This window comes from Phaseolus vulgaris, chromosome 8 (assembly GCF_051622355.1).
Source record: "Phaseolus vulgaris cultivar YP4 chromosome 8, ASM5162235v1, whole genome shotgun sequence".
In the NCBI taxonomy this organism is placed as follows: Eukaryota; Viridiplantae; Streptophyta; class Magnoliopsida; order Fabales; family Fabaceae; genus Phaseolus; species Phaseolus vulgaris.
Window position 1 is genome coordinate 20,726,732 of NC_143505.1, and position 72,089 is coordinate 20,798,820.

General features: G+C 32.7%; 4 protein-coding genes and 1 pseudogene across 12 annotated transcripts in view; 2 read left to right on the forward strand and 3 right to left on the reverse strand.

Annotated features, from left to right (window-relative positions):
- Positions 1-6,005: 6,005 nt before the first annotated feature.
- Positions 6,006-7,944, reverse strand: LOC137824742 (protein FAR-RED IMPAIRED RESPONSE 1-like). Its single transcript, XM_068630415.2, has 2 exons — positions 7,852-7,944; positions 6,006-7,772 (listed from the first exon to the last, which is right to left on the reverse strand). The coding sequence occupies exons 1-2, from the start codon at positions 7,942-7,944 to the stop codon at positions 6,006-6,008; spliced, it is 1,860 nt and encodes a 619-aa protein (XP_068486516.2).
- Positions 7,945-9,041: 1,097 nt separating this feature from the next.
- On the forward strand, positions 9,042-25,786 carry FHA2 (SMAD/FHA domain-containing protein). Of its 2 annotated transcripts, XM_068629189.1 has the most exons (3): positions 9,042-9,783; positions 18,664-18,821; positions 25,252-25,786. In XM_068629189.1, the coding sequence occupies exons 1-3, from the start codon at positions 9,186-9,188 to the stop codon at positions 25,459-25,461; spliced, it is 966 nt and encodes a 321-aa protein (XP_068485290.1). In that variant the 5' UTR covers positions 9,042-9,185; the 3' UTR covers positions 25,462-25,786. The 2 variants fall into 2 exon arrangements, with proteins under 2 accessions (XP_068485290.1, XP_090150025.1); XM_090293899.1 differs by lacking the exons at positions 18,664-18,821; positions 25,252-25,786 and adding an exon at positions 10,291-10,579 and having other exon boundaries at positions 9,075-9,783.
- Positions 13,010-14,101, reverse strand: LOC150025504 (uncharacterized; annotated as a pseudogene).
- Positions 25,787-33,144: 7,358 nt separating the features above from the next.
- On the reverse strand, positions 33,145-40,646 carry LOC137824426 (Integrase-type DNA-binding superfamily protein). 8 transcript variants are annotated; one of them, XM_068630072.2, is made up of 7 exons: positions 40,435-40,646; positions 39,068-39,248; positions 38,832-38,962; positions 36,361-36,445; positions 34,477-34,660; positions 33,620-33,741; positions 33,145-33,540 (listed from the first exon to the last, which is right to left on the reverse strand). In XM_068630072.2, the coding sequence occupies exons 2-7, from the start codon at positions 39,108-39,110 to the stop codon at positions 33,413-33,415; spliced, it is 693 nt and encodes a 230-aa protein (XP_068486173.1). In that variant the 5' UTR covers positions 39,111-39,248; positions 40,435-40,646; the 3' UTR covers positions 33,145-33,412. The 8 variants fall into 8 exon arrangements, with proteins under 8 accessions (XP_068486173.1, XP_068486174.1, XP_068486176.1 ...); XM_068630073.2 differs by having other exon boundaries at positions 34,477-34,657; positions 40,236-40,636; XM_068630075.2 differs by having other exon boundaries at positions 34,477-34,657; positions 40,435-40,606.
- A 29,032-nt stretch (positions 40,647-69,678) lies between these two features.
- Positions 69,679-72,089, forward strand: part of LOC137824099 (wound-responsive protein-like protein) — a 2,471-nt gene continuing 60 nt past the window's right edge. The window contains exons 1-2 of the mRNA XM_068629556.2: positions 69,679-69,821; positions 71,906-72,089. The exon at positions 71,906-72,089 is cut by the window's right edge and continues 60 nt beyond it. Of these exons, the coding sequence (XP_068485657.1) occupies positions 69,751-69,821; positions 71,906-71,978 (144 nt within the window). The 5' untranslated portion in view covers positions 69,679-69,750 and the 3' untranslated portion in view covers positions 71,979-72,089. The remainder of the gene's footprint in view (positions 69,822-71,905) is intronic.

A 72,089-nucleotide genomic window follows, 5' to 3' on the forward strand; every position in this document is an offset into this window, starting at 1 on the left:
GGATTTGTCCTCAAATCCATTGCTTCTTCTTCTTCATGGCTAGGGGATGGTTGTGGCTGGATGGTGTCCATCATCTCCTCCTTCTTTGAGAAGATCTATTCTCAGATCTTCAGACTTGATCTCGGATAGCAGCCTCTTGCTTCGCCAAAGCTTGTCCTCCTGGGTCAAACGTCCACCTATAGAAATAATCAAATAAGGCATAGGTGTTAGTTTGCAAATTAATTTTACTAGGTTGCCATTTTTGTTTTTCTTTTGGTTTTGGCAACCTTGGACAAAGTTTCTCTTTTAATGGTTGTGTGTGGTCTCTAATCATCTTATGTATTTTAAAAGGTTCATTTGTGGTTACTTTCTCTTTAGGCATAAATCCTATAGAAGATGGTAACAACTTAAAAGGAGAAAGATGATTGAACCCACACATAACTTTAAAAGTAGAAATATAAGTAGTTTTGTGAACTACTTTATGGTATGTTTGCTCACCTCTAGAGTTGTGTGTGCACTTCATGTTTATTCTAGGCATAGTAGAAAGAGCTAGATTTTCAAATATATTTTGACCATGCGTTTGAGGATGATAAGAATTTAAAGTGTGCAATTTAGTTGCAAGTTTTCCAAAGGAAATCCTCAAATCATGGTTTGCGAAATTTGGAACTCTATTCAACACTATGCTTGAAGATAAACCATTAAGATGTATGACTTCTCTAGAGAAGAGTTTATCCATAACCATGAAGATTGAATCACAACCTTTTGTTGTCCTAGGGAGTTTTAATATGAAATTTATATCTTCCCAAGGATCATTTGCAAAAGGTGAAGGGGTATAGAGTTCATGAGACATTGCCTTGGGTGTAGTTTGAAAACAAGAATTGTACCTAAGGTAATGTCTTTGAACTTCTTTTCTCATGGGGGACAAAAGTTTTCCTTTTAAAAGCTCTAGAGTTTTATCAACTCTAATTTGTCCCATGAGTTCTCCTTCATGAAGACTCTTTCTCTTATGTGTAAGGATAGTCTCGTTGTGACAACCATTGTTTATAAGGATTTGTACACTTTGCAATGGTTTTCTCAATAAGACATGACAAGTTTCTTTAGGCCCTACTTCACATAAAAATTTGTTTTTGTAGATGCTTATAAAAAACTTGACATTCACTTGGTGATATCCTAGCACATATGAGAAATAATCTATTTCATTTTTATCTATGCAAGCTTCTTTTAAAGACTCTTCTTTTTCACTTAGGCTTGCAAGTGTTCCTTTACAAAAGGTAAGGCTTTGAGGTTGTTCAGCAAGACACATATTTTCAAAGGTATTTTTAAATCTTTGGTCTTGTTGAATGACCTTGTGGGAAGGAACACTCTTCTCCCACGCCTTTTGTTCTTCAAGGGTCTTCTCATGCTTTTCTTTTTCTTCTTTTTCTTTAGCTTCCCTTTTGACTTCCCCTCTCTTCCTTTGTATTTTTCTTTCCTTTCTTTCTTTATGGGAAGCAAACAATTTTTCTACCCTCATTTCCCAATCTAGGCTAGCTTCTATATTTTCTTTTCCATGGAAATGGGGTTGTTCTACCCTAACCTCTCTTGGGTTTTCTTGTTCTTTTTTATCTCTTCTATGTCTTCTAGGGGGTGCTTGATAATAATCATTTACTCTAATGCTTCCCTCCCCAAAAGAATCATGATCTTTAGAGATATATGCATGAGAAGGTAATTTTTTAGAATGTGAGACTTCTCATCCTTTGCTTTAGTCAAAACATTAAGTTTAGTCTCACTCTCCAATTGTCTATATGCAATTGATTGCACAGTTTGTGAAACTTCTTTCAAAAGAGTTTTTAAAGATTTTAATTCACTTCCAATAGACTTTGTAGAATGAGAAGAAGAAGACATGGCTAAAGCTTTGTGTATACAAGTATTTTACCTTGAGAAAACTTAGGAAAGTCAAAGAAGGTAGTTTTCCAGGTAAGGGAGGTGAGTCACAAAGGACTACTTAAATACCAAGCCTTTGCCTTAGCCAAAAACTATCCCCCAATGTCTTCACACAAAGCTTTCTCTTAGTAAACTACTTAGAACACAATTAAGTTGAGAAATCAATTTTTTTTTTCAATGCAAGAAAACAATGTATGCTAACTAATTAACAAAGCTAGACGGTTTTAACAAAGCTTAAAACAACCACACATACAAAGCGTTACTAACTAAGCAAAAGAAAAGGCAATTACAAACAATTAACAATTGCTAATTAAGAATTCTATACTAGTCGGCCCTAGGTGAGGCTTCTTGGACACTTTGAGCCCTTGAAGACACATTCACCGTCTAAAGCGTAATTAAGAGGTAATTAACACAAATTAAGTTGTAAGGAATTTAAGAAAACCCCCTTTGTTGATCCTCTTTTTGCTAGTGTCACTCCCTCTTGTTGTCTTTGCTTGTTAGTCCTCCAAATGTGTGTAGTGTTTTGAGAAAGTTTGCTTCGGCTTTGTCTTTGTCTTCCCCTTAGAATGAAGGTCTTGATTCTCCAATTTCCAGCACCTATCAAAGGGCTAAACCTTAACCAAGTCAAGTTTCAATTCACATAAGCACCAAAGGAGAGAAGAAATTCCAGCACCCAAATTAGAGGTCAAAGAACAAAAGCAAGAAACAATTAAATTGAATAAAACAGTACCACCAAAAGGAGTTAGATTATGACAACTAGAAAGAGGTTCAAGAAATATTAAGCAAGCAAATAAAAGGTACCAAAATAAAGGTAGGCACACAAAAGAATCCTAAGAATGGCACTAGATTTAGATGACCAAATAAAAAAAACAGCACCACTGGAAAATGTTGTGGGCCAGAAACGTGTTTTTCCCCAATTTATGCTGAGCTGTGTTTTTAAGATATGATTCTGAAATTTGATATGCAAGATATTCAAGATCTTAGCTAAATCCTGGCTTTGGAATCACTCAAAACGCATGCACCAATTGTTTTTAATAAATTTTGCAATTTTGGTGTTCAGTTACGCCAGCTGTAGCGCCTCAGGTTTGCACACTGATTTTAAAAGATTTATCATTTTTTTTCTGTTGCTTCTTTTGGACTAATTCTTTTTTTTTCCTTTCTATAACACTTCAAACTTGCAAATTCCAGAGAATCAAAATTTTCCTGAGTGGAAATATTTTTCTGGATCAAAACAGTCAGCACAGAAAATCTGAAACAGGGGATTCTGAAAACTGGAAACAAAAACAGCAAGATACCAAAGTTTAGACACAATGGAAATTTGTGAAATAGAATTGTGTAGGATCTAAACACAATATGAACTCAAACTAAAATTAAAAAAAGGCACCAAAAGAGCAAAGAACAGCAGATTCAAGCAATTAAAGAGACCCAAAATCAAGAAACAATCAAGCCAAATAAAAGGACTACTATGAATTGTTGACAATATGGATGAACATGACTTGACAAAACATGTATGGATTTAGAAAATTAAAGACTCAAAGCATAATATGAACCAAATAATGAAAGCAATAAAGACTCAAAAGCCTAAAAGAAAATAGCAACTCAAAGGTGTATGGAATCCTATCACAATTTGCACAAGAACTTGTTCAAGATCAATTGAACAAAAGTGCTTCGGTTGGATCTTCCACAAAGCACACCAAAACAATTAAAATGTAAAAAACAGCAAGACAATTATGGAAAATAAGATGAACAACATGAAAGTAAAGAAGAACTAAAAATGAAAGACCAAAAGCAACTCATCTTGAAGAACCATAGCTCTGATACCAAATGATGGCATTTTCATGAAGTTCTTCTTGAATCAATGTAGAGTATGGGGCGGAAGCAATGAATGAGAGTGAGCAAGATCCTCCTAAGAGTGGTGTTGATCTTGTAGGTGCATGATAAGTGTGGGTATTGAGTGGTTCGGCCAGCTCAAGGGAAAAGATGAAGGAATTGAAGTTTAGAGCCTAGGATTCTAGGGAGAAGCAAAGTTGAGCACAAATTGGCAGCATAACTTTACTCACAATAAACTTGAAAATACAAGGTGTAGGCTCCTCCTTTTATAGGCTAAGGAGGACCATAATGCAACCCTAATGCTAGCCAAATGAAATGTAAATGTGAAGCACATGGGTGCACATGGCACATGGGTGCACAAATGAGCACATGGGGAGGGGTGTGTCTAGTTTTTATGTTCACCCCCTCCATGGGCTTTCTAGACCGGCCTTGGTAAATTTAGAGGTTTTTTTAGAAACTCTAAGTTTACCTAGGTTGGTGTTTTAGGTGCCAAAATTAATTCTAAGAAAATTACAAATAAAGTTCCTATTCTAATTTTGACAAGAAATTAAAGTCTACTCTACACTAGAGTTTATGGCATTTGAACATGTAAAAGAACGTCTTCTTGGATCCTCTTGGCCATAGCTCTATGGTTGGCCCAAATCTACCCTTTGGTGGGCTTGCATGTGGGCTTGTGCTTGGGCCTCTTCCATCACAGTGTATCCCTCGTCACCCAGCCACCATTCTTCATGGCGATCCCTCCACATCTGAGATCGTCCATCGATGGTTAGATTTTAATGTTAACCTCGTACAGGGTGTCGTATTAGCAGCTGATGTTGCAACCTGTGTTCCTGCATATTTGGAGTGGTTTTGGTCTATATCACACCCATATAACATTCAGATGGTTGAGGATAATCGACCTCCGGTGATTACCCCTGATGGACGACGTCAGGACGGGAATGATACTATCTCTGAGCATCCCGCAGTGGTAAGAACTTATTACTTGCTTATTTAAATAATACATGCTCAATTGCAATCAATGTAATTTGTTTATAATTGTAGGGTTTTGTAGAAGAATAGCATCCACCTTGCAGTTGATTATAGTTGATGGTCATTTAACCGAGGATTCACCTGCATGGGAAGGGACACAAACAGCCTTGATGCTATCCTGATCAACCACCGAGGACATGTCTATGTATGTCCGCAGACGACGACACAGATGATGATGATGATCATTTTAGTTGTTGTTATGTTTTGTAACTTCCTGAAGAAAGACTTAGTTTACAATTATTTTTGAATTTCTGAATCTGATGAATGAACACTTTGGTTATGAAATTAGACAATTCTTCTTCCACATTTATTATAATCAGAATGTTAACATATTCATTTATCACATGCAATTACAATTATAAATGTCACCTAATGGACATAATTTGTGTAAACATTTGCATCCGACTAGTTTAATATGAACACCAAGTTTTGGCAATTGGATAACAATGAGTAGACCATAAAATATCTGTTGGTGGAATCGGGCAACCTTGTTGCAACTGAACCTGTTAAAAATTGTAAGTAATGTCATTAATTATGTTTTTCTATGATTCTTAAAATTCATTAACAATGAAGTTTAACAAACCTGAACAAAATGATTTCCATGAACATGTCCAATACAAATGATGCGGTGATGATTAAAATCTGTAGGAGGTTGGGATCTTAATGGAAAAATAGTCAATGATTGTTTAAGAGATAAACACACAACAATCACATTATATCGATTCGTAATAACGTATCCATATCCGGTATTGTCATCCACTTATTTGTACTTATCTACAAACATAAAAAAATGTAACAAGTTAATCCAACTCATACAACATTTTACAATTAATAACATCATTCAAAATGAATAGAATTACCATGTGGTCAACTAGAAGTGAATTTTTCAAAAATTCATATCGTTCATCGCCGCCAAACAAATCAATATATTCTTAACGCCATTGACAAAGTTCTTTATGCAAGTTCATGCGTATAATAGCCCAGGAATCCTCTCCCATACCCAATAATGCACCAACCGCATGATAGCCACAATGACCGTCAACCTTAACATCAACAATATCAACAATGTAAGGATGAATTCCCACCGGAAATTGTTGTAGCATTGGTATTGATTTGTTCGGAGGAGTCTCCAAAATAAATCCCTTGCTACATTTCAAACTAGATGAACTATCATGTTGTGAAAGAATGTCATCAACATGTTCAAAGTAAGAAGGAATTCGCTTCGTAGATCTACCAAATTTACTCTAACGCCCTTTTTGTGCACCTTTTGTTTTGACTTTCTCCTTTGGTTGACATAAAGATGTCTTATCTGGATAGACAATCTCACGTAATTTGGCTTTGCTGTTAATCTTACCAGCCATGTCAACCTCATTGAATCGATTCATGATGACAACCCACTCTTGTTGGATGGACAACTTTGCTGAAGTATCATCACTTGAAATATCTAAAAAGCTTAATCGTGTCCAAATGAAATGCACTGAATGCAATGGTATGCTACCAACACCAAAGGAAGTCAATTCACAAGCACAAGGAAGGCCATGAGTAGATCTAATGGTGCACCCACAACGAGATTTATCTAAACCAACATATTCAACTCGATCACTCTCTTCTACAATATACTGCAAGGCATATTTCGATACAAAGCCAACCAATTTCTTATATCTTGTTACATTGAAGACATGACTCACTACATGCAAACTCTTTTCAAATGAAGATTTAATTGCATTATGTTGCAAGATGATCATCTTATTAATGGAATCCCAACAAAAGCATAAGTCCCCCATTGACATCTCAATGATCCTCTTTAAACTCCAATGTGCAGCCTCAGTCCTCTTACTTGTCGTGTTGCCTAAGTGCATGACTTTATCCGTCCAAGCCTTAACAAACTTTTCTTTATGTGGATTTAACCAAGTACTAATCACATATTCAGTAAATATAGGCCATGGTGAACAAACAACATTAAAGGCCTCCACACGATGTTCATAGGACTCTACATTTTCACAATCAACAATTGCTCCCCAAGATTCCATCACTTGATCCCATGCCTCTTTTGGATAAACAATCATTTTACATTTTTCTTTAACATTTTTATCAATGTGAAAACGACATAACAAATTAACAGCTTCGGGAAACACAACATTTATTCCATTCATTAGAGCAATATCTCTATCACTAACCACAACCTTTGGGTATGAATCAACTCTAAAAAACAAACCTTTCAGCTTCTCAAGGGCCCATACAAAGTTATGATGACGTTTTGATGCGAGTAACATAAATGCAGCACTGAAGGTCAATCCCGTTGAGGTTACACCAACAACTTCAAACAAGGGCATCCTATACCTATTAGTTTTATACGTACTGTCCATCATCAATACTATGTTAAAGGCATTCAATAGCTTCACTAAATCAGGGTGTGTCCAAAATAAATCTTGCACAACATTCGTCCCTTCTTCAAACCTAGACCAATGGACATACATATCTCGGTCAAGTAACATTATCAATTGTTGCATTTCAGTTCTATCACCTCGTACTGATTTTTTGTACATATATAGTACATTATAAACTTGTTTTATTGTGCTCACATTTTTCTCATTATGCTCTTTCATTGTTAGCAAAATATTTCTAGGCTTCACCGAACTCTTTGTCATGTCCATAAGCATTAACTTCTCATTACATGTGAACCTACCAACATATGGATGATCAACCAATGTATTTGTCAACTCATGATTATGAGACCCACAAATTAATTTCAATATCCATCCTTCACCACTCTTTACTGGATACCCTCGTAATCTGAAAGGACAACCACATTTCCTAATTCCACTCTCAGTAACCTGTAAATCCTTCTTATATCGTATGTATTTACCTCCTCTCTCACAACCTAATAATACAAATGTCTTCCTTCCTCGTTGGCCAATTGAAGTATCTGATCTCAATATCACAATAACAAAACCAAAGTGAAACACAATTTTTCTAACCCACTTTAGGAGCTCATCCCGAGTACAAAATACCTACAAAAGTTATCATAACAAATTATTTCATTTACTAATTAACAAACAACTTAAACATACTTTACAAACTTAACTTTACCTCATATGTAGTAAACGCATTTGTACATTCATCATCATCCCACACATCAACCCCATCATATAATTCTTGTTCAAATTCTTCACTACTGTCCATGCTTCTACAAATAAAAAAAAATGAAACTAAATCATTGCATTCCGGATCCATAAATCCATAAGTCAAAAAAATCGTTCTAAATTCAACAATTCATAATTCAAAAAGACCATTCCGAATTCAAGAATCCATAACACAAAAAAACAATTCCGGATTCAAAAATCCATAATGCAATTTAGGCTTCCAGATCCACCAATCCGTAATACAATTCAGGCTTCCGGATTCAGCAATCCGGAAAACAACAATTTATGATAATTTAACTTCCAGAACACCCCTCATCCGGAAAACACAATTTAATTAATTCCAGATTCATGAATCCGAAATACATTATCGGATCCCGATATCCGGTAACCCCGAAATCTCCATAGCCACCATGCTCCTAAAAAAAAACTTAACTCTTACCTCTATAACCCAAACAACACTTCGGCAACGTTGCATATTCCTCCACCTTGCTCCGAACAATTACAAAATCCCTCCACAGTAGTTGATATTCAATGATGAAGATACACAGCGATAATGGAAGTCCAACACGGTGCCCCTTTTCAAATTATAGGTCAAGGTCAATTTTGGAATATTTAAAATTGTGGTGGAGGAAGAAAAACCTGGGGGTGCAGGAAAAAGAAGCCAAATACTTAAGGCGACCAAAAACAATAAGAGGTCCAACGATTTGTTAAGAAATCAACCCAAATGACTAGCAAAATATATTAAAACAACTTAATAAAAAACTGAATCAGTTAGCCACATATATTTACTCTAAATTCGATGAAAATAAATCGTTAGAGATAATGCTCTGTCTAAAATAAAAGAATATTTAGTAGAATATCTTTATGGTTGTTAATTCTTAAAGGGAGGATAAGGGTTTTCAGACCATAAACAAATGTAAGTGTTATTTCATACACTATATACTATACTTATATCTATATGCTATCACTGACTTGATCGTTAGAGCTTATTAACGGGTAGAACTCTCCTCACTACAAATTTTAAGCATCTCTCAGGCTCAAAGTAAAAAGGAACATGATTCATCTCTAAAAGGGATTCAGGTTAGCTGAAAAAAACAAATAATATAAAAAATAAATGACTTTTTGAGATTATTTGTTAGACTATCCCAAAAAAATATTAGGACATGTGTTTAAAGAAATAAAATTTCTGACCACATTATTCTTCACTCTCACGCGCTCCCTTTCTCTCTCATCGAACCAAACCCTCTGATTCTCCCCAATTCTGATTCCAATTCTCCGGCGATGTCAAGCGCGGCGGTGGGCGGCGACGTGGAGGCGGGCTTCGCGAAGCTCCAGGGCGAGGACTTCGAGTATTACATGCAGACCTACTCCATCGTCCTCGGCCGCAACTCCAAGAAGTCCACCGTCGACGTCGACCTGTCCAGCCTCGGCGGCGGCATGAACATCTCCCGCCACCACGCCCGCATCTTCTACGACTTCGCGCGTCGCCGCTTCGCCCTTGAGGTCCTCGGCAAGAACGGCTGCCTCGTCGAGGGCGTCCTCCACCTCCCCGGCAACCCTCCGGTCAAGCTCGATTCCCAAGATCTGCTCCAAATCGGTGACAAGGAGTTTTACTTTCTCTTGCCTGTTCGAAGCATTTTGGGGGGGCCTGTAGGTCCGCGCCACTACCCTAACCACTCTGCCCCTCCCGGGACCGTCGTGCCGCATTATAACTACCATTTGAGCTCGGGTCCGGGTCCGGTGAAGAAAGCGCCGCGGAGGGAGTATTACGAGGAGGATTTCGACGACGAGGATGATGTGGGTGCGAGGAAGATACGGAGAGATGGGTATGATGGATATGGCTACCCTGGTGGCAAGTCTTCTCTTTCGGCACCAATGGGTTAGTGCTTCTTGAATTATAATTGCAATTATTGATAATGTTGTTGTTGCATAAAGGGCTAATTGGAATTGTAATTGCTCACCAAGGTGTTTTTTCTTGTTCAAGGGGGATTTATTGTTTTATCTTAGGGGATGGGCATTATGTCTGCTTGTGAGCTAATTCTTTGGGTTCAGTCCATGAAATTTAGTTAGGGGTGAAGTTGTGGTCTTACATTTTCAACTTGCAGTTATAAGGTGAAGTCTGTTAAATACTTAATATTTGGAATTTTGGGTGGTATGCTGGAGGGAGGATAGTGTGAGATGTGTCGTTGCTTTGGTGTTTAAAATTGTGTTTCATGAGGGTCATTGGTTTTGCAAGGTTAGATTGTTGTTATCTCTTTTAGTGGTCACTTGCCATTATATTTGGTTGTGCCTGTGGTTGGTGTTATTTGCAGTGACTAAAAAAGAATGTGGCCTAGATTTATTTAGATAATTTGCTACATTTAAAAGTTGTCATGGAATTTTCCAGAACATCAATCCCCCAGGGAGATGAGTGGCAATGAGGACTAACTGTGGTCTTACAATTAAGTTGGTGGGTGCTAAAGAGAGCATGCTGGTCATGGGAGTCTTCAGAACTTCAATTTCTAGGAAATTCTTCTTCATGCCCTCTAATGATATTGCAAACTGTAATCAATATCCTTTCTAACATTAAGTGTGCAAGGATTTGTCTGCAAGGAACTTTTTAGTTTCCATGTTTGTATTGTAATAGAACCTCGGTCTTCACATTTTATAAATTAATACCAATCCCAATTTCTGAATTCTTGCAATGTTCACTGATCAAACATTTTTTGGTTTTTAATCGTGTTACCAACTGGTTAATAAAGATAATATGTTAAAGGTTCAAATTACGATGACTCTGCTAAAATATTATTCCTGAACAATGTTGAAATCACTCAATCTTGCACTTTATAGTAATTATCGTAAGATGCTTGGACTACCCACCAATACATATAGTCTCAAATATAAAGTTTAGCACGTACTTATGATGGTGTGGACTCTGAATTTTACATCATATTCAGTGTTTCTAGCTTTGTGCTATGATGATAACATATCTTCATCCCTTCGATTTGTAGCCATAATTGAGCTTCACTGTTATGATGGCTTTTAACTCGGGTTGATGCCTGGCGTTTGTCAATATTCTTTGCTTTACATTGTGGATGATAGGAATTAGATGATGATACAATAATGTAGCTTTCAATATCCCAATTGCTGCAAGAGTTTAAAATAGTGCCATAGAAGAGCAATTTACTGCAGTGACCTTAGTAGACCAAATAGCAGGCTGAATAGTAGCTACAGTTGCTTTGATAGTGGCATGGCTGTGTTTTGATTCCGAAAAAGCTCTGTAAACTTAGAGGTTATGTTTTTCGATTTCTGAAAGTGGAATCTGCAGCTGTAATAGTAATGAAAATGGTAAATATTACTTTGACTTAGAAGATAATGATTTCTATCTAGGAAACCTGTATACAACTTTTGTTTTTCACTTGTGTATGTCTTGTTTAAGACACCTATGGATTTTTATTGTTGGGTACAAATGTAATGAATTTGGAGTAATTTTTGAGAATCTACTTTATGTAAACCAAATCATGCAGTTTTTTGTGGTGAAGCCTATTACTCTTTTTTGAATGAATCTACATTATGTATAAATAAAATATAAATTAGTTTCTTCCTACTTTGTAAAAACAGAACAATGAAAAGACACTTGAACAACAATTATTACCTTCAAATTACCTTCAAAGAGGCCTGATAAGCTACATGTCAAACTTAAAATCTTGATTGCTAGTCTTCGTAGATTTGGAGTTGAATGACCATAATTCTTCCACCATTAGCTATAAAAGCAGATAAAGTAACTGAAAATTTATGAGTTATAACTTAAAAGTAATTTAGAACACTTGGAATTGTTTAAGTATTTCACTAGGAGTGTTGGTCTTCCTTGATTCTTAGGCAAATTCATCACCAAATAGTCCACTTCCACTTTTATAAAGAGGCAACTCAGTTGATTTTTTTTGTACATCTTTGCATGGCATTAATCTCTTGATGCAAGCATACAACCCATTAGTTATCTCTAACTCATATTTCATTTTGGAGTTACCCATTAGTTATCTCCAAATCATATTCCATTACGGGGTTATAGTAATAGAATTCTGGATTCAAAAAGTGACCAGCTGCATGTAATGGTCGATGAAGTTGGCAAGTCCATCTATTATGAACGATTATAAATACTTCCTTGTATTTACTTTCAATGTTATTGAAAGACTTCATTATGATTTCTTTGACCTTCTCCATTTCTTCATAGATATATCCTATTGCTACTTTTCTTTCCCCATCTACAAAATGAAATACACAAAAAGAGGAGCCTTGAATTTCAGTCAAAACCACATGGTTCCAAAATGAAGGCATAAAACAAATTTTGAAGCTTTTCTTCCCCTAGCCTCCTTAGACAACTTGTTTTCTCTACATTCATTAGAAGTGAACATTTTCTCAAATTTTCTTTCTCTTGATGAACTCTTTCTAATGATAAATAAGATGTAGTAAATCTTGTAACATGTCTTACCAATTCCCTCTTGTTTTTGAATTGTCTCAACCAAGGCTGTCAAACTCGCGAGTCTACGTAGACTCGTGGGAGCTCCGTAGACTTGACTCGTAGACTCGTAAGAGTCTACTTTCATATTAAAAAAAAATTAATAGTTTCCTAGAGCATTTTTACTTCTATTAGAAGATGCAGTTCTATTAACCTCACTTGAACACATTCCTTAAAAAATATACTGCTCCTCCAAATTCAATTTCTGCCCAAAAAAACAAATGTGCAGCAAGCCCAATTAAAAAAACAGAACCCTAATCCCTTCCCTACCCTAAGTTCACACCACCCATCTCTAACCTTAAATGATAAGCAGCAACTTGTGACCACCTGCAACCCACAACCACCGCGACGCGACCACCGCACGCTCCGCTCGATCTACTGCCACACTCCACATAAGAACAGAAAGAAGACGCAGTCCACACACAAACACAAACGACACCGTTTTGGGGTTTAAAAAAAACCCAATTTGACTTGCCAACTCGGACCAGAGTCGCGAGTCCACTGCGATTTCACCGAGTTTACCCAAAAAACGAGTTTACTACCGAGTTAACTCGGTAAGGCAAAGTGGGCACGTAAACTTGGACGAGTCAATGACTCGTGAGTTTGATAATCATGGTCTCAACAAACTCAAGGTAATAGAATGACTATATATAAAACCAACAGTAATAACTTCCCTTTGAATTGTCTTATTAAAGGAAGTTTTCTAATTTCTTCAAGCATCAAGTCTATGCAATGGAGGACAAAAGGGGTCTAATATAGATTGTGTCTTTTCTCCTCCAACAATTTACCAGCTAATACATAATTGTTTCCATTATCTGTAATGACTTGAACAACATTCTCTTCTCCAATCTTCCCAAGTATCAAGCATCTCAAACAATTTCTCATTTGTCTTCACAAAATTTGAGCCATCAATGGACTTCACAAACATTGTCTCTGCAAGAGAGTTCATCAAAAAATTAATCAAACATATTTGCTTTTGATCAGTCCATGCATTTGACATGATAGAACAACCATGCTTGGTCCATTGCACTTCAAGATCTTTCAACAACTCTTTAGTGTAGTCCATCTCCTTGTTAAGAAGTGAAACCCTAATTTCATGATAAGTAGGAGTTGGTAAATATAGACCATAAGCTCCAACAACATCAATCATATCTTGAAAGCTCTTCAATCTAACAAGATTGAATGACAAGCCTCCTTGGTACAAAAAATGAGCAACATATTGATGAACTAATGCTTTCAACAAATCTGTCACATGCGCCTTTGATATTAAGTTGTCTTTGTTTCTCCCTTTTTCTCTTTTCTAAAGCAAGAACAAGGTTGCTACAAAACATATCCATTGTTCCCTTTTTTCCATCATTCTTTCTCCCTTTAGGATTACTAGCGGTTGACAATTCAACTTCATCTTCACTTATTAGTATCACCAAAGCTCCCTACATTTTCACCAACATTTATTGAAGTGGTTGCCTTCTCCCTAAATAATTTCCAAAGCTCTTCTCTAACATTTTTTAAAGCCTTGGGACAAGGTGCTACATTGCCCCTTTTTTCCATTAAATGTTCTTTGGGTCTTCTGGTTCCTGCTTTCATAATTTTTCCACAATAATTAGAAGTTGTAAAGGTTTGATTCATCCAAAGGATGACAATATTTCCAACCCATGTCATTTCTATTAGATGATCTTGAATAGGCTTGTTCAGTTGTTGCCATTGGGTGCGGTTGAATTAAAAAGAAAAAACAATGGTTGATTACTACATAAAAGAAAGAAAAAACAGAAAAGAAGAATAACAAGAGTAATGAAAAATAGAAAACAAAAAATTCAAAAACACATAAGCGAAAAAATAAAAAATCTAGAAGCATACAACAAAGAAAGAGAAGTAGAAAGAGGAAAACAAAAAAAAAGAAAAAAAAAAAGAAAAAGAAAATAGAAGAGACAAAATAAAGAGGAAATAAAAGAAAGAAAAGGGGAAAGAAGAAAAAAAGAAAAGAAGAAAAAGGGAAAGCAGAAACAGAAAATAAAAGAAGAAAAGAAGAACGAATGGTGGTGAAAGAAGGAAGCAGAGACGACGACTCGTAGCATTGATAACGAGGAACAACATTGGGGTGTGAGAGAAAGAATGGGAACGTAGTGATGAGAGGTGAGAATTGTGTGATTGGCAGGGAAAAGTATTATTACTCTTTCATTAGAGTTTGGGTAACGTTTTGGATTGGGTTTTGTATAATCCATCCAAAAACAATTAGGGTTTGCTTGAAGTTGGGTTGGGTCAAGCAAACCCGAGGCTTCTTCTATTTTCGAGACAATCATTTTGTGACGCCATTAAGCAAAAACCAAAGTGGCTACCATGGATTGCCATGCGAAAATTGATTTGCCATCACCTATAGTGGTTGTCATCGACAAAACCGACACATTTTCGCCATGTCTCCGCCATGGTCGAAATCGATAACATTGTCCCTTTCTTCTCTTACTGTTGACTTTGTTCTTTATGTGCCTAATTGCCCATTTTAATTTACATTTTGTCACCTGATTGACTAAATCTCATGACATTAATTTCACCTTCACTTAAAATAATGTTATCTTACAAGATTAAAAATTTGGACGAACAATTCGCAACATATATGAGTTGCATGAACTTTATTGTCTCTCTTTTTCAACACCTATCTTTGTGTTTGTGGTTTCTACAATGATGATTCATGAACAACTAGGACATCCCAGATTGACAAAATTGCATAAGATGGTGCTAAGTTTAAAAACCTTGTCTAGCTTGAATTATGAGTCTTGGTAGTTAGGTAAAACATTCATCAATATTTTTGTTGTAGTATTTATAAATGAGCTTCATATCTTATTTCTTTAGTTCATTTTGATATTTGAGGTCCTTCTCGTATAACACAATTTGATATATCCATCCATGTTTTTTTGGAGTGACAATGCTTGTGAGTACCTATCTCACAAATTCCAACAATTCATGGCATCCGATTGTATTCTTTATCAAACTTCATGTCCTTATACTCCTTAATAAAACGGAGTAGGTAAACACATAAACAAACATAATGAAAGTAGTCAAACCCTTCTCTTTCACAATCATGTTCCACATCGTTTCTGGGGGGATGCCGCATGTTGTCCCATATCAGATGCCATCAACTGTTCTTAATGATAGGGTACCTTAATCTTTCCTTAATGATCAGGTGCTTCAATTTGTCCCTTTTCCTCATTCTCATCTATACAACCTTCCTCCATGTGTTTTTGGTTACACATGTTTTTTACATAACCTCACCCGATCAAGATACACTCTCCTTGATCGTCATGTGTCTTTTTAAGATAGCATCCTTGTAAGAAAGGGGATCGATGTTTCTCACTTGAACTTAATTTATATTATTTCTTGTTGATGTCTCTTTTTTTAGCTTGTCTCATTATGCATTCTTTCATTCTAATAAGGATATATGTAGTCAGTTTTCTACCTTTTTCAATCTTCCTTCATCACTAAACGACTCTGTCATACCTCACAATGCTTCCGAAACATTAATTTAGGTATATCAACACCAGCCATGGCCTATTGGCATTCCAATATAGGACCCATCTTCAACGGATAATGATATAGTCAAGACAATGCATGATCCTTCCCCGACACTCATACCATATCTAGTTTACTTCGAAAATGATTGGCCTAATGATACTTAAAAAGGTATATATTCTACTTGCAATCCTTCTCCCTACTATGGTAGCCTCCATTATCATCGACTTTCCATCATACATTATACTTATTTGTCCTTATCTTTTGTTCTTATTCCTAAGTCTTTATGAGAAGCGTTCTCTCATTCAAAGTGGTGATAAACAATGTTTGGTGAGATGTGTGCTCTTCAAAGTAGTGATAACCAACTTCTAGTTGATAAATCAATTTTTGGGTTTTGATGGTTGTACAATATTAAAATTGAAATAGGACCTAATGGTAAAATTGACGACTATAAAACTCGTATGGTTGCCAACAAATACACGTAAATCTATGGACAAGATTATATTAACACTTTCTCTCTTGTTTGGCATAATGACGTATATCTGACTTCTCTTCACCATTGCAACTATTCTTCGCTGCACACTGTTTTAGCCTCACATTAAGAATAAATTTCTACATGATCTTGATGAGAGGAATCCTACATTGAACAACTTCTTGGATTTCTTGCTTAGGGGAAGTCATTTGATATGGTATGTTGTCTTCACATGTCCTTGTATGACCTCAAGCAATCATCCTTTGCATGGTTTGGGCGTTCTCAAATTGTCATTGAGCAGATTGGAAAGATATGAAGTTTGATCATTCTCTATTTTATTGTCATTTTCTCCAAGGATGTATCTACGTATATGTAGACAATATTGTTATCACAAGGTGTGATAAAGAGGGTATTGTCCAACTTAAACAATATCTTGTTCAAGAGTTCCCAACAAAAGATCTTGACACTTGAGGTATTTCCTTGATGTAGAAGTTTCATAGTCCAATGATGGTTTGGTCACATCCCTAAGAAAACAGGTTCTAGACATTGTAGACGAAGTAGGGATGTTAAATGTTAAGCCTGTGGTGGATCGACTATTAATCTTGTACTTGACCAAGGAGAATTGTATTCTAACCCACAAATATCTAGATTATATATGTATAACTGGGAATGCTTTTATTTATTCTTGGATCATATATTTATTATTAGACAATACTATGTCTCCTCTATTTATTGTATTGATTTTGTTTTCTCAATATAATTAAAGCACCCATGGTGTCTCGGGAACACAATTTCAGCTCAATTTCTCTTTGTTTCGTATAGTTCAACATGTTGGAGATTCCACATTGATTAGAAATATGATTAAATTATAGTGTATAAATGGATGCAAATCTCACCTTACAAATCAGTTTTGTCGAGTTGAGTTAGGTTTAAATCCACTTCCTAAAATGGTATTAGATTTGATCCTAGTGAGGGTTGTTGAACTTATCGTGCCGCCTATTATCGGGCTGATTGTGGATCACCCATAAATATTTATTCCCACCCTCGACATGTCGATTCTTCAGTGTGAGAGTGTGTTGGAGATCTCAAATCGACTAGAGATATATCCAGATTATAGTATATAAATGAGTGCAAACCTCATCCTATAAGTTGGTCTTATAGGGTTCAATTAGGTCTAAATCTACTTTCTAAGAATCCTTATCAAGATAAGTTAGCTAACCCTTTTTATCTTTATCTACAGAAATAGGAAGTGTTTAGTCATCCTTTTTATTTTATCTGTATTTATCCTTTATATTCTTTATAGGGGAGTGGCAGAATTGAGAAATTAGATTTGAGTATTCTAGTTTTTTTCCCTTAAAATAATTGGTAAGAGGAATGTCAATAGTTTGCAGAGGAACAACATTGGAAGTCTGTTCTTTGTACTTTTTTATCCAGTATTTCGGAAAATATTCTCTATTATTGCTCAACATTAATTCATAGACATTGAACAAGAGAAACCATATTGAATCTGGGTTGGGCCTAACTCAAACACCAATTATGGCTCATGAGTTGAAGAGTGCCTAAGCTTATGTAGGCTTTAATTTGGTCATATACATAATTTATTTATAACAATATATAATGGGGATTTTCTTATTTGGTGTACACAATTTTTTTTTCTTTTCAAAATTATGTTTAAATATCACTATTTCCTCCACATATAAGGCACATAAACCGCAAAGTTCCTACAAACCCTCCATTCAACTTTTATTTTTTATAACTTTTTAATTGCAATATTTAATAACGACTGTGATATTTTTAAAATTTTATAAAATGCAAGCACAAGTGTGACAACGCCTGTCTTATTTGCTAGTATCTATATTTGATGTGGGATATCAACCTTTAGTCAACAACTGGTAAACCATGTGGAAAAGGTTTTGTACCCTCTTGAAACTCTTTAAATATGAAGTAGTGATTATGTTATGAATAATATTTTTTTAATATGAAATTGTTTATATGATTTATTCCCCATTAAAAGCTTTGATGGAAATACAACAGAGAATCAAAAACTTGTTTTTAAATATCAGAAATTGAAATTATTTAATCACGGAACATGTTTATTCTTTTCAATACATGAATACATTAAAAGGTAGAAGTGAAAAAGTTCAGCTTAAGGAGGATAAGTATTCCCTCTGTAAAGGAAAGGAAAACATAATAGCAACAAGCTGTGTATTCTTTTGCATTAGATCCAACATCTATTCTGCATGAATAGCCTCAGAATTTGTAATGTGACTTTAATGGCTTGGTTACTGCAGATAAAAAGTCTGAAGGCAGATCCCGGGTTGATCGAGATGCTGATAATCTTCAGCTTCAGCAGCTGGAAGAAAAGGATGTAGTATCATCTGTAGCTACTGTTCTCTCTGATCTTTGTGGTCCTGGAGAGTGGATGCCTATGGAGAAACTTCATGCGGAGGTTAGTTTTTAACATTATGTCTGTGGCTTTCTGTTTTCTTTTCTTTTTCCCATTTTGTTGGATTAGGCTGGAGTCATTAATTCTGAAAAAGGAAATCATTTCCTTCTCTAGCATTCCTATTCTTCACTATAGGCTTTAACCATTGGGCAGAAATTGAGTTCCATTTATGTAATTCAAACTCAGCCCCTTCTTTCTTCTCCTTCCTATGGACCCTGCTTCTGGTTGCTGTCACCATTTCTGTTGACTCCTCCTCTGTCATCCTTCATGCGGCCACTGTGCAGAGTCAAGTCTGGCAGTTCCGCTGCAGTGTTCAGTTTCCTCAAAACCCACTGCCTCCAGAACACAGTGCCACCCCGCCACCCTCTATGTCTGTTCCCTCTGCCATCCATCTAGTGCCTGAAACTGTTTTTTTTTCTCCCTCTGATGATCATTTTAAAGGTTCATGTTCACCTGTACTTCTCTTTAATTCATGTGTACCCAACACGGTTTATTATATTCCTTCTCAATTTCTTTCTCTTAGAGGGTACCATCTTCCGTGACATGTTTTGTGACTAATCCTTTCAACAAAAAAGTCTAGATCCACTCCTTATTCAACTCTAGGATTCACTAAAATTCTTGAACTTGTAGAACTTCACCCATTTCTCAAATTTTGACAAGAGATCTCTCTCTTTCCCTTAATTTGTACGTGATATGCCTTATTTCTTCAACCAACTATCCTAACCTAACAACCAGATGTACCTAACTAGCTAACTAATTAGTGTCTATCACATACATATAAATGCTAAAAAAAGATACTTAATTCATGTCATTCATAAATAACAAAAAATCACAGGTCTTAAACAGAACATACAAGTAAATAACAATTAAAGTAGATGAAATAACACGTTTAAGCTTCTAAGTCCCTAACTCTGAGGGTACCAACAATGATATGATAACAAAAAGGGTTACTTTGCTTGTGTCTATCGGAGACAGATGACAAAAAAACTCAGACTAGAGAAAACAGAAAAAGAACTGAAATCAGAAACAAAAAAACAGAGGAGAAAAATAGTACCGGACAATAAGAGAAAAGCAATAACCTGTGGGACAGTGAGAGCAAAAAGGGGAAAACAGACAACCTGGTTGAAAAAAATGCAGTCAGTGGACAGATGCACAGTCACTGGACAAAACCAGGTCATTACAAGAAAATAGATAGAGCAATTGGTTGATTGATCACAGTAACCAAGAAATGCATCACAGAGAGAACATGTAGATGAAAAGAGGCACGGAGAGTTTTATCCCAAAATGTTTTGAAACCTTTCTCTTTTAACCTTCAAACCCCAAAATTTCCTCCGCAACATTAAAAATTTGGGTTATTTATGTTTTTGATGCTTTTATGAAAGTGACCTACGAATGCGTGAAAGTCCTGTGGTATCAGTCGCTTTTGACACTAAAACACAATATAACTACCTCAGAATAGTGGCCAGCTGCCACTATGTGTCGCAATGCTACTATAGTGGTACAATTATGTTATTCATAACCTGGATAGATTATTTGAACTCAGAATAATTAAATGACTTGACAAATAAGGGAAAATGCCAATCACAACAATTGAAGCTATAAGCAAATCCAAACAAATTTGAGTGGATATGTATTTGTAGGCAGCTAAAGGGAAAATGGATTTCCAATTCCAAATATAAGAGAGCATTTACTTGTGTTTTTATTTCCTGCTTTATTTTGTTTATGTTTTCATTTTCTAACTATAGAACTGTTGCTTTGTTTTCCATGTTTTTTTATTTCAAAGATTTCATAGGAAAAAAAATCTGTCTTCTTTCTTCTCTATACGAATCTCTTAGAACAAGAAAAGTATTGTGTTGGAGATCCTATATCGACTAGAGATAAAGCTAAATGATAGTATGCCAGAATCCATGATTTATGCAGCAGTTAATGTTTCCTTGTACAGTTTTAATTACATAATTAGGAGATTTAATTACATTCCATAATTAGGAGGATTAATAGGCTAACAATATGTTTTATATTTATTGTGAATGATCATTGATCCTAAATTGTAGGAATAGATTATATTATATCCATTATAAATTAGGGTTTTTAGTTATTAAGTCTTTGTATTGTATTTAAGAGCAATTGCTCTGCTAAATGAAATTTTTGACATGGTATCAACGCTCTAAAATTTTCGGGAGCCTGTGTAATCTCGTGCGCAGTCTGCATTGCTGCAAAACCACTACCCCTTCTTTCTGCTGTTGTATTCACCTGTTCACTTGCATTTGTGCAACACCACAACCCTTTCTTTATTCCACTATATTCCTTCTAGGCCTGCATTGCCATACTTCAAACCTTAAAAATGTCCAATACTCAAAGAACCCTTAACCAAAAAAACAATTTGGAGTTGAACTGCAAAATATTCAATCAAGCCTTAGGCTTAATGGGAAAAATTACCTAAAATGGTCTCACTTTGTCCAAACCTTTTTAAAAGGGGAGGGAAAATCAGTCTTCTCACTGACAACCCTTGATAGTCTTTGGATTCCAAATTTGCAGCCTGGGACAAGGCAAATGTGGTTGTAATCTTGGTTGTGGAATGGCATGACACCAGAGGCGAGTGATACTTACATGTTTATGAAGACAACTAAGGAGGTATGGGATATTTGTAAAGAAAATTATTCCAAAGTTGGTGATGCCTCCCAAATCTATGAGATTAAGATGAGAATCTCTAGTACAAAACAAGGGAATTACTCAGTCAGTGAGTATGTCCATACACTACAAAATTAGTGACAGGAGTTAGACCAACAATTTGAAGTAGAATGTAATGAAGATACTGACCTACTCAAATGCTACGAGAAGGACAAGATCTACAAGTTCCTAATAGGATTAAAGAATAAATTTGAACTTGTTAGAATTCAAGTGCTAGGGAAGGACTTGTCCTCACTCAATGAGAGAATGATTGTGTATCGTGCAGAATAAGATCCTAGAGGAGTTATGTTAGAACCCTATCAACTGAAAGTTCAGCCTTGCTTGTACAAAATAAGGGGAAGAAAGTTTACTTCATTTGGAAATGAAGTAGGAGGAATAAATATACCTAAAGGAGATAATGAAGACTCCCTTTGGTATACCTATTGTAAGAAGTTGCGACACACTCAAGACAAGTGTTGGAAACTTCATGGGAAGCCTCCAAATCCAAACTGGAATTGGACACTTAAAAGGAAATAAAAGTGGAGGACATACTAAAGTCCATACGGCATAAATAGGCCCAACAGAAGGCAATTCTTCACGACCCACCACAAAGTTCAACATTGAGGATATTGTGAAATTAAAGGGGTTGTTGGACACATAAACAAAACCTACGGCTTCAAGTAATTGCTCCTTCGTATTTATAGTAATATTCCTTACTCCTATTCACTAAATGCTTTAAATTCCTCTAAAGAAGGTGCCTAGGTAGTTGATTTTGGAGCCACAAACCACATGACTCAATCATCTACTAGGTTTATATCTTATAGACCTTGTCAAAGCAACAAAAAAATTGCATTTGCAGATGGAACTATCATTACAACTGATGGAAAAGGAGATATTAAGTCAAAATCTAATTTTGAAGGATGTTTTGCATGTGCCCAAACTATGTCAATTTGACTTCTGTTCACAAGCTTATAATGGATTTATGTTGTTTGGTATTTTTTAATCCTACGAAGGATTAGGGAACATGAAAACCTCTCCAATAAAGGAAAAATCTAGTTATACCACCTTTGTTTAGGTCTTCCATCCTTCAATACCTTAGAAATTATGTTTCCTAATTTATTTCAAAAGTTGACGTAAAAATGTTTCGTTGTAATACTTTTGAATTTGCAAATCACAAGCATGTTGACTTTCCCTCTAGTAATAAAAGAATGACTATTCCTTTTGCATTAGTACATAGTAATTTGTGGGGATTCTCTAGTATTCCTAACCTATCTGGGGTTCACTGGTTTGTCATATTTATTGATGCTTGCACTCGAGTGTCATGGGTATTTCTCTTGAAACAAAAGAGTGAAGTGAGCCAAGTTTTTGAAGACTTCATCCAGATGATTAAAAATCAATTTGAGGCAATCATTAAAAGAGTCCTCTCAGAAAGATTTTTTGCAACCAAACATTGCCTTCCTTCCTCAATGAACAAGGGATGATACATGAATCTTTGTGTGAACACCATACAACAAAATTGGGTGACAAAACCAAAACTTGGGCACCTCAAAAGCGTAACTAGAGCTTCTCTTCTCCATAAAAATGTTCCAAAACAGTATTGGGGAGAAATGGGAGAAACTGTTCTTACTGCTACCTATTTTGTTTATCATCTACCCTTCAAAACACTAAACAATAACAATCCCATTCAACTATTCTCCAATTTTTTCCAGACTTTAGGACAACAAATCATCTTATACCTTAAGTCTTTGGTTGTGTATCCTTTGTCCATGTTCATTCTAATCATAGGAGGAAACTTGATCCTCGAGCTATTAAGTACATATTTATTGGTTACTTGCCTACCCAAAAGGGATACAAATGTTACCACCCTTCAACAAAACTATTCCTTGTGTCTTGTGATGCCACCTTTGATGAAAACACACTATATTTTCAACCTTATCTTTAGGATACAAACCAGTAGGGACACCTATTGAATAGAATCACAAACTTGGTGAATCAATTGAAGATGTACTGGTGGATAGACAATCTTATAGAAGGTTGGTCGGAAAATTGATCTACTTGTTCCACACTAGGCTCGGCATTGCCTATGCCCTGGGGGTTGTAAGTTAGTTCATGCATAATCCAAAGGAGACTCATCTCAGGGTTGTTTATTGCATTCTACATTACTTGAAAGGAACTTCTGGAAAAGGAATTTTATTTACGAAGACGAATGAGATGATCTTAGCCTACACAAGCTTTGACTATGCAGGTTTTATAGACGATAAATGACCTACCTCTAAATGTTACACTCTTTCTTGAAGGAAATTTAGTCACTTGGAGGAACAAGAAACAAAATGTTGTGGCGATATCAAATGTATAGGTAGAGTTTAGAGCCATGGCCTTAGGGAGTGAAATACTATCGTTAAAGATAATTTTAGAAGACCTGAAGATTGATTGGAAGATGCCTGTGAGATTGTATTGTGATAACAAATCAACAATAAATATTGTGCATAATCCAATGCAACATGATAGAACTAAGCATGTTGAAGTCGGGAGACACTTCATAAAGGAGAAATTGGATAATGGCACAATATGCACACCATTTGTATCCTTTGGAAATCAACTTGCAAATGTATTGACAAAAGGGTTAAGTAATGCTACATTTTAGTCTATTGTTGGCAAGTTGGGAATGGATGACATCCACTCACCAACTTGAGACGAACTGTCAGAATCCCATGATTTATGCTACAATTAATATTTCCTTGTACAATTTTAATTACATAATTAGCATATTTAATTACATTCCATAATTAGGAGGATTAACATGATGAGTATATTTTATATTTATTGCACAATCATTGATCCTGAATTGTAGGAATAGATTATACTCATCATAAATTAGGATATTCAGTTATTAAGTCTTTGTATTCTATTTAAGAGTAATTGTTCCTCTGTAAATAATATCAAAAACAGTTTTTCTGATATAGTATAAGTAGGTGTAAATTCCACCTTATTTTGTGAGGTTAAATTAGACTTAAATCTACTTTATACGATGATATTAGAGTCAATTCTAGAAAAAAGTTTGGGTCTATCATGCCACTCACTATATATTTATTCCTATGCTTCCTCCTCGATGTGAGAGGTGTATTGGAAATTCTACATCGACTAAAAATAAGGTCAAATTATAAGTGGGTGCAAACTTTATCTTATAAACCGGTTGTATGAGGTTGAATAAAGCTTAGAATCCACTTTCTAAGATATTGGAAACAAAGTGACAACTTTGTAATTTAAAAATGAAAATAGAAAATAAAACCATAGTAAATGTTCCCCAATATTTTTATAAATTTCATATCAAAAGATTTTATACATAAATACTCCTTTACTTGTTGATTCCAGTCTCTTAAAATTCTCAAGCTCGTGGCTTATACAATTTTTTTTGTACTGACAATTATCCATCTGGCTAATTACACTAGGATTTCTATGGTTTGATAACCTGTTACATTGTTGTCTAACAGTAAGCTGTTTTCTGAGAGAGCTTACAATGCAATATTGATGTTTTTGTAGCAATTGCCAGTCTAGTAGTGTGAAGCTTTTCCATCTATTATATATACGAACAGAGTGAGAATATGAAAATAATAGCGCAAGTGATAATCTGCTACGCATCAAGATTATCCTAATATAAACTTCAAATATACATCTAAAACATCTTGGCTATGATACAGGAACTCATCCATTTAATTCTTTCTGAGTGTTCAACTTATATATATATTTTTTCTTTTTTATTGTTTAGCTGTTGGAGCAGTATAGCAGTGTTTGGCATCATAGTAGAGTGAAGAGGTATCTGACATCAGAAGATTCGTCAGGTCCTGAATCCAAAGGGAAGCCTTGGTATGGTTTGCTTATGCTGTTAAGAAAGTACCCGGAGCATTTTGTCATCAACACTAGGTCCAAGGGCCGTGTCACCCTGGAGTTTGTTTCTCTTGTCTCCCTTCTATCCTGACCTCGTCATCACTAAAGCTCAAATTGGAAAGGAAATAACTATCAGCCCTGGTTGCTTCTAACAGTGATATATTGTTTAGCTCCAAATCTGTATAAATTTACTTTTGTTGCTTTCTTTTTGGGTAATTACTTGTTCCTGGGTAAATATGTCCCCCTCCCCCCTGTACTCTGAGAGCAAAATTAACCATTAGTTCTTTCTTTTTCATGGATTTAGAAAACGGGAGTTAGATTTAAACATCAGAGTTGGACGTGTCCAGTTGATTCACTCTATAAAATTGTAGGACCACTCCTAGAATTAATGTTAAACTGCTTGTGGTTAAGATGCATTATGCATGCTCCATTATGTTTATTATGCAAACACCACGTGTGGGATTTTTTTGGCATTGCTGTATTGCATGTTGGACTATGCCTTCACAGTGCTGTTTTCTATGTTGGGCTATAGGCCTTTCCACACACCTATAATTTTCATGTGCACCCCCTAAATTTAAAAGTTTCAAAGTTGTCCTTGTGATATTAAATGGCGGATGGGGATTGTGAGTTTTGTTGTTGTGTTGTGTTTTTGGAGTGTTTTTACACATCATGTTTGTGGTAGTGCTTGTGGTGATGCTTGAAGTGTAGAGTGGATATTGACCCAGATTGTGGTGGAGTGAAGACACGGTAGCTTGGATAAGTAAGTTGCTCGTTTTGCTTGAAGTTTTTCTCTGTTATGATTTTGAATTTGACTTTGGATTGTAGAATTTAAAAGGTTATATACAAAAGAATTTTTGTTTTTGGTTGTGCAATTCTTCGAAATATAATTTTGACTTCTGAACTATACAATGTGAAAGTCAAACGTGTGATGTTTTTTTAAAGTCCATACTTCATTTAATTGTGCCACAATATCAAGTACTACATTCCTTTATGATCACTTATACCATTTTTTCAGTAGTGATTGTGGAATCTGAATTTTGAAACAAAATAAATATAACATGAAGTTGATAAGTTGATTCACATGGATGAGTTATGAGTTGTCATTTAAGTTTAAAAACATCAGTAAATGAGTGAAGACATTTTCATCTAGCACTTACACTTTGAAAAAAAAAATAAGATAAATGAGTCATTATAGTTTGTTGTATTGTATACATTTGTCCTTTTATTACTATTTGTTAGTAACTTCTTTAATGGATGAATAATAATAATGTTTAATTATATAAAATGTTAAATGATGCAACTGAAAATTATGTTTAAAACATGCTGTCGAGAAAATATATTGTTATTCAATGTTAGTGATATCCATTTTGAAGAATAAAAAGGTCATTACTAAAATCTTTGAATTTGTTACAAATGAAGTCTAAGTTGAGATTTAAATTTGCACCAACCTCCTAGGTACAGGAGGGAGAAGATTCATCTAGCTTTTTCTCTAATTACATAGTTGGATTCACTATGATTCTTTTGTTGTAAGTTGAATTTGGATTGTATATCCGAAGTTTATTTTGGTTGCCAAGTAACTATGAGGTCATATTTTAATAGAAAATGTATCCAAAAATAGTTATCATTTATTCTGATTTTGGGTCTACTAATGCATAGTTCAATTTTAATTTATGCTCTTCGCCATAGCTTTTACATAGTACTTAATAAATCCAGTATAAATAAACCTATTAACTAAAGCACATTTATACTGTCAAATAACAAAATAATTATAAATAATACTTGTGTCCCAAAAAATATATTGGACAATATTTAATATTATCACAATATCAATCTCATAACGAGGATGAATGTGTTAACATGAATAAGGTTGTTACCTCCACACCTTCTTCAGAAATCCCAATAACTCATTTAATTTCATATATACCCTAATGTAAAATAGTTGAAAGTTATTTAATTTCATGTATATCCTTATGATCCTTATGTAAAACAGTTAAATAATATGGAGTTTTCATTATGGAGGTAAATGGGGAAAGTGCATGAAGAGTGTGGTGAAGGGTGTGGTGGTGGTTGCTTTCGTCATGATTTGTCGGTAGTTTGTGATTGTGATAGTCGTAGGTGCATGTTTGCCATGGATTTTTTTTGTTTATAGTCTGTTTTGATTATATTTTGAATTGTGTAATCTAGAGATTCATCGGATTACACAAGATTACAAAATCCAAAATAATTTGAAATTTGTTTATAAACAATTTGGAACATCTTCTTGAATTTCGAGAAACGTTTTGGATTGGTTAATTCGTAATATAATGTATTTTAGATTGGTAATTGATGAATTTGTGCCTTCATTTCGTTTTGGATTCTTGAATTTTGAGATGAATGGCGGAAGCTTCAATGGATGAGATGAACAAGGATGACTCATATAGAGCTATGGAGCACATGGACGTCCACATGGCAACCTAGGAGTGGAGATGATTTAGCATGGAAGGTGTGAGCTCAACATGAAAAACATGACTCCACATGACACCTTCTCATTGGAGAGTCTTATTTTGAATTTTCAAATTTTGGTTCCAAAATGTTCAACCCTCTCTCCTATAAATTGAGGTGTTTGACACTCATTTTCTAAGATTAATAAATAAGTGAAATTGCTGCCAAAATTGTTAGCCATCTCATTTCTTTGTCTTGTCTCTCTAGGATAGACACTTTAATATTCTTTACTAGCTCAAGTGATAAACACATTTCAAATCATTTTGGATAGTGTAATCCTTAATGTGTTTCTAGATCGAGGAAAATGTTTCAGATTGGCCAATTCGGAGTATGGATAGTGTAATCCTTAATGTGTTTCTAGATCGAGGAAAATGTTTCAGATTGGCCAATTCGGAGTATAATGTTCTGGAGTACAGAATTCATAAACCTTTTCCAGATTTGAGAATACATTCCAGATTCTCCAATCCTTGTTAAAAAAATATTCATAAATCTTTTTCAAATTCAGGATAAGTTTTGAATTTTATAATCCAAAATGTGATTATAAAACGAAAAAAAATGATAGGAGGTTCAAATAAGTGAAAATCTAGTGAACAAATTTCAATGAAAAATCAACATTTTTTCACTACAAAACCAACACAAATCTCTAAGCAAGATGGTTAAACAACAAATTGACTATAAAATGCTCCTAATAAAACCACCAAAATACTTGAACAAATGCAAATATTAAACGAAATGGAATGTCGTGGGTGCGTTGTGAAAGTTAGGAAAAGTATGAAGTGTGTGGATCAAACAAACACTCATACTAACATAAAAGATTATCGATTTTTCTTGCATAAACTAAGGTCATTCATCAAACCCTTCAACTAGATACCTTCCTTGGTTACTTCAGTCAATGATATATACTCAACTTTTGTGGTCAACAAAGCTTCTATTGGTTGGATAGTAGCTTTCCAACTTATGAGAAGTCTGTAAATCATAAAAAAAATAATAAATAACAAATCGTCTAACATCTAAGTCTATAATGTAATAAGAATTAAAGAACCTACCCAAAGTGCTTTGTGAATCACCCTGACACCAATGTCTCAGACCCTTAAGGTACCTAAAGATATGTTTCACATCTTGATAGTGTTCCTTGCTAGGATTTATCATATAACTACTCTCTAGATTAACTATTTGGGTCAAGTCTAGTCTTGTGGATACCATGACATACACCAAACTTTCAATTGTACCTGCATAAGGAAAACAAGTCATGTATTGATCAATTTAGATTGACTAGAACTAATCTCATCGAGACTATTAAATATTATTAAATATAATGAGATATTATATATATTGTTAGATAGTTCTATATATGTAATGAGCTTAACTTATATTTTTTGTATTTTTTTTTCATATAAACATAATCATATGTGTTTCGTATACACAAGGAATTTATCCTATTTTTTCTTTTCTTTTATTTTAATATGGTATCAGAGCATATTGGTGAACCCACTATTCACTAGTATTTTTCAGCCACTGCCCCATCGCCTCCTTGACGTCGGAGTCGTCGTTGTTGTTGTCAATTTTGTTGGTGACTGGATTTGTCATTATCATCTATGGCTTCTTTTGTTGCCATTGTGGCTTATGTTGTTGTCACTATGCCAGATCCTCTATTTATACTAATCATGCCAATGTTCATCTCTCTATTGACAAATTGGATGGAACAAATTATGCACTTGGACCTCAAATATTCAATTATGGTTTAAGAGTCAAGGTTATGTTGATTGTTTTACTCGTCCCAATGTTGCTAAAAAGGAGGTTTCCCGTTGGTTGAAAATTGATGTGCAATTATGCATTGTTATTAAATCTACCATTCACTCATCTTTAAAATAAATTTTCAGTACCTATGAGATAAGTTCAGAAGTTTGGAAACAAGTAAAGTTATTATACATCAATGATACTCAAATCTTTATGGTGTGTGTCAAAATCTCCTCACATTTGTTGCTCTCAAACGTCTTGATGGTATAATGACAGAATATCTGGGTAAACTCGATGCTCTTCTTCATGATTGTAATGAGTTATTGACTCTTGCCTCCACTCCTTCTCAAGAACTAGAGTAAAGATCCAAGTTTTTCATGTTACTGGGCTTACATGCCCTTTTTGATGATTATTCTCATGTTCGTGATCAAATTTTGGGATCTCCTATTATGTCCAATTTTTTTCTGCATGTGTCAGGTAAACACAAGAATTTAGCTACATCCAAGAGCTCAGCTAACCACTGAGAATTCACTATGAAATCAAACCTAGATTACAAATAACACACCAAGAGTGATAATCTTGAACCCCTCAAGAACACGCACCACTCTTTGGCAAAACACACAGTATTAAGAGCAACCCTCTGAAACTGCACCACACCAAATCACACATAAATACAATGTTCAAGAAAAAAGGAAACAAAATACACCTAGATAATCCAAAGATTAAAGTTTAGAATACAGGACCCAATCCTATTCCACACTTGAGAATGATCCAAAGCTTTGTCAAATCTTGAAAACTGTTTTTGATAAATCTCACTTTTCTTAGTTAATGCACAATAGCGTAAAACAAACTTTTTATACTCCAATCAAGTGGTTAAAATAGTTAAATCAAAAACCAAAAGCAGTTGGAATCATTTAAAACACATTGGAACATCCTAACATTATTTTGTTAAGGTTTTCATAAAAACAACCAGTTGAATTCTCGAAACAACCGGTTGAATTAGTTTGATAGCAAAGTCAAAACAAAGTAAAGTTTTTCAAACTCATTTTAAAATCCATCAAGTGTCAAACAATCGGTTGAATCAACATTTCAACAGGTTGAAATTTTACACTCTTTAGAAAACTCATCTTTTTCAAAAGGATTAAGATCAATTAACCTTGGATAATCTTAAAGAGTAGATTAACAATTCAAAGACTACTAGACACACACAAAAAACCAGCAGCAAAGCCTTTAAGCATTCCTCTTGGATTTGGAGACATCAAAACACCTTGTTCAACATTAGATTGTCTAGCCTAGGATACTATTAAAAAGTTAAAATTAGCTTCCCTTACTCAAAATACTTATCTTCATAGCAACCTCCCAAAATAAACCAATACATTTAGCCAAATACAACATAATTTTGATAAAACAAGTTGAGATGATGACTTTTCTCAACTGATCATACTAAGATTAATGACAAAATCATTGGAAAAAATATAGAACAAAAAACCTTTAGAGTAAATAAAAACTTACAATGTTTGAAAATTTAATCGAGTAGTAATGATCTTTGACTCTTCATCTATTGTGAGGTGCGATTAGATTCTAAAATACATGAGGTAGGAGGTTAAAAAGTTAAAAAAAATATGAAAAAGAGAAAAAAGAGAGTGAGAGAGAAAAATTTGTGTGTTTTGTTTTTACCGGAGGTTATACAAAGTGTCAAGTTAAGACCAAAAATAATTAAATGTTATAGTAACTATATTATAGACCATTTTAAAGACTAAAAATATTATTGGTTTCTAAATTAGTTTCTATTATTGATAAATAGTTTCTAAATTGGTATCTAATTAGCTATCAATGTTTTAACTACCAATTATTTAGATTCTAAATTTGGTAGCTAAAACCTTAGTAGTTAATTAGATATCAATTTATAAACTATTTGTCAATAATATAAACTAATTTAGAAACCAATAATTTTTTTAATTTTTAAAATGCTCTCTAATTTAGTCACTATAGCAACTAATTATTTTTTGTCTCTAAAATCGGTTTCTATTTAATGATTTTCTTGTAATGAAAACTATTTTAAGGCCTCCCTCCATACTCCATACCTTCCTCTTCCACCTCCATATTAATTGTGAAAAGTCAGTTTTAACCTTTTTAAAAAAAATTTAAATAACTCAAAATGAAGCAAATCTCATTTCTTTAAATAAACTCAGTTGCACCCCCGCACCTCATACCTTCCTTCTGCATACTTCCCTTCCAATTGCATCACTTTCATTCTTCTCTAGTTGTAGTGTTTGAGAGAGCAGTTTCATCATTTGAGCGTGTGTGAGAAGGTGAGCGAGAATATTTGTTGTATTCAACGCTCCTCGATGCAAATATAATTATCTTTTAGTTTTGTACTTCTTTTTGCACCTTGTTGCTTTTTTTATGGGTTTTGTGACTTTGAAAAAATTGAAAAAAAATCACCACGAGCAACCATCACCACTTGAAAATGAAGAAAAAAATATCATAATCTCCATCTTAGTGAGATGGATATTGTTGGAATTAAAGAAAAGTATGGAGGTGCAGAAAGAAGATATAGAGGTACATGAAGAGTATGCCTTGTTTTAAACATATCTAAGGATAAGAATTGTCAACTCAATAAAGTTCAACTAAAAGTTACTAAACTGTGTAATAGTTTAAGTAAATTGCACCAGCCTTATCAGTAGTTGAATGTTGTTATTCTAGGGAAGAGTGAGGCTTTAATTCTTTTCTTTAATATTTTAGCAATTTCTTTTCCTATTTTCATGTCACACTGTCACTAACACAACATCTATATCATACCATCCTCCAATGCCTTCCGATATAAAAATCCTTTTCAACCTAAAATATTGTTATCAAATACATGTTTTCTTGTTGATAAAATATATTTATTTAATAAATTAAGGGAAAAATTATCTCCAAACTTTAAATTTAACTAAAATGGAAATAAGAGAAAAATGACTTTGATGGTAAAAATTGAAAAATATATACCTGGGATTTTAGGTATAATACGTACTCAGCGATACAAAACAGAATTGAATACAGATACACATCATGCAAATTGTGTGTTTAAAAAAGAGAAAGATAAGAAGGTTTATTCTATTATAACCAATTATTCTCTATAAAAAGATCCTAAATGTTAGAAGAGAAAAAAAAAATGAAATTATCAAGATAATTGTGTGATCATACAAGAATAGAGTATAACTTGATTATATATGTGAAAAAATATTACCATATGACACGATCAAAGAAAAAGCAAAAGAAAATCATTTGTGGTTTAGACAACTAAAATGATCACATACTATAGTTTTCTATCAAGTTTAATGATACCAGATTAATCAAGCAACTAGTGAAATCAAACTATAGTTGTTCATAAATGTGTTGGTATATTTATATATATTAAGAGTCTCTATTCTAATCATTTAAATATTCTAAAATATGATCAATGTTAGTCAAAGAACAATTCAATTAAGTGTTTGAAAAAATTTCATTTAGGCATAAATCCTTACTTACTAGAAATAAAGAACAGCATATTTATTCTCACCAAGTGGAAGAAAAGAAGAAGAAGAAAATGGCTTTGCACTAGTTTGACGGATAGATAGAGTTCAACAGTTGGTAGTTGACACATACTAATAACATTGGATGGACTCTTTATTAGGTTAAGGTGTAGTAATTGGCATAAATGAAGGATGATCAATGTCATCAAGGTCTGATATAATGCTGCATTTTTCTACAATAAAAATGGGCTAGCATGATGTAGAGTTGAAGTGTTAAGGCTAAAGGTTTTTCATCTCCACTCTTAGGTTATTCCATAATCATGTAATTCAAGACATAGAAGTTTCCTGTTCTGCATCTTCACTCACTACTCCTTGCTTAGTGTCCCAATCATCTTTGGGCAGTGGAAGCATATCATGACTATTACCTGGTCCAGGACTAAGCCTTCTCTTGTGTTCTACCAAAAAATTGTCTGCAACTGTTAAAATTTGAAGAAGAAGAAATCTAGAACAAGTAATGGTTCAAAGAGAGATTACTTTTGCGTGTGATGGCTTGTCGAGTCATTGCCAAGAATTCATCCCATTTAAATTTACTAAGTTCGCGTTTCTCTTCCTCGGGAAGCTCAAAATTTGGCTCTCTCCCACACATGAAAGCAGCCCTACAGACAAATAAAGAGATAATGAAAACTTGACCATTACAGTGTTGAACCATTACTTTGTTTGAGCATTAACAATGTTTTATGGTAGCTAACCTGCATACATAATGAACTTTGCTAGATAGTAGAAAGTGAATGAACAATAGGCTATGTAAAGCATTGGTCAAAGTGGAGATATGAAAATAAAATTAACACTGACTACGAACACAACCACCAAGTCTTCACATGTATCAATCAACACCACTGAACCATGCACATACATACAATCAAAATAATATAAATAGCTTCCCTACTATCCTATAAATAAAATTAAAGATTTCTTCAAATTGTCTAACACTGGAAAACTGAAGAGTGTTTGTCCGGAGACTGTTCTTATCTCAAACCTGACACTCTGAACAATAATAATGTGCTTAGATTCAAAGTAGGTCTGCTTTCTCTTTCAGCAACAGTTTCAATTTAGTTTGTGGTAACTAATATGATTATGAAGTGGGGAAAAAAAATCATGTTAGGATATGGAAAAGAGGAAGAAAAGGGATAGAGAGTAAAAAGCACATGCTCTAACAATGAGAACAGAAACAACTAGGTGTACTGACAGGTTTTTTTTTTTTTTTTATCAGCAAAAGGTGTACTCACAGGTTATCAATTACAACTGAAGACTTGCATATTCTCACTATAACTTTGAGGCATCCATCCAAAGGAATTAGTGCTGGTAATAATTTGTATAATTCAAAGCAATACCTATCATATAAGTGAGCAGCTTCTTCTTCTGATCCAACAGTCCCGAGGTGGATCTGTTTCTTGTCCACCTTAATGGCAGCTTGCCACTTCATATTTTTAAAGTACACGCCTCTCATTGAGCATGGTTCTTGATTGTGCAAATTCTTTCGTCTGTGTCGTTTTCTACGTTTAATAGGAGGTCCTGCTAAATACAGGTAAAGGAGGTAACAGAGAATACAAGCATAAATAAAAAGTGGTCCAACAGAAAATTCAATGCAACCCTAAACGAAGTTGTTCAGTTTTAAGATAATGTTTTCTATTTCCATTTCCTGTTTTCACTAATAGCATGTTTTTACTTTATTTATTGCTTTTAAATATTTCTCCAGGAAAGCATTGCGTTATTTTCATAACTTCTAATTCCAATACAAATCTCTCAGCATTGTGTTATTTTCATCATTTCCAATTCCAATACTAATCTTTGAAATGAAGTAGTGAAAACAATGTGACTCTTTTGTAATTATGATTAAAAGCAAGAAATATAAACACTTTCTCAAACTAACTAGGCTGAAAATATGTCCATGTTAACTCAGTATGCTCACAATCAAACTAAATTTCCACCATAAACATCTTTATGCTCAGTTCCTTTTCTTGTCATTATGTACTGCATGATAACAAGGATAATGGGTTATCCATGAAAATTGCATTCCTTGCATTAATACAATTGATGCCACAAAAAACACAGGAAGCAAATATACAGTACACAGAAGTTAGAGATCAGTCATTTTATATTGCTAATTCCCATTGCTAAGAAATTTAGGTAAAATGATATACCAAACCATTGCATTCCAATGAAGTTAACAACATACCCAATGTAATTAATGAAGCAATTTTAATGGCCATTTAAATATGATTAAATAACCATATGCAGACATTCACTTAAAGAGAGTACGGAAACATTTATACCAGAACTCCAAATTAGGTATTTTTCCTCAAGATATATAATCATATTAGCACATGGAACAAATGTACCAGATAAGGAAATCAAACACACATGACACATTTGAAAAATAATACCACAATTTCTTCTCACTAATCATTTGTATTATCGGAATACAGTTTTTTACTACCAAATAGACCCTTCTCCATGTATCATCTTAAGGTTTTTACTAAAATATAGACACTGTTTGTAGATAACTTAGATCTGTAAACAAACTCCCACAAAGTGTTTCAATTAAGACATTATGAATTTTACTACAAACCTAACTCCTTTATTACCCCTCATTTTCAAGTCATGTGAGTTTAACTATCATTATGTCAACTCTTTTTTTGTGTGTATAATTCCACTAAGGGTTGTTAACTTCTTATGAAATTCTAAAAATAATGATAAATAACTCAACGAAATTAATAAAAAAAATTCAAACACAATGTTAAAAAATTGTTTGATGTTAAAATATTTTAGATATATTTAATTTGATGTTAAAATATACAAATTTATCTAAGTAGATTAAAAACAAAAATCAATTCAAATTTGTTTGGATTTGAATGTGATTTGATTTTAGCTTCAGTTGTTGACACTGACGGTTTCCCCCTCTTTAGTTAAGTCATTCAACTTATTATTTTAAGGGTAACAAAATGTAATTATCAATTTAATTCCGTTTAGTTCACATTTTGTGTTCCAAACAAGAAATCTGAATGGTCAAACAATTTAAAAATTCTATTTTTGTTAATGGGATCCAAACATGAGAATTGACTTCTAATTAAAATTAAACTCATTCTAAATTTAATAATTATAAACATATCTTAAAAGAAACAACATTTTACTAGGTAAGGTGGCAAGTCATTATAATAAACTAAACCAGAGATAAAAAGAAAACAGGAAAGAATTGGTCTCTTTAACTGACAAACCTGTGATTGGTTGAATAAGCTGTTCTTTCGATGAGCTTGAACCAGAAACATTCGATGATCCTGGTTCTTCTAGAACAGCAGTGTTCTGATAAGCATAAAACAGGTTAGTTTAAGCTTTTGGAATAACACAAAATACCAAGGAATTAACTTTCTAATCATATCAACTTAGTAAACATCTATTCCATAAGTACTAATTCATCAACCTGTAAATGGTAATCAATTTAAAAACTTCTTAATTCTAGCATTAAAAGATAGAGATGTGAGACATCAATCAATTAACCACCCCTACAAAATGGGATAAGGCTTCGCAGTAGAGGTGGTTGGTGTAATAGATCCATGCAAAAGAAGATCAATACAAGAACAATTATCCTATGAGAAATGGGAATATTTATGCAACCAGAGATATGATGCTAAACTATGCAAGCTATCATCAATGGTCAGGAGTCAATCACACAAGTAAACTTGACACTACAACCAAAAGTATCCTTTTTTAGTTAGTCAGAATGGAATGTCAATCCAACATACAACTTCCTTCTCTGTTTTTGTCTTGGAAATTGGAGATGCTCCAATGAACTTTGTTACACCAGAAAAATAAACACATGACTTCCTTCTATACTTTTGTCCTGGAAAGTAGGGATCCTCCAATGAACGTTACTGAACCAGACAAAACAAATACATCCCAACTTGTTTCTCAACATTTTCATCTCTATTCAACATGAGACTTATTACTCACACACTCTTGCACGCCAAGAGTACCATCTATTAGTCCAATACGTATATTGGGTCAGGTATCTATGTTCTTTTGTTTTAATAAACAAAAAAATGATGCAAAAGTAGGATGACAAGAAATCCTAAAAAAATACATCAAGAATGCAAGAAAACTAAACATCTTTGAACATAGAACATGTAAAGCATGTCGATCTATCTGTATATCTAACAAAGACACAGAAGACCATTAGCAAAACACCAAGTCACAATGGAACTCAGGAGACAACAATAAACCAGTAAAAATTCTAGAATTTCTTTCCAACTATATACACCAAATAACCACAATCTGATAACAATTCTGAAATGTTGGAAAATAGATCTCTATTGATTTTGAGTCCTCTAAAATTAACAGACATACTTTTATGATCCAAGAGAAAACCCATCAACACCAAACAAATCATTCAAGAGAAGAGAAACTGCTGACCAGTGCAAAAACAAATGAAAACCATTTTTAGAATCAGTCAGCACATTACACAATAAATAAGTAAGAGACAACGTAAGAGCTTTTGAATTTGAAACATATCACTGATATTAATGTGGTTTAGAACAGCAATCAAGCAAAAGATTTGACCTTGGAGGGAGCAACTGACTCCCAAATTGACTTTACCTAAAATGAAAGAATCCCTGCTCAGAGATGAAGTGAAAAACTGGAAAGATTGGAAGAAAATAAACAAGAGGCATTAAAAGATCAATAATAAAAAGCTTCTAATCTATTCACCCAATCAGAGAAAACACAGATGGATGTTGATCAATAATAAAAAGCTTCTTTTTCTTCTTCTTTTTTCCTTTCCTATGTTAAATGTTCCATAATGTTGCTTAAAATTCTAAACATTGGAAGACAGTTCGGTCCATTTCCGGTGTGAGCATTATAAGATAACCTAATATGTAAGAACTGGGAAGAAAATAACTCTGGTGTGCAAGTTATCATCCCATGGTGAATGATTAATTAAGTCCAATAATTACTAAGTATGAATTTTTCATATTAGGTTTAAGCAAGAACATTTTGAAAAATTGACAGAAGGAAAAAACTAAATCCAAATAGATAAAAATTTCTAGAAATATTCAGACAAAAGGCAGACTTGTAAATTGTGCAGGAGTATAAGTCTTTAAATGTACAGGAATTATAATTAAGACATTCCAAGTAAAATGAAAATTTGAAGACAAAATGAAATGTTACCAATGGTCTTTTTACCTTATTTAGTAAGGTCTATAAAAATAAATTTGGATAGTTGGACCACCAAATTTATCCAACCAATTACCAAAATGACAGAGAAAAGAGAAAAAAAAAAAAAAGAGAATTGTCCAACCAACCACTTAACATTACTGTAAAGATGAATGCTAATGACAAGAGATTCAGAATGAATCATTATTTAAAAACTGGTACTCTCGAAATCAATTTGAGTAATTCTCATTGGTTGAATTATCCTTTATGTAAACATTTTCAAAAGAAGATAGAAAATGCACTGATGCCAAAATTTCTTCCACACCTGGATTTTTCAATTAAATTTACAGCATTGTAACAAAAAATAAAAGAAATGTTTGAATGATTCTGATATGTAGCTAGTTAAAATGGAAAATGCAAAATAAAAGATGTCCTAAACAGATACCAGTCAAAAAATCTGAAGTACATTTGCAAAAAAAAAAAAAAAAGTGAGGCTTTAAAAAAGTGTATATAAATCTATCATTAGTAATGTTGTCCATACACTGTCCAGATTGCTTGCATCATCAGAAAGCACAGGCTGCTCACTCTTGGGTTTGGCTTGCTGGGTTGAATTTTCAAGACTAGATAGATTCTCACAGTATAGAGGGAGTGGAGTGACAAAGGAACTGTTTCCTGCAATAGAAAAAATATATTTGAAACAATGTCAGTTAAGTTTAAGATACAATTCATAAAAGTATTCCATAACAAATGAGAGAAACATGTTTACCAACTCTTTACCTGAACAAAGTCCCAAGAGTCTGCGCCTTCTCAAGCTCACCATCTCTGATTTAAGTTTTCTTACCAAATCATGAAATCACAGTGATTAACTTCTTATGATACCAACTTTTTCCTTCAATGCAGCAGGAAGAGTGAGCACCACAAATAGAATGGTTCAGGCGGATGAAAGTAAAAGTTAGACCTACTAGGACAGAAGAAAGTTCCAAGATCAGTTCCATGGTGTAAAACCAAATAATGTCATGTCAGATATTCAAAAATTTACTATCAAGTCTGCAAGAAAATAATTTGCAGCCAATGAGTAAAAGACAAAAGGTGTCTTAGAAGATGCACATGACTATCTATACCACAAAAAGAAATGATCTCTTCCAAGTTCTGGGACCAAAAATAGATAAATAATGATCAGAAGTGAAAAGTAAGGAAGGGAAAACACAGGATTATACATTCAGAACTAGATCCCAACAAAACAAGATTTAGCAAATCATCCTGCTTTGACTTTTAACCAGTGCAGACAAAGTGATCATGTGCTTCATGTAGCAAAACTTCTATAAACAAACACACACACACAAATGCAGAGAAACATTGATCATAAAACAATTCCAACCACTCCAGAATAAACTCGGTAAACAATTGTTCAAATCAGCAATCCAATTTGATAACAACAGGAAGTATCACCAACCCCTTCAAAACTGAAAGATGAAAAACTATTTTCAAAGGAAAAAAAACCTTTTTTTTTGGAACCAAAGTTGATAATATCATGGTTTGGGTAGAGAAAACTCCAACAACATTATACAAAATCCAATTCCGGAAACAAAAATCACCCGCATGAACCAAGTCTTTCTCTCTAGGGTGAAGTCAACCCCATCAACCTACCACCTTTTGGGAGGGGACCGTACAGGCGAAGACAGACCCATTTGACCACACACAAACACAAACCAAATAAAACATTCAGAAGAAAATTCAAAGAGACCCAGAAAAGCCAACAAGAGAAAGACCAAGTCTTTAGGCTCTTTCGCAGTCAACTCAAAATGCCCATGACCAGAAATCTCATCACACACCAAGGAGGAAAGAAAGAAGTGAAAAACCTCCAGAAAGACATAACACAAGAGACAAAAAAAAAAGAACAGAGAAAAAGGAAGGCAAAAGAAGCCATTGTTGTTGGGAAATATACCTGTAAAAATAAAAATAAAAAATAAAAAAAAGTGAAAAGGGTGGGATAAGGTGGCAAGAGAGAAGAGAAGTGGTGAGAAATCTGAGGCAAAAGGCAAGAGAAGAGGTAGAATTATGAGAATTTAGGGGAATAGAAGGTGGTGAGTGTGGTATATGAGATAATGTGAGTTGTGTTGTGTTGTGGCTCATGCATCTACCACCTTTTGTTTTTGTTTTTGTTTCTCTCTTTCCTTCTTGTGTTGTGTTGTGATGTGTGTATAAAGGAGAGAAAAAGGGTGGTGGAAGGGAAGGGGTGGTAAGGTGTATGATGGTTGTGGACAGAGAAAGTCTTGTAGAGAGAGAAAGAGAGGGTTGAAAAACTAGAATGAGAACGTAACTAATAGCTGCTCTCTCTACTTTAATAGCGTTCAATGTCAATGTTACCCTTTAAAGAGCCAACAAATACCACTGAGGTTAGTTACGTTTTAGACATTCTTCTTTCCCATATTGCCCTTCTCTCTCTATTACCTATCTATTTCTATAATTGTACAATAATTCACTGTGTTTCTTTGTACTCTACCGCCTCTTTTTCTGCTCTTTTTTGCGCACTTCACTCCACCTTTCTCTTCTCCTTCTCACCCGTTAACACTTCTTCTTTAATCCTTCAACAATTTTTTACTTCCATTTCAACCTTTTATACACCAAATCTTCATCATACAAAAATAAAAACTAATTGTGTATTACTTGAGTATCATTCATTTTAAATTTAAAAAATTTCAAGTAAATTTCTTCTTTTAAATCTCTTTTGCAAAATTGTGCGGTTATTGATAAAATTACACTGATAAAAAGACAACTAATTCTGTTTTCACAGTATTTTAAGAGTATATATAATCAATTATTTAAATAAATATATGATTTTTTCATTCACTCAAATCTAATCTGTTTATAAAATTAAAACAAAAAAATATAAATCAAAACACTTGATAATTTATGATTCAGAAATACTGGTTTTATTGTGCAAATTGATTTAAATTCTCAAAATTTGTAAACCATGAGCATTTAATTTCAATATCATTAAATTAAGTATAATAATTCAACCTATTTTAGGTTTTGATCAATCTTATAAAGTTCTAAAGACATTAACATATAACATAGTTCTTATATTTATAACATTTATAAAATATTTCATCAACTCTATAGTATCAAACATTTTCATTTAAAAAAATATTTATACTTAGATTCTCCATATTACTCCTACACCTGATAAGCCAACACACCATTATAAACTAATAGAAATTCATCTTATATGATCATAAAGGTGATAATCTGAGATAATTTTCTTCAATTACATTAGGTATAATCTTAATTGTCTCTTTAGCTCTCCTTTTAGAACAAAAAATATATCATTAAAAAACTTTAAACATAATACTTTTAAAAAACAAAACAAAACTTTAAACATAATACTTTTAACAAATTTATTTTTAAAAAATAATACTTTTACAAAACAAAACAAAATATTTATCTATAATTATGAATAAAAATATTCGTTTTATAACTGTTATTTAATATTTAATGTACACGATACTAATTATACCTTTACTAATATAGTTTATTTTATTATTTTCCCTTATAATTATCAATATAATATTATTTTATCTTTATATTTTTGTAACGGTTGTTCTAAATTCAATTAACTATCTATAATAAATTATTTATTTTATAATTATATTTATAAAACATTTTTTTAAATTTAATAAAATAAATTATTTCAGTAATTACAAAATGAATTATTTTATTTTATTATGCTATCATACTAAAAGTATGGATACACATTTTTTCATATGCAAAGAGAATACACAATTAATATTTTTATTCCACTTTTAATTATTTTATAATGTGGCAGTAATATTTAAATATCTATACTTAACTCACATAAACATTTACTAAAATTCAAAAAAAATAAACACTTAAGACATGTGTATATAGAAATATATATGATAATGTATAATGATATTTGCAAATTATTATATATTAATTAAAAAATTATTATAAATTTATAGAATAATAATATTATATATAAAAAAAAATATTTAAAAATGACGGATACATTCACGTGTGTTTCCGCTAATTATGTATAATATTTTTAAACAAAAATAATTATACATAGAAATAGTTACTTGCCATAACTATTTATCTTGATGAACTAAATAAGATAATTACTGAGTTAATTTTTCTTGCTCCAAATACTTAAATTAAAAAACCAAAATTCAAACTAGATATTATGGATTAAATTAAATAATCTCATTACATCGCATATACTTTATTTATATTTAAATATTCATATTCAATACAATATACAGGAAAAATTATTAAATAAAAATTATTTTTAAAAACAAAAGTAATTAGTTATTATATTAAGTAAATTGGTTGACGTGTGCTCACTACTAGAAAATTATTGAATAGAAACTAATTTTAAAAACTAAAAATAGTTAGTTTTTATATTGACTAAATTAGATATTATTTTAGAAATTAAAAAAATGGTTTCTAAATTAGTTTCTATTATTGATAAATAGTTTCAAATTGGTATTTAATTAGCTACCAACGCTTTAACTACCAATTATTTAGATTCTAAATTTGGTAGCAAAAATCTTGGTAGCTAATTAGATACCAATTTAAAAATTATTTATCAATAATAGAAATCAATAATTTTTTTAAAATAGTATTTAATTTAGTCAATATAACAACTAATTATTTTTTGTTTCTAAAATTGGTTTCTAGTTAATGATTTTCTTATAATAGTTGGCGTTGCAAATGTGGTGGTGGGTTGTTTGCATAGTATCAATTTAGTGTGGTGGGGTTATTGTTTTATGTGTGATTGACATTTATTCGTGTTGCAGTTGTGGTTGTCAGCTTTTAGTCGTTCATTGGTGATTGCGGTCATCAAAACTAGGTAACCATGATGATAAGATGAAATTAGTATTTTGCAAAACAAAACAAAAAAACATAAATGACCACATATGTCAATTTGGGTAACCACATCTTTAGGAGTGTAGTATTTAAGTTCATGTGAAAGAGTTTCTTATTTATGTTGGAGTCGTGGTGATTGATGTTGAATTATTCGTTGACAAAGTGATTGTGGTCACCGAAACTGTGTAACCATGATGATAGGATGAGACCAACTGGTGACTGATAATAGAAACCAGTATTGTGTAAAACACAAAACAAATGAACACATTGTAAGAAATTATGTAAATTAATTTCTATAAAGTGACTTACATGACTTAGAGTTTGGACCTTGGGCCCAAATATGATTTAATAATAATAATAGAATAAATGGTCCATTGATTAACGTGAGAAATATATATCTGATGATATACCTAATGAAAACCTACATCTGATGGAGATTGGGAACTAAAGGCTATAGGGTTCTGTCTTTGCAAATAATAGTTGTCTCACTGTTAACCATCACGAAAGTGTGTGACAAGAACGGAATTGTCTCAAGTATGATCACTCATGGTTCAAGGTAAGTGTTTATTCCTTCATCGTATGATTGTGTGAGAATCATGATATGATAAGATCTGTATGAGAACATTATTGTATGTGTTCAATTGTACGTTAATTCATGTTTTAATTTACACACATATGTCAACATGAATAACTACAACGACTGCAGCAGTTAATATATGTGAAATGTAAATATTTTATATTATCCTCTTCCATCTTTAAAAAAATGGCATATCATAATTCTTAGTTGAGTTTGTTATTTGGGTATCAAATTGTAACACCCTAACAATATATCTAACTATTACAAAAAAAAAAGGTTTTACACAGTTCTATATAAAATTTAGCATTTTTCAAAATATTCTTAATATGTATTTAGGACATAAATACAAAACTTTTAGAACCAAGCCCTAAAATAAAGTCCTAAGGTCTCTCAAATGTTCTTGCACTTGTATCAACATCTACATGTGTACGTATAATCATCGCAGTTCACAATACAACAAGTAAGGGTAAGCTAATGAAAAGAAATTTCATAACATACTCAATACATGCAAAAAGTATTAATCAAATTAGTCATTCAAAAATTTAGTTTTGATATTATCATATAAAATCCGAATATCAATTACATCATTCATATATACCACACATGGAACTATTTGCAACCACAATTATTGGATTTCATTTCAATCTATAGTACGTCAATTCCAATCACATTGACTACACATGAATCCATTTGCAATCACAATACATTGATTTTCTTTCAATCCTCAATACTTCAATTTTATTTCAATCATATTGACTACACATGGATCCATTATTTTTCGGAAGACTCATTGAGTATGCCCATACCAGAGACTAACATTTGGTCCAATACCCCAAGACTTAGATTTACGCACGAATATAAGAGAAATGATCAAGGTAAGTACAAACATCCAAAATCGTGTGACTATAAGCGGTCATGGTGTGTACTGCGACTTGGATTATCATTGAAGCTAGAGGATCTCAGTTAACAATAGACTTTTCATACTTAATGTATTAATACACAACATCTCATACATTATCCCAAATGTATGACATCAAGTTCATACAAGCTTTCATCATTCACATACAATACATATCAATCACTCATACATTATTTAAGATCTCTCAAATCAGTTACACATATATCTCAATTTCATACACATTCCATCATTCACACCAATCCATATCATTTAGAAAATGCACAATTCAATTTATCATACAAATCATTATTTACTTTTTATTTTAATAAGGGTTATATTTATTTATTTTAAAATATTCAAATTACATGAATTTATTCAAATATTGTCATTAGAAAGTTGTAATCAATTACAATTTAAAAAAAATACCAAAGGTTTAATTCACTTTTATGACTCATAAGAAAGAAATAAAAAGGTAGCTAAGCAAAATGACAAATGTTGTCAAAATTTCTTAAGCCAACTAAACAGGGGCTTAAGCCCACGAAATATCCATTTAGCGCATGAAATTCAACTTGAGCAAATTTATGACAAACAACACCCAAAAACTACAGCTAAAATACCCTTAGCGCATGGAATTTGGCTGCATGGATTTGAGGTTGAGAGCATCCAAAACTGCACCTCAAATCTGCTTAGTGCAAGGAAATTTTGCTGAGAAGATTTGTGGTCGAGATCTCCCTTAACTTTGCATGTAAAATCTGCTTTAAGTGCAGGAAAAAACGTTGAGCTAATTTGAGGGTGAGAATACACAAAATCTGCACCTCAATCCTCTTAGGCTTGCGTTGAGCATATCTAACAATTTTTCCAAACTAAAACCCCAATTTGTACCAGAAATCTAACCTTTCCAACACCTCAAAATCGATTTATTTCAAGTTGTATTTTAAAATCATTTCAATCAACATACAAGTAACTTCTCTTACTTGAAGAACTTATCTCCAAATCAACCTTACAAAGTTTAAGTCGAAAATGTTATACCAAACTTGGAGACCTAGAACAAGTCATCCAAATGTAGCCAAATTTCAATATATGGTAAAATGAGTTAAGATGGTCACTTTTCTCAACTAACCCCACTAAGATTGATGGTAAAATAATAGGAAAAACACAAAGAACCATGAATCTTTTGGACAAAAAGTAACTTATTGCGTTTGAAAATCTGATTGAATAGAAGTAATCCATGACTCCTCAACTAGTGTGAACTAAGATCAAATTCTATATAGTAGATAAATAAAATTTGAGAGGAGAAAAATAAAATAAAAAATGAGAAAGGAGGAGAGAATATGGTTTACACAAAACTACTATTGATGTTAAAAAAATCTTTTTCTTAGATGATGGGATATAGAAATAAGAAATGTCACATTAAATGGGGTTATCCTGTAAGTTTTACACCTAAGTTAAGTTTCATTTTAGATTATTAATTAATGGTTTGAACATCGTAATTATGTTATTAAACAAGTCAAATTAAGGTTTATATTTTAATCTGTATTAATAAAATCATTTCAATAATTAAAAATGTACAAAATAGTTTTAATATATATATATATAAAATATCATAATTTTGTGAAACTAAAAATTAAAATAAGGTATACATTTATAAACTTTTAATGTTTAAGATACATATACAAATTTAAATAAAACATGCGTACCATATTTAAATTGAACTTTCAAATATTAATATTTATTATTAATAAATGTTTTATATAAAATAATTAATATTTGAAGTTATTTTTTATATTTTGAAAATTTAAAATTTCTATTAATTTGGTTCTTCACCATTTGGATCTATTTCTTTTAATTTAATATCAATTTTGTGTCTGATAATTTTTCACTAGACTAATCTGTCTGATCCAATTAAATTATAACTAGTATTAATTTAAAATCTATTTAAGAATACGTCTCTATCAAATTGAAAAAAAATATCATATATATATATATATATATATATATATATAAAAGTCTGACATTGAAATTTGTGTTTTAGTTCCTAATACACTGTACCAAGAAGAACAAAATACCTATTAAATAACAATATATTATTTTCTTATAAAAATTGAAACACTAAAAGATGGAATGAAGAATTTATTTTATGTCTATAAAAGAAAAATAGAGCATAGTTTCTTTGAAAAAAACTATTTTCTATTTTATAATTAATTAATATTTATTTTATTTTATTACATAATATTAATTTCGATTGCAATGTTTGACTTAAGTGAAAGAATACCAAAGTTAGAAGAAAAAAAAAAGCACAACTACAATATTCCATTAGTTTGTTATATTAGAGCCTTTTAAAAACTATTATAATTCTTTTAAAAAAACTATATTATTTTATTGAGTTAAGAAAATAAAAATACTATATTATTGTCATTAAATTAATTTGATAAATAATCAAGTTTTTTATAAAAAAAATGTTAATCTTTAATTTCCAATAATTATATATATATATATGTTCGTAATAATATTTTTGACAAACTAATCTATTTTCAATTAGAATAATTTCCGTGGTGGTTGAAAGTCATGATTTTCAAACACAAATTAATTATCTAGTATTAAACATCTCCTAACAGTTTAATGTTATGGATTTAAAAATGTTTGACAGTATACATAGTACGTTTCAATGTATTTTAAACTCATATTCTATGTTCAAAAAATTAGCATGTGTTATTTAAATAAATGTTGATGTTTTCAAAAGGAAACAACAATGATATGTAGCAAATAAACAATCTAATAATTAGTCAAACCTAAAGTACTCATAACTTTGCATGGGACCACTTGGATTACAACTCTAAGTGGATTATTAAAGCTTTTTTAATTAATCAAGATAATGTGACAAATACACAGCACGAGTTTAAAAGAATAATCTATTATTATTATTATTATTATTATTATTATTATTATTATTATTATTATTATTATTATTATTATTATTATATGATTACGTGTTTGTTGGAAATGTCCACACTATTTCTCTTAATCACTGCCTCTATTTAATTTTTTTAAAAGAAAATGTGTAAAAGGATATAATATTATGATTATCATCTGGAGAGGAAAAATACTATTTAAAGGAAGATGTCATTAAATTATTTATATGAACATCTCTAAGGGAAATAGATTTCTCCTAACTGAGAAGTTTTGTAACACATTTTCGTTTATAGACAACGCTACTATTTTGATTCAGGTTAGTCTCTCACAATCTACTGAACACTATGGAAAAATTACAACACTGAATTTATTTATTGAATTGCTTAAATTTTTGTGAAGGGAAGTCATTTCGTATTTTTTTTTAAAATAAAAATATTATTTATATTATTAAAGTAGGCTCTAAAGTGATTCTTTTATTTATATAGAATAAAAAAATATTTAATTCAACACAACACATATAAAAGTTTTACTATACGAAAATAAGCAATTATACTAAAATAAGGAAGGATAACACACTTGCACCTTTGTTAAAATTGGTGCATCATTAAATATTTAAGATAATAAAGAAAATTCTTAAATACATATGTAATAATATTTTTTTTTAATTAAAATGTGTATATATGTATAATATGAGCGATTTAATTACTATAGAGTACTTACTAATTAAATCTTATAATCACTTATACAGTATTAAATGTTCTTATCTCTAGTCATGTGGGATCTCTTGCGACGAGATCCAACTCATGTGTGAAACTATATATTTATGGGTAGTCTGATAGCGGGTGACAAGATAGGTCCAACTCTCGTTAAGATAGACTCTAAATGACTTTGATACCATATTAAGAAGTGAATTTTAAGTCTAATTCAACTTTATAAAATCAATTTTTTTTTTAAAAAGAAAAGTTTTCATGTTGGGTATCACTATGCAACTTGACATCTCAACTATGCTAACACTCAAGTAATAGCAATCATTTGCCATCACATGAAAAAAAAATATTATAAAATCAACTTATAAGGTGAAGTTTGTAGAGAACTCCAATAAATATTTATTTTTTAAAATATTTTTAAAAGCATCTCTAACACTATGATTCTTAATATTACCATAATTGGTCTCATACATTATAAAAACACCACTCTTAAGAAATTAGAAATTGAGTTCCTTTAGTACATGTTGATTATTTAAGGAGTTGTTAAGTTCTTAATAAATAAGAGTACATGTTGATTATTTAAGGAGTTGTTAAGTTCTTAATAAATAAGATAAAGCTAGTTGAATGAGTAAATCAATCTTTAACCATCATATTTTTAAAAAGTGAATGATTTGATAAAGAGTGGCTCTTCTTTTAGTTAGTGAGAGGTATTCTAAATGATTGTCTTAATGTTACTATTTAAGTAAATAAAAATGAAGTTAATTTAAAAATAACTCTATTTCCTCTTTTATTTTATTATTCTAAATTGCATAGTATGTAGTAGACCAAGATTACTTTGATCAAAAGGTAACACCCTACACTTTAGTATATGAGTACGTCTTGGATATAAATTAACAATATGAGTTATAATTAAATACATAATGCATGACATAATCCAATGTTAAGACAATATGGCAAAATAAGAGAGATTTGTGAAGATAAAAAACATTAAAATAAAATAGTTACTTTTCATTAATATGTATTTTTTTATCTTAATAATATCTTGGCTAACTTGAACATCATAGTCTTTATTTTTTTTTAAGAAACACCTTCATAAAAAAATAAAGGACGTCTTATCTAATAAATGAGTTATTTGACATTTACATTTGATGTCCTCCAAAGGATCGAGTAACACATTTTTCAAGGCGATATATTATCAACAAGGAACATGGAAATCAATGGAAGGAGATCGTGTTAAGTATAACAAAACATACAAAAAACACAACCATAGTAGTGAAGCAACACTTTTGAATAAATTTTGAAAGGATCTTGAAACCTTTAAATGAACGAAGAAATATAAGCTCCACAATAAGAAAATGCTCAAACCGACAATCAATGTAGAAAATAATAAGCACAACTTTCCTTGCTTCTTTGAGGATAACTTCTTTCACTATCATTTATACAGAGATGGTGGAATGGACAATGCCTTGTGATTCTAGCGAATGAGTTTCTATTGTTTAGAGCTCACATATTGGAATGAGAGCATTAATAACTTTCGTTTGGGGGCTAAGTTCATGTTGTAATTTTAACTTTAGCTTTAACTTATGCTTCAACATCAATCTTTTCTTAGCATTAGTCTTTACCTTAGCATAAACTTTTGTTATCAATTATTTTTATCCTTCTTCAACTTCTTATTTCCTTCTTCATCTACAGGTTTAACACACACAAAAGCGATTTCTTTCTCATTTAGATAAAGAATAATAACTTCAATAGGTTGCTCATGAATATTATAGTAGCCTTTCATAGCCATTTGATATTTTACCCAAAGAAGTTGATATGTACTTCGCCTCTAAGAGATAAAGCTATGAACTTTTGCTTCTTGATTTACCAAAAATTCATACAAGGTATGAGGAATTCACATCTTTCAGTTGTACTTTTCCTTTCCACTTTGTCCTAAGCATAGTGGTATACTAGTATATTTTTTTAGAATTAGAGTATTCTTCCAATTGGTATTTTACCCAAAGAAGATGACATGTATTCTGCCATTATGATGGATAAAACTATGGAATTGTGCTTCTTGCTTGACCAAGAAATCAAGCAAGGTCCAATGATCTGCATCCTCCATTTGTAATTTTCCTTTCCACTTTGTGCATATTTTGTGTTGCAGAATCCTTCTAATTTGAAACTTACATTTTCCAATGAGACAAACACAAATTAGTTGGCCCTACAAGGTAAAGATCCTTTTAATAGCCTTCACATGAGACTCTTTTGGGTATGGCTAAAACTTTGTACATAAACATACATTATGCATAATACAAGTATATTGATAGTTGAATAAAGAAGAGAGGCAATCCTACCTCGATAAGTTGTCTAACCTATACCTTTTTTTACCATTTTCATCTTTTTCCAAAGGAGTAGACGAATGCATAAGAGTCTTTATAGACTTTTCATCTGGCATATTAAACTTCTTAAATATTTCTTTAATGTATTTCTGTTGGTAAATGATAATACTCTTTTTCTATTGTTTGATTTGAAGCCTAGGAAGAACTTTAATTCCCCCATCTTAAACTCACCCTACATCAAATTATAAAAAAATTTGCACAAGCTTTCCGCGGTAGCATAGAAAATAATGTCATCAAGATACATATGTACAAATAATGAAATCCTTATTGTTTTCCGAAATAATGTTGTATCAATATTTCCTCTCATGAAGCCATTTTCAGAAAGAAAATTGCTCAGTCATAAAAGTTTTTTTTTTTTATATATAAAGCTTTCATGTTAGGCACCGTTATGCTTCTTGACATCTCAGCTAGGCTGACACCTCAAGTAACAACAATCATTTGTCATCACATGAAAAAAGTATTATTAAAAAAGAAAAAGAAATAAAATACAAAAATATGGGGGGACTAGACCAAAACTCATATGTTAACAAAAACGATACATAGGTAGACTATACCTATTAATAAAGAATTCTAAGAACAATCTAGATGGAAGCCTATTATATCAATGAAAGGATTCTTTATGAATAAATCCTAAATTAGCCAACTTATCAGCACACACATTCCCTTCACGAAAAATATGAGTAACTCTAAACCTGATTGTCCAATAGATTCATTATTAAACATTAAGATTTTTTTATTAATAGTATTTTAAAAATATGATCTAATTTTTTATGGATCTTTAAAACCAAGAGATTGTTTTACACACACTTCTTCTTCAATAAAAACCATTGAAAAAACACTTTTAACATCCATTTGAAAGAACTTAATAATTTTAAAATCATCAATGGTTAATAAAATCCTTATTGCTTCAAGATGCACAAGTTGAGAAAAAGTTACAATGAAGTCAATACCTTTTTGTTGATTGTAGCCATGTACTACCAATCAAGCTTTTTTTTTTCTTGTTGCAGTCTTATTTGCTAGATCTTCTTCAACGTTCTTTAGTTCCACTTGGGACACAAACGTAAAAGATGATTCATCTTTGGAAAAAGATGTTAACCACTAACTTAAGTTCGTAAGTAATATCCACTAACTTCATTATGTAAGTAATATCCACCAACTTTCAATCTGAAGGTAAATTCGTAGACAATTACGAAAGTGGACTTAAAGCCTAACTCAACCCCATAAAACCGGCTCATAAGGTTGAGGTTTGCACCCACTTATATACAATGAAAGGCTCTAATCTCTAGTCGATGTGGGATCTCCAACACACCCCCCTCACACCGAGACTGCCAACTCGTGCGTGGGATTATATATTTTGGGTGGTCCGATAGCGGGTGGCACGATAGGCCCAACAGAAACACTCGCTAGGATAGACTCGAAATGGCTCTGATACCATATTACGAAAGTGGACTTTAAGCCTAACTCAACCCCATAAAATCGGCTCATGGGGTGAGGTTTGCACCCACTTATATACAATGAAAGGCTCTAATCTCTAGTCGATGTGGGATCTCCAACAGAGGTCAATGACACTTTAAATTTTTAACCCATTGGGACGCCTCTTAAGGACAAAATCATGACGGAGCTCTAAGATTCACAACAGACAATACCTCAAATATAATGATTTGACTGTAATGATACTATCTTAATGGACTTGAGTTCGGAACTTTATTTTTACATTATTTATGACGAGGTTTATATTATTGTTTGACATATACTTACATATACATGAGTTTTATTTATGTATTATAGATAACATTATACTTTATAAATCTATGTATATTGAACAATCTTAACACTAAATATTTTATTTTGATGATAATAAATAATAATGATTTTTAAGATATATCAAGGTTATAAGAAATATGCATGATTTTTCTAATTTAACTAAGTGTAAAACAAGACTTAATGTATCATTAATCTTTTATGATACTATGTTCAAGAATAGCATCTTATTTATTGTCCATACATAAACACTAATAGAATCTATGGTATATAAGAATCATATATTATAAAGTCTTTATGATATGTATTATTTTTCATTATCACACGCTTTACACTCCAGTAGATTGTCCATACATAAACACTAATAGAATCTATGGTACATAAGAATCATATATTATAAAGTCTTTAGATATGTATTATTTTTCATTATCACACGCTTTATTCTTACACTTCGGTTCTATGAACAAGAAGTAAGATATGTGTATAGGTTTTTTTTTTACATAAGTGAATCTTTTATTTGATCTTCTATACACAATTCTAAATTGAGTTTAATGCTTAGAAGATTGTTCATGATAGAAAACATGCTTTTATGATTAACATGTGTACCATTTTTTTTTGTACCAAAAGTAGGTTAACATGCAGCACAAGTAATTATATTGAAGAACGACTAAACATGCTAAAATAGTGGGGAAATCTTTCCTACATATACATATGTCTACTCAAGGACAGGAAAACTCAACCAAGGGAGCAGCTCACTCCACCTACAACTAGAGGTGTTCAAAAGTGAACCCAAAAGAATTATCATAACTACTCAATCTAAAAAACCAAAAATCAATAAAAGAAATTTATTTTTCAATGAATTTTTCGGATCTACTTCTTTCTCAACTGAACCATTTGGTTTGGATTTCTAATTGAAAACAAAAAGAAAATCAAACTAAATTGCTTATTGTATTTATATTTAATATTATTTAAAGTTGATTAGCACACTAACAAACATATATAAGTATGTTTCTTGGAATGATTGTATTTTACTTAAATTATATTTATACTTATCAAAATATGATAACAAATTTGTATTATAATTTTTAATTATAAGATCAACTAATTTATTTATCAAAATTCAAGAGAAAGTTAAAATTGTGAATATAAAGCAAAATATTAGTGTACTTTTTCCATGATTTAAATTAAATCAAGTTGAACTCTGTTTGATATTTATCACTTGATTCAGGTGACTATTCAATGAAAAATTGAATCAAATTAAATTGTAAACATACCTACTTACAATAGTAAAGTGCATGAAGATCCCAATAAAAAGCTAAGGTTGATTGCATCAAGAGTTAAAACAATTAACATAAAACAATCTTTTACCTACAAAATGAACTATACCTTTTTTTTTCTGAGAATAAACAATTATAAAAAGAAAATGTGAGATAAAAACATTGTAATATCTTTTACTAAATGAAGTTGATTATCTATTATACATTAGATTATATATATTATATTTAAATTTTTACCACTACTAAAAACTTATTCAATAAAAACTAACTTTAAAAATAAATAATAATTAATTATTATATTAACTAAATTAAATATTATTTTATAGACTACAAAATTATTAATATTTAAAATAGTTGATTTTAAATAAATATTTAATTAACTATCAAGATTTTAACTACCAACTTTAGAATCTAAAGTAATTAAAAACTAATTAAATATTAGTTTAAAAAATAGTTTATAATTTTTTATTAATAAAAGAAACAATATTTTAGATATATTAATATTTTTTCTATATATAAAATAGTATCCAATTTAACTAATCTAATAAATATTCATTTTTTTCTAAAATTAATTTTTATTTAATAATTTTATTATAATATACACTCAAATTTATGAAGAAATTGATTTTATAATATTTTAAAAAAATACACATTTATTAATTAGACCACCAGCTGCTATCTAATTTTAAGTTCTATCCAACTCCTTCTAAAATTAACATATTATTTCACAAAACAGATAACTTTAAAAACATTGATAGAAAAAATATTATTACATGCTCCTGTATTTTTTTTATTTTATAATTATTATTTATTCCTGATTAAAATTTTATCCAACTTCATTTTTTTTCTGGACTAAAAAATTTATTTCCTTAAAATATTTTGTTTAGAATTAAGAAAAGATGGTAATATTAAGGAATGAGTAGAGAACCTAAAAGATGATTGATGCACATATTTTAAAGATTTTTAAAAAAGAGTATAAAAATGTAACCTGTTACCCTTAGAAGTGAAAGCAGAGACAGAATAAGCTTAGCATATGGAGGAAGGTGGGGAGGGTCAAGAAAGTGATTGCAGCATTGATTTGAAGAAAAATGAAAAAGGATATAATGGTCATTATTGGAAATGGCGAGGGCGAGACAAGAAGTTAGGGGAATTATTAATAGTATGAGTTGGTTGGTAGCAAACTTAGGGCACCGACGAAATCCTGATTGGATGGGTGGCCTGCCTTATAAAACCCTTCCTTTGGATAATGTCCCGCCAACAACGTCAACCCTATGTTAACCTTAATCTTTCAAATCAACCACCTTAACCTTAACCTTCTTTTCTTTCTACCCTCTTTTTTCCCACCCTAATAAACAACCAAAACTTACCCACGCCTTCAACTTCTTTTAAATTTTTTTTTTCAAACTTTACGTCTCTTAAATATTTATAATAAGAAAAATATTGAAATTAAACATTGTTATAGTTTTTTTTATGTGCCAAACAGATTTTCTGTATGAACTACAGATTTTCTGTATGAACTATAATGTTAAATATTTCAGGTTGATTTATCGCTGAAGTGGATATTATAATATTATAATTTAGTTCACACTCGAATTTAGTTTGTTACATAAAAAAAACACACACTAATAAAGACTCATTATAATAGTTTTCTTATTACAAATACTCAAAAGGTTTAAAATTTGAACTATGAACAAAATAAATTTTGCGTATAGTATTGTAACGAAAAATATATTTAACCCATAAATAAATTATGTCTAACTAATTATCATGAAATCAACTTACAAGTCAAAATATTTTTATTTATATATTAGAAATTCATCTTATTCAATTAATGTAAGATGTTTAATACATTTCCTCCTTATACTTCTTATATATTTATATATTTATGAATACTTTAATAATATATAATACTAACAAATTTTATTGAGATAAATTTAATATCATATTATTATTAAAAAGTGAGGATTTTAAGTCTCCTAAGAATCTGCTTGTAATATGAGAATCGCTTTTACTTATGTACTGAATGAATCTGAAATTTTCAACAAGTAATATAAATTAAATTAAATGGTGATGTATATGAGAAATTAGAATGATATTAGTTATACGGTTAGAAGAAGAGATACATTTCTTCTATTATTATACGCTTTAGTCTCATTCAATTTATATACTGTTCAAATGCATGATCATAATCAATATTGTATTTTACAAGTAGTAGTGATTAAATAGGTACATGATTAGTTACAAAAGAAAAAAAAATAGTATGATTTAAATTACAAAATACTGCTACTTGAATGAATCAATACCTCTCTCTTTCTTCAATTTGTTTAAAAAAAGTTATTGACCAAATTAAGATCTTTTGAAGACAGATACAATCTCCAACACAAAGGTCTTTATGTTGAATGAGTTTTATTATGTTATTTTATCTTTTAAATTATTTTGTAAATTTTTCTCTAATATAATTATTTCAGTTTTGTAGAACTTAAAAATTAATTTAATTACTATGTTAAGAATGATAATTGTTTTTTTCATTTTTTAAAAGTTTAATATTAAAGATTCTTTTCATAATATATTAGCGTATTTTAATAGTATTTTTGTGTAAGATTTATATTTTAAATTCAAAACTTTTATTATGATTATGTAGTTTAAATTTGTTTGTTAATATAATAAGATGGTAGTATTATGATTATATTATAGTGAGTAAGAAAGGTCAAACGGTGAGTTTGTTTTTCATTAATGGTAAAATGTGCATTGTACTTTTTATTATTGAATACGGAATAAAGTGTGACCCACCTATATCATGCTCTCTTATTTTCTTCTCTTTTGTATTTTTTTGGATAACAAGTTTTGTTTTGAATTACTAAGTTCATATTATTCTAATAATGCCTTTTCGTTAACATTTTTTTTTTTTAATTTAGATCGAAAAATTAAAACTAGTGACTTAAATGGAAATTAATTTTATAAGATTTTAAATGTACCACCCTATGTTGAGATATTTCAAAATAATATGTATATTTATTGTAGTTTGATCTCTTTATGTATTAAATATAATCATACATAGCCAAACATAATTAAAGAAAATTAGTAAGATTTTAAATTAAAATGATTATTTACAAATCAATCTCTTCAAATAAGTTAACTATAATGAAAAACATAATTTATTTTTAAGTGAAAAAAAAGTACTAGAGAAAAAATCAAACATCTCATTTGAGAGAAAATATACTAGTTGAGTAAAAATATACTAGAAAAAGCTTTGTGAGAAACTTAAAATAATTTCGAAATTCATTTTAAATTTATTTTATTCGTTCAAAACTTAATATTTAATAGATTCAATCGTTTACCTAAACATCACTCAATTTAATAATACCAAAACTAATTATCCTACCAAATTCAACCCTTAAAATTAAAATGATTTTATATTACAACATGCACCATTATCATTAATTACATAATGTTCATCCAAAACACTCTAATAATCTATACAAAGTGTCATCTAAATTTTTAAATTTATACATGCATGGACTTAACAATTCCTTTGAGTTTCAATTTAAATAAAATAAATAAATTAATATGCGCACTAATTCATAGTATAGTTTTCTTTATTTGAAAGTTGTTTAAACAAATATAGCTACCAAAAGTTGGATATTTCATAAATACTGAAAACTTAAAACAATATAATCAAACAATATCAAATTGCAAGCAGACATTACTTTTATCAACTAACTAAAATAAAAACAAGCTCAAACACTATACAAGATAAAAGGAATTGAAAATTTTCCAGAAAAAAAAAACATTTATTAAAAAATAAAATTTAATCTAGTGTAAATGTTCTAGAGTTTACTAGCTTCTACTTGACAAGATCTTGTTGTGAAAAAATGTAAAATGAAATCAGATTTTAGAGAGAAGTTTTGAGTAAAAGAAAAAAAGGAAAGCAATGAATATGATCACAGGAAGAAGAAACTAACAAAGAATAAAGAAGAAAAGGAAGAAAAAGATGAACAGAAGAAAAAGATAAAGAGAATAGGGTAAAGGATCCAAAATCTTACATTGAACATTAATTTTGTTCCCGTAAAAGAAAGCATCATTTTAGTTTCTGATGTAACAGATTAGTGCTTAAATATTTAGATTATGATCAGAAGTTGTAAAGTTTTAATGGTCAATTTTTATGAATATGTTTTTGGATTTATAAACATTAATTATTTTTATGCTAAAAAAATATATAAAAAGTTATTGATAAGGATACTTTTTAAAGTATAATCTTATTATGAAGTCTAGATTAATTAAGGTTCTTTCAGAAATCAATAAATATAATAAATTTGTAATAATATATATATATATATATATAAGTTTTATACTTTTTATTAATATATATATATATATATATAAATTGATGCAATATTGAGTAAAAAATAAAAGTATAAATAATGAAAGAATAATTAATGTTTTTAACAAACTAAGATACATTTTTTAGGTGGTTTATAATTATACTTATAAGTTTCTAATTTTGAAAACTACAAATAAATTTCCGTTTTGTAAAGAAAAAAGCTTTTGTTTATGATGATTTTGTAGTTTCAAAATTAGCAATTCTTTTTCTAATTTTTAGTTTTAAAACAATACTTTGAATTTTTATTATCATACTAAAATGAGTTAGAAAGTATTAGTAATCTATAACAATATATAATAGATAATAGAGACTCTTGTGTTTTCAGTTTTATCCTTGTTTTTTTTAACTTACAATATAAAATGCAAAAGGATGCTAATTTTTTTTAAAATATATTAAAATATAGTAAAATCAAAATAAGGAAAAAAAGTAACTTGTAGTCATAAATTAAGAAAAAGGTTACTGTTCACTTTTAGAATGTTTCTTCTATATTAATTATTTTATTATTATACAATACCTTTAATACAATATGTAATAAACAATATATTTAATCATCTTTTTTCATATAGTAAAAAAACCATATAAAATAAAAAAAATGATACTTATATATATTTATAAAATATTATAAAACGCCAACAAAATGGTGCATAGTTAATGAGAGATAATGATAATTAAATAATAATAATAATAATGTTGTGAAATTGGTGATAGACGCGGGGTCTCAATAAATGTTGTGTTGTTAATAATGTTTACATTGATAATATTAATAGTGAAGAAAGTAACCATAATATTTGTGATAGTAATGACTTAAAATAAATGTGATTTAGTTACTTAATAATAACATTATTTCACTGTGAAAGATGGAGCATTTGCTTGCTAAAAATCTAGTAATTCTTAATTGATACAACTTAATATATCATCTTTATACATATTTTCTAAAATTTTGATAAATTGTGAACTTAAAAAAATGTTATTGGAGAGAATAATTTTTTTTTAATAATAACTGTAGATTGTCTATACACAATAACATACAACCTTAATATCTCAACATCAATTTTGAGGGTTTTTAATAAGTTTGTTAATATAATTTTTTAACAAAACTAATTGTATGAGTAAGATTCAATTTACTACATATCATGATATATGATGTTACCAATTCCATTACTATAAGGGGTAGTCTTGTCCTCATTTCCTCCTCAATATTTAGAGCTTGAGCAACTGAGAACTTCGTGTGGTGTGTCAAAGTGTCCCAAAACTAGTCATTAAATATCAGCATATCCAAACCTCTATGTAGGTTTGATCATTCTCCTTTCCCTATCACGCATAAATTGATAGTTGGAGTCAAATTTTGCACATCTAAGCCTTCTCGTGTAGGAGGTAAACGGTTGATGAACATCGTTTAACACCTCATAATTTGATGCCTCTAGACAATTTGATCTCTTATTAGAAGGCTCCACCTCGACATGGATTTTCTCCTTCCATTTGTCTTGATCTCTGAATATCATAGCCATTTAAGTCTGTGATCTCTCTGCTAACAAAAAACATTGTCTCTCCAGAATCCAACCTCCATAGATTGTACCATTTCACACCTTTTATGTATCCTATGAAAATACATTTCTTAGTCAATACTTCTAATTTATCTTTCTTGACATGTGAAAACGCCAATGCACCATACACCCTCAAGTTTTCATAATCTGCAAGTCTTCCATTCCATACTTCCACACGAGTCTTAATATTCATAGCAAATGATGGACTCCTATTTATCAAGTAAACAATTGTGTTTGCAGCTTCTCCCCATAAGGACTTAAGCAATCCAACCCCTAATAGCATACATCTCATCCTTTCAAAATTGTTTTGTTCATCCTCCTAGTCAATCCATTTTGATGTGGTGTACCTGCAACTATCTTATGCCTCATGATACCTTATGTTCTTTAAAGCTCATTGACTCCTTTAAAACAAACTCCATTTCATTGTTTATCTTTAGAACCTTTAGGTTGGTACGCTATTGATTACTAACCATGATGTGCCACCCTTTAAACCTCTAAAAGGTTATAGTCTTACTTTTCAAGATATAAATCCACACCCTCTTGAGTAATCGTCTATGATGGTGAAGAAATAAGGCCTTCCACCATGAGTATTAGCTCTCGTTAGACCTCAAAAGTCTCCATGAGCATACTCAAAAGCTTTATTGGACACATGCTTACCAGTCTCAAACTGCAACCTATAAGACTTTCCTAGTACTTAGTGATCACAAAACTCCATCCCCTTCATCTTATCACCTCTGAGCAAGTTTTGCTTCTTTAGCTCCACCAAACCTTTTTCACTAATATGACCCATCCTCATATGCCACAACTTCATCAGATCTTGCATTGTCTGACTAGCTACAAACTCACGTGCTTGAACCATTTAGGATGTACAAATCATTTTTTTCTCCCACTAGCAACTGTAGATGTTCCTCTTAGAATCTTTATCATCCCTTATTCAATTTTGGTTGGTAAACCACCCTAATCAAACATACTGATGGAAAGATATTCCTTTTCAATTCTGAAACATGCCTCACTTCTTGCAGCAGCATCTCCTGATCATCAAACATTTTTAATTTGATAGACCTCATACCTTACACCTTACATGCTTTATTATTCTCAAGAATGACCAATCCACCTTCTTTCAGTTCTAAGGTTTCAAAGAGTTCCTTTACTAGGCACAAGTGATATGTGCACCTGATTCCATGACCCAACTCCTCTATGTATCAGGTGTAGACGCAAACGCAAATGCCACCATCACCCCTGTAGACTCGTGACTATCAAACAGTATAACAACACCAACATACTCCTTCTTGAGATGTGATTTTTTGCCTTTCTCATTCCTTTTTTGTTTGGGCAACTTAACTTGTAATGACCTTTCTTGTGACAATTAAAACATTTAACTTCTATCATATCATCTAACAAGGATTGCTTTGTCTTCTTCTCCTTGAACTCCTTTTCTTTCTTTCCCTTCGACTTTGACACGTTCAAACTCAACCAATTTTCCTCTTGCTTTGACTATTGAAACTTCTGAAGCTCCTTAGCTCTCATCGAGGATTGTACCTCCTCCAAGGTAATGGTCTACTCCTTCCCAAACAACAAAGGATTTCTAAAGTGTTCATACGTCTTAGGTAAGTTGTTAAAAAGAAGTAAAGTCTTATCCCCATCTTCCAATCTCACCTCAATATTCTCCAGGTCATCCAATAACTTATTAAAATACCAATTGTTCCACCGTCGTTCTTGACTTGGTCATTCTAAACTAATACAATTGTTGCTTCAAATAGAGTTTGTGTGCCAACAACTTTGTCATATACAATGACCCAAGCTTCACCCACATTGATGAGCAGTCTTTTCCTTCGTGACTCCTCTCAGTGTCTTATCACCAAGACACATGATTATGGCGCTCATGGCTTTGTTGATCATGTTAGTCTTCTCCTTCCGAAACAAAAACACTAACATGTTCACCTCACCCTTCAGAGCATCAGCACAACCTTGTTGAATCAAGATGGATTCCATCTTGAGTCTCCACTACCTGAAGTCGTTCTTCCCAAAAAAATTCTCGATATCAAACTTGGTGGTCATTTCTTATTCTTCTTAACTTTCCTTTCTTGTTCCCACAAACAAAGCCATGTTGACTTCTCAACAATAAAAAAGCAAGAAAACAAGAAAATATTGAAAAAAACACTTTATTAATAACAAAAGGTTTATACACAAAGAACTCTCATACAACGATACCTTTACAAAGATCACACGAACTATATGGATAGACCCTATGCAGAAGGAGTAATAGAAGATCATTCAAAGCAAAACAATCATCAAGACACTTATAACAAACACATACTAGATACTAGATTATCTAACTTTTCCTTTACATAAAGTGGTCTAATTGTCTAACTAAGTTTTTGAATATGATTAAGAGTCAATCATTTGATAATATTAAAGATATTTTAAGAATACCCAATTCTTCAATAAAATAGTAAAAAAAAAATGTACCATTTATGATTACATAAATGAAGATTAAAAAAGAATTTTAGCTATAAGAACATGATGCTACTCTTATCTATCGCAATGTTTTATGAAGTTATTTTATGCTTTAGTTTGGAAAGTAAAAAATATAAAGAAACTAAGCATGTAGAACTTGCTTCATATTGGAGTTTGTGTGGGAAAGTGTCTCAAGAAGTTGAAAATGAATTCAATTAATGAAATAATGAAATTCTTAATCCTCTTTCTTGCAAAGACTAAAGATTATAATACTCACAAGAAATGATTTTTTCGCGAGAAAGGATTTTTTAGAAAAGAAAACGACTATTACTAAAAAAATAAAAATAAAGGTTAGAGGTCACATAAATTTGTATGAAGCATATTATTATTGATCATGAAAAAAAATAAATTAACCGTTATTTTGTGATATTGAGAAACCAAAGAAAAAGGAAAACAAATTTTGTCAGGTTTATAAATTATTATAATTATAATTTGTAATTTTTTAAAAATTGTATTCTGATTTACTTTTATTTCAACAATTGGATATCTCCAATTGGAACTTCTCAATATAGACACTCAATTAAATGGTTTATTGAGATGAGTTTTTGTTTTAGTATTTAGCTAACATATTTCTATTCGGGATGTAGAGTGGTCTTTTGGTATAATTATAATTAAAAATCATTAAATGCATTTTGCATGTACAACATTCACAATTTTGTAATATTGACTAAAGTAGAAAAAATAATTAATCTACATCCTAAATATTTATCAACATCTAAAATATATTGTTCTTGAACAGGGTTGGAACCAAGAGAACGATTGAATCCCTTTTCAGTCAGTCGATTCTTTGTTCATTCCTCTCTACTGAACTCTCACAATTCCTCTTCCACTTCTCCTTTTAGCTAGTTCAGAGTCTGGATAGTACATGCAAAAGGCATTTCGACGCTTAAGTGAGTATTCAGTATTTGACACTCGGTGCTATTAATACTGGGTGATGACGTACTTGATTCTTGAAATTTTTGCCTATTTATATAATTATCATAGGCCCTTTGTTATTGGGCTAGATTAGGGAGTTGGGTCATGCTTAAAAGTGCATTACCTAGTGCTTGATCGCTGATTAGTCTCGTTAATTCTGTTTAGGCGTAATGGTTTTGGTCATGTCGGTTGATTTAGACCGAGTGCCGAGTCAGGGTCTCGGTCGTATGGACTGTTCGAGTACACTTACCCCCAGGCTCAAAGATGTTCAATCCGAAGAGTCTTTATCCGAGGTCGTTGTGACGATTGGGGTTCCCGAGGTGAAACGTGACGTTGGTGGTGTCGAACGCGTGACGTGACCCATAATGATGACTTAGGTTTTTTGGTGGCATTCGTCATGAACTGTTGGATCGAGAGAGATCCAACGGTTGAGATGAGAGTTACGCTTCGTCTTCTGGCCTCTTCAAAGGCTATAAATAGTGGTCCCCCACTGCTCCTCACCACTGCTTTCTTGCTCCGACTTCTGAAATCGATACATATTGGCGAGGTGTGTTCCCTACGTCCCACAAGGTTAGTCATTTCTTCTTCCAAATCTTCGTCTTCTTCCTCATCCTCTTCTTCATCTTCATCTTCCTCTTCTTCTTCTTCTTCTGGCTCCTCCACGACCGAGCCCTTATCGGTCGGGACAATTCAAACTTTGCCCCCCCATGGAGGATTCTGTAAGGGCTGATGACCCGGACGGTGCTACCGACCGATCAGATCCCCTTGAAGAGTCATCCCATAGTTCAAGATTTGACTGGGTTGATCCCAAGGTGATTGAGTTTATCTTTGTCTATCGAGACTTATCTTCCATTGACTCCTTCATGGATAGGCATCATCTGTTAAAGTCGGATGCTTCTTATGGCATCTTGGCCATCGATTATTGTCGTCCGACCGACACCATTTGTATGGGTTGGTTGTCCTATGATGGTCCTTTTTTATTTGTTTATTCTTGCCTTTTTTTGGACCTCCATGTTGCCCTGCCTTTTGATGACTTTACGATGGGTGTCCTTCGGGCGTTCAACGTTGTCCCTTGTAACTTCACCCAAATACATGGGCCTCCCTCAAAGCCTTTTGGCTCATGTGGGATATGCTTTGTCTTCGTCCCATTCCTTCCACCTTTCTCCACTACTATACGTCACACCCATCCGACCCGATTAACTGATTGTCCCTTATCAACCGACCGGGTAACATACTCTTCTCCCCCTTCACCTCCTCATACAAAAAGTTTAAGGCAAATTTTTTCAAGATTTTTATCGAGCCCAGGGTAAGGAGCTTTCTTTTTACGAGCTCGGACGATCCAAATTTCCCTTGTATTCGACCAGGACCCCTACTTGCTTCAAGTAGTGGCCTCGTCCAACTGCCAATGTTGAGGAGCGATAGGTCTACGATTTGTTTGTTAGTCTCCCGAGAAGTCTTCCTACCCGAAAGATCCTGTATGTATATAAGTCGTCCCAGAGGTGGATTGATTTTCAGAGTGTGTTTGTTTTGTTTATCGCTTTTTTTCTCGGTTGGGACGTGTAGTTAATTAACGAGTCTTCTTTGGTTGCGAGTATCATGATGAACGAGGCTCCTCAAGCACTTGACGTGCTCACCGCTTTTCAGAATAAGTCGGTCAGTATGGTCAGGGGAAGCTTGGAGACGGTTGTTGTAAGCAACCACGCCAATACCGAGGTCGGTCCCTCTACCGCCCCTAAAGAAAAGAAGAATAGGAAAAAGAGGGACATCACCACCACCTCTCGATCACCGAATGGCATTCCGCAGCGACCCCTCATCCTTCTCCAATTCGGCTCAAGATCCCCTCGCTGCCAAGGGCTCCGCTAATCGGAGCTGTCGTCGATCACCCTTTGGCGCTCCTTGGAGGAGACTTCAAGTTCTTAAGGGGCGTTCGGAAAGGCCTGACGTCAACCGAGGAGAACCTCCTCTCCTCGATTCTTGAAGATGAACTCCTCTCTCGACCTCCAAAGAGTTGCATTGTCGAGGAGTTGTGCTGGCACGCCTAGTTGCTAGTACCCGCAACTAAAAGGTTGAGGAGATACCTTGGCTTGAGCATGAGCTATTCGAAACCATCACTTCCTTGAAGTCGTCACTGGAAGCAATGTCGGCTTATGAATCAATGGTGGTTCGGGTCGAGGCTGAGCTCGAGCTAAGCAACGCTCGGTGCACCGTGGCGATGGCTCGGAAGGAGGCTGAAAGGGAAAAGGTGGTCGAGTTGGAGAAGGAAATGGAGGTGCTAAGGCTGAAGAACTCGGCCTTAGAAGCCAAGAATGTTTCTATGGAGGACGAGCTTCTCACTTAGCAAGGGAACATCCTCTTGATGCTGGGCAAGACCTTCAGCCAAGTCATCTGATAGACCCATTTACTGTATGGGGGACCACCTACTGAGGGTGCCTTTGAAGTTAATAAAGACATTTATAAGGGTCGAATGGTAACCTTTGCTGAGTTGGTCGATCTTCGGGCATCGACATCAGGGGTTGCGCATGAAGATGAAGATGAAGATCACTAGGTTTAGTCTTTAATGCCTTTTTTCCTCGGGGCCGGGATGTGGCCTCCTTTTTTGTTTCTTTGGGGTCGGGGTGTGGCCTCGACCTTCTTCTTTAGGAATAGATCGATCGTTTTTCTGCATTCCTGTTTTTCATAACACACAACTTATAATCAACCTTTTAATTGTTAGTCGGTCGAAACTTTTGTAAATAAGATTTATCTTGCAAAAGTTGATGAGTATCAAACAGTATGACCGATTAGGTTGAGTGTGGTTGAATGGACCAAGTCCTTTAGGTTTCGGGAGGGAATGCCGATTAAGGTTTCATCCTTGACCGACCCGTGTCTTTAGGTGTCGGAAAGGTATACCGTTTAAGGTTTCATCATTGATCGACCAAGTCTTTTGGTGTCGGGAGGGTATACCGTTTAAGGTTTCATCATTGATCGACCAAGTCTTTTGGTGTCGGAAGGGTATACCATTTAAGGTGTCATCCTTGACTGACTAAGTCTTTAGGTGTCGGGAGGGTATACCATTTAAGGTTTCTTCCTTGGCCGACTCGTGTTGCAAAAGAAATTTAGATACAAACTTGTAAAGAAATGTCTCATTAAAACCTTCCCGACAGAAAATCCTCCTTAGGGAAAAAAATGGTCGGGTGAGGAAAGAGTGCATGATTTTATTAATTCTTAACTACAATAAAATTTGAGGTGCTTGGCATTCCACATCCTCGGTGCAATTTTTCCTGATAACCACTCTAGGTGGTATCCCCCAAGCTGCAACATCTCGAATCCGGAAGGGGCCTTCCCAGTAGAACGAGAACTTGTTGTCCGTCTTTCTCGCTTCGCTTCTCATTCACCATACAAGGTGTCCCTTTTGAAAGTTCCTTGGTTAGACTTTCGAATTGTACTCCTTGGCCGCCCGTAGCTTGCGTTTGACCTCGCGAATTTTTCTTTTGTCTCGGAGCTCGTTTATCAGGTTGATTTCGACTGATAAACTCTCATGGTTGAGGGATAAGTCGGAAATTTGTCTTCTGAGGGATGGCTCCCCAACTTCGACCGGAATCATAGCGTCGGTGTCGCAGGCCAGGTTGTAGGATGTTTCTTGGGTCGAAGTTTGGGGCGTGCAGCGATACACCCATAAGAATTCTATCAACTCTTCGGTCTACCGTCCTTTTGTCGTACCTAGACGTTTCTTTAACTCATTAAGGATAACTTCGTTTGCTGTCTTAGCCTGCCCGTTGGTCTAGGGTGCTCAACCGAGTTTGTTATTGACTTTACACCAAGGTCCTCGTAAAAGGACTGAAGTCCTCGGTCAATGAATTGCCGACCATTGTCAGTAACGATTGTGTGGTGGACCCCGAACTGGCATACAATGCTTCTGCATATGAAATTTTTGATGTTCTTGGCCAAGAGGGAGGCGAGGGGCTCGGCCTCGATCCATTTGGTGAAGTAGTCCACTCCGACCAAGAGGAATTTTGTTTGTCCTTTCCTAGGCTGGAGGAACTGATGATGTCCATTCTCTAGATGGCGAACGACCATGGAGATACCATACTGTGGAGTGTTTCGGGTTGAGATGAGACAAGGGGCCATACTCTTGACACGTAGTGTATTTCTTCACATATTCTGCACAATCGCTTTGGACAGTCTTCCAATAGTAGCCGGCTCTGAGTACTTTTGCGGCCATAGTCCTCACACTCAAGTGACTCTCGCACACCCTTTCATGGATCTCTTGAAGAACATACTCTGCCTTCTCCTTAGTGATGCATTTCAATAACGGCATGAAGTATCTTCTTCTGTAGAGGTCCTACGGATCATGGTGTACCTGGCACACTACTGCTTCATCGTCTTCTCTTCCTGCTGCTTGCATATGCCGAGCTCTAATGATTGAGGTCATCCAGGTATCGTCCCCCGTTATGGCCAAACATTTCGCCTCTCCCACACTTGGATTTTTAGACAAATTTGTACCACAAACCTGTAATGGCTTTTCTTCTTAGTTGTAGAGAGCCGAGACAAGGCGTCGACCCTTGTGTTGTCCTTCTTGCGGATATGCTCTACCATTACCCTCTTGAACCAGGTGATAAGGTTGGAAACCGTGTGGTAATACCTTTGCAGTAGTTCGAACTCCCCATTTATCTGATCGACTAGAGTCGCTTTTACACATTACCTTGCGAGCTCCCATGTTGTACGCTAAATTTAAACCGGCCAGGATGGCCTCGTACTTGGCCTGGTTATTGGTGGCCTTGAACCCGAATTTAAGCGCCTACTCCAGAATGAGGTCGCGGGACCCTCGAGGATGACTCCCACTCCACACAAAGCTTTGTTGGACGAACCATCCGCATACATTGTTCAATTGGGCGAAAGGTCCTGCTGGGGAGTCAACTCGATAGAGAAATCAGCTAAGCATTGAGATTTTATTGCTCCCCTTGGCTCATATCGGATGTCGAATTCTGATAGCTCTACTCACCACCCTATCATGCGCCCTGCAAGATCTGGTTTAGATAAACTTTTAAAATTGGGTAGTCAGTCCTTATCGTGATGGTATGGTTCTGGAAGTACGGATAGGACGAGGGCGAACGCGACCTTCTCTATCATTTTGTATCTAGTCTCGACCGCGTGAAGCGTTCGACTGACGAAGTATACTGGACACTCCTCCTTTTCGACCTCTTGTACGAGAACCGTGTTGATCGCCTCCTTCGAAACCGACTGATAAATTATTATCGGTTGGTTGGGTCTTGGCTTCTGAATGACCGTCGGTGAGGATAAGAATGTTTTTAGCTACTAGAAGATTTATTTGCACTTCTCATCCCAACTGAACTTTGCTGCTTTACGAAGCAGTTGCACCATCGGCCGCGTTCGGTCAGCCAAATGAAGGGCGAACCTCGAGAGGTCGGTAAGACGCTCCATGAGTTGTTGCACCTGCTTCAGGTCCTGAGGGCTTCTTATCTCGATTATTGTCCATAATTTGTCCAGATTCGCCTCAATTCACCGGTGGGTTAACACAAAACTCAATAACTTACCTCCCTCGACATCGAGCACATACTTCTCAGGGTTGAGCCGCATGTTCGTCCTCTTCAGAGCTTCAAAGACTTCCTCCAAGTCCTTGATTTGTTGGTCACATGAGTCCGACTTTACTAATATGTTGTCCACGTAGACCTCCACATTTCGGCCGATCATCCCCTTGAAGACCTTGCCCATGAGTCTTTGGTAGGTCGCTCCAACATTCTTTAGACTGAACGACATTACTTCGTAGTAATAGTTTGCACCGTTCATGAAGGCGATCTTCTCCTTATCGTATGAGGGTACAGTTAATAATCATTGGAGGTGCATAAAAGAAGCCTAATTAAGGAATAAAAAATTTGGAAGACAAAAACTTATTCTGAAATGTTTTTTTCTGAAACACATTTTTTTTTTTACTTTCGATGATAAATCTGGAATTCATAAATGTGTTATGAAAATATTCCAAAAAGAATAATTCAGGAAGTCATTTTAAAAGGAGTAAAGTAGTCTTTTCCAGAAATAATGATGTGCTGGGAGAAAATTGTTGTGGTTACTATCCATTCACGCATCACCCGAAGATTAATTTCACTGGGCCTACTATCCATTTTGTCTCCTCATTTTTCTCCCTCCAGGCTTTTCTAATCCAATAACATTTTTAACTTCATAGCTAATTAAATAGCAACAATCTCACTCTACTAGCTTGATATTATCATCTATAACATCATTTCAACAACACAACACACTACACTACAAATCACTAATAGCATTCAACCGGACAATATAATTCAAACCTAAAATTGAAAAATGAAATTCTAGAATAGAATTGAAAAACCAAAATTTCATTCCGACATAAAAAAGTATATTTTAAAAAAGACATTTTAAAAAAAAATCCAAAAACATACTCTTAAAAAAGAGATTATGAAAAACTACAAAAGACATTTTGATAATTTCGCATCAGTAATTGGGTGCGGGTCTAAATTTGTTGGGTGCAGGAAGCAATGAAATTCAAAACCCATGTCCTATATTAACGTGGGCCTAGTAGGCATGGGTTTAGCCCAAAGCAGGTCCAGTAATACAACGGTGTCGTTTTGCCTCTCGATCTAGAATAAATTGTGGAAAGTTGCAGAAATTGCGTATCGCAGAGAAAGAAAGAATTAGGGTTTTCATCTTTGCCATCAGAAAGCGACAATGATTTACGACGTTAACTCTCCACTTTTTCGATCCTTCCTTAGCCAGAAGGGTGGCTCCTCCGATAAGAGGTTTGTGCTTTCTCTCTTTCTTTCTGTGAACCTTTGAGGAATTCGAATGTGATTATATTGTTTTTTTTCATCTTTTGTTATCTGCCTTTGATTTTTGAGCCTTACCCATTTTCTTGTTTGCGCTAATATGTTAATCTTGGGTGTAATGTTCTGAGGGATGTTTATGAGTTCCCGTTTTTCTGTTATTTATTGGATGACGTTTCTTCTTCTATGGGTAAAAGACTGAATATTTTAGTTTTGCTGAAGAGGAAATGGCTAATGACGTTATTTGTTTGGTTTTGGTTCTCAATATTCTGCTTGTGTTTCTTGAATTCGGAATTTGCCATAATGTTTTTTATTTTTATTTGTATTTATATATGTTTTAGTTCCTCTGTGTATCGTATCCTTCTCTATACTTGCTCTTAAAATAAGAGACGAAGAAAGAACGAAGACATGCGTTGTGGGACAACAAGTCGTATTTTTGTGAAGAGGTCCAGGCATAGTAGGTTTCCTTTCTTTATCAGAAAATGAAATAAAAAGATTTCCAATCTTCAGCAAGTTGCTTTGCATAGCTTCATGTGGCAGGGTTCTGTCAAATACATGTTTTCTTAACGATTTACAGGAAATTTTATGATGGCAATTGCATTTTTAAAATTCATTCAGTTAAATTATATAAAGACTAATGAACTATTGTGTGACTTCTGTTTTTGCTCATTAGGGCATCTGCTATTCGATATAGTGAATTATTGACCAAACATCAATAATGCCTGCTATAAGAATGACAATTGGATAGGTTTAGGATGCTATGTTGTTTAATGGAGGCACCGTAGCTCCCATAGTGGAATTGCATGGTGGATTTTTTCATAAACACCGTAGCAAATTTGTTAGGGGAGGCCCACCATATTGGTATACTTTAGTCTACAATGTTGTGTGTATACTGAGGTATCTTGTCCTTCTGCCATCTGCCATTAATACACCGCCAGAAAGAAAGTAATAAGTAGGCCATTAATTATAGATGTTGTATCTATCAAGTAACAAATTAACGATTCTTAATCTACTACGTGGGGTTAGCTATTGGTTTTGGATAACTTGATTAAATGTGAAATTTTGCATCCACTGAGGGAATTTTTCTTTGGCTGCTGGAAGTATTCCTAATTTTACTGAATTTGATTTGAGAAGGTTGATTTGGAATTATAGTTTGGATAAATATAGTTGTAAATATGTTCTTGAATTTCTGTTCCTAACTGGTATACTTGCTAACAAATATGAATAGTGTCTTTTTTTCTCAACTGGTACACGTATACATAACACTAATTTGTTTTGGTTTCATTGCCAGGGAAAATAAGTTATGACTTCGTAATCTTGGGAATTTTGTAATCCTGTTTTGCTATTGATAGCACATTCTGAAAATTAGTTGACAAGAACCTGTCATCAAATTTGACTTTCATATAATTGTCTGTGTGGTCATGACTTGATGAAAAGTCTGCAGTATAACGTCAGTATTTTTCAATTTTGTTCGGGTTGTTGACAATTTTGTCTATATCTATACTAACGTTGCTACAAATGAATGACTTGAGCATTCTACATTACTTTGGTTGATTCTGCTGTTCTTCTTCGGACATGCACTTTTGTATTTTATGCATCAGACAGTTTTTATTCAATTCTGAAAAAATGTTTTAGCTTTCTTATTGCAAAATAAAGAGGAAATTCCGAGAAAAGAAAGGTTTTGAAGTGAAATATTAGTGTTTTGTTTTATCTCAATGAAAACCAAAGTTTACTTGAAAGAAACAAAATCTTGCTTCTATGTTTGACCTCTATGAATGTATATACAATGAAGTCATTTTAACAAATTTTCAAACATTTCCTATATTATCTAACTCTTTTGTGTTACGAACTTCAATTCCGAAACCATACTCAGTTTTATAAATTCTCAGATTGATTGGTCTTCTAGAAGTTTTTACACATTTATAAATGTGCTTTAATGTTGCCTGAACCTAATTCTTATTTGTGATGACATGATAGATTCATTTTTTCCGTAGTATACAGTTTTGTGTTTGTCTTGTTTTCGAGATTGTATTGAAGGTTAATAAAATGTTTTGTCTCAGGAAAACAGAAGAGCAGAAGCCGAAAGAGCACAGGCCCAAAGCCAGTGAGAACAAACCTATAATGACAGAGTGATAACAAATTGTCTTTCATTCAGTTGTAGAATGAAAATAGGTGGGTAGTTTTTGTATTTGTGCTATAAAAATTGAAGATCCTGTTTGTGTTGAGTTACAGAGACTCCAGAGT

Bases quoted from the DNA above. Each gene is read 5' to 3' on its own strand.
- FHA2 (XM_068629189.1), top strand. From the start codon at position 9,186: ATGTCAAGCGCGGCGGTGGGCGGCGACGTGGAGGCGGGCTTCGCGAAG. The intron at 9,784-18,663 runs GTTAGTGCTTCT...TGGTTACTGCAG, and splicing joins TTCTCTTTCGGCACCAATGG to ATAAAAAGTCTGAAGGCAGA. The intron at 18,822-25,251 runs GTTAGTTTTTAA...TTTATTGTTTAG, and splicing joins TGGAGAAACTTCATGCGGAG to CTGTTGGAGCAGTATAGCAG.
- LOC137824426 (XM_068630072.2), bottom strand. From the start codon at position 39,110: ATGGTGAGCTTGAGAAGGCGCAGACTCTTGGGACTTTGTTCAG. The intron at 36,446-38,831 runs GTATGGACAACA...TATGCTTATCAG, and splicing joins ATGCAAGCAATCTGGACAGT to AACACTGCTGTTCTAGAAGA. The intron at 34,661-36,360 runs GTTTGTCAGTTA...ACCTGTATTTAG, and splicing joins GCTTATTCAACCAATCACAG to CAGGACCTCCTATTAAACGT.
- LOC137824742 (XM_068630415.2), bottom strand. From the start codon at position 7,944: ATGGACAGTAGTGAAGAATTTGAACAAGAATTATATGATGGGGTTGAT. The intron at 7,773-7,851 runs GTAAAGTTAAGT...TAACTTTTGTAG, and splicing joins ATGCGTTTACTACATATGAG to GTATTTTGTACTCGGGATGA.